This window comes from Passer domesticus, chromosome 10, assembly GCF_036417665.1.
Source record: "Passer domesticus isolate bPasDom1 chromosome 10, bPasDom1.hap1, whole genome shotgun sequence".
NCBI lineage: Eukaryota > Metazoa > Chordata > Aves > Passeriformes > Passeridae > Passer > Passer domesticus.
Window position 1 is genome coordinate 17,480,932 of NC_087483.1, and position 56,576 is coordinate 17,537,507.

A 56,576-nucleotide genomic window follows, 5' to 3' on the forward strand; every position below is an offset into this window, starting at 1 on the left:
AGGAACCGGGGCTTAATAGTAATTAGTGGGCAAACTGCAAAGCGCACCGTGGCTCTCCAGTGAATTGTTCCTGCACTTACTGCCAGAGCTGCCCCTTCCCCCTTCCCTCCGGTCCGCCTGGGAGGGGGCAGCTCGGGGGTGGGAACTGGCAGCCCTCCGTTACCCACCGGCTCTGGGGAGGCCTCGCAGGCTCTCCTTTGTGGCAGGTAAATTGGATTTCGTTCTCTAAAGCTCAGAGCCGGTTACGGGAGGTACTTTGCAGCCAGGGCAGGGCCATGGTTTCAGAGTCAGCACCGTGCCCGTGTCAAGGACCTTTAAAAAGCCCTGTCCCTTCCTGCAGCTGCCACGACACACCTCGAGGCTCGGCTGTTTGCCTGGGGCCTGTCCCCCTTTCCCAGCAGAGACTTGGAGGCCACTGCTGCTGTTTTGTTTCTGTTGTTTCTCCCCTCTGTTCATAAAGTAATCACCTGCACGGGTTTTTATGATCTGTTTAGGGAAAGGCCTGATAACACCTCAGGCAGCTGAGGTGAGGAATCTGCTCAGGCTGAAGACCAAACCTGGCCCATCCTTTTCAAAGTCTGCACAGTGCAAACAGCACTTGCCTCCACCTCTCCCCTCAGATCTCTCATCTTTGCCAGCTCTCAGTCACACTGAGGTTTCATCAGTACATACAGAAATTCTTAAAGAACATTTTGGCCCAGCACACCTTGGGATTGTCTTAAACAGCTGCATTAGGGTGCAGCTGAATATGTTTAATCCCTACTTGTGTAGAGATCAGGTTGCTGCTGTTATCAGTCTCAGCTCATCTCCTGAACTTCTTGTACTAGTTTTAGTCAGGAGCCTATGTGACCATCCAGTTAGCTGTGTCTTGGTAATAGGCCAGATTAAAAGAGCCACAAGGCAGGTTTGACCCTACATAAATAAATGTGGTTAAGTATTGAAGAGAAATTCAGGGCATCTTAGCCCTGATGAAAAGTACACAGAGGCACAAAATTAAGGATCATTCCTTTTATGTTGTCAGGGAATCTAAATATAATCTGTGGATGAAATATGTGGGGTCTGATGGTTAGTATTGGCTCTTCTTAGCTAATGGATGTATGTTTTAGCTCTCCTTGAATACAGGGCTGCTGGTGCTCATCTCAAGCACAACCACATACAGTGCCACAAGTTTAAACTGGGCTCTTGCAGATTAAGCTCAGTGTGGTTGGACCAGACACCAAATTTAGTAGTCTCAGCTGGAAATGTTTCCAAACTGCAGTGTGTGAGACACACACACACAGTTCTGGACCACCACCTCAGTGCTGGCAGAGATTGAAAATGCCTCCCTGTTTGCTCTGGTAGTTACAACACTGTCCTATCTCCTAGATATCCAGGTAAGTCTAGGAAATACAGATGCTGCTCCAGTACCAGTCTTTTCCCATGACCTGGAAGCCACAGGCACTCTGAGTGTCTATACAAAATAGGTTTGGTTGTATTAGAACAGTGAAAATAAGATTTACAACCAAGACTTTTTGTCTGTCTGGAATCCCATCAAGGGTTTCGTATGAGGCTGTGGGTAGCACAGCGGGCATCAAGAGCTCAGCTGGTGTTGCTGGGATGGCTCCTGCAGTACAAACACGATCAGGGAGCTCACTGTCTCACAGATAGAGCTGGTTGAAGGCACTGTCTCATAACACAGAACGTGTCTGTCTCTCACCAGCCACAGTACATCCTCTCTCTGCTAATTAGCAACATCCTTGGCAAAGTCTCAGCTGAAAGGATTACACTGTCTTTTCACCTTGCTCTATCCCTTCCTCTCTGAAAGAGGAATGTTTGGTCCTGTCAGGATGCAGCTGGCTGGCTCAGGTAAGGAATCTGCCTTGTTTCCCTACATACTGCCCATCTACCAGATGATTTTATCTTCAGGACTGTAAGCCTGGCCCTGACTGAAGGGAGGAGCAGCCTTGCCTCCCTGCAGCAGAACAGAGGTTCTCAGTCTCATGTGCTCTAGTGGAACAGAGAGGGGAACAGCATCTGCAGCAGGAGTCAGAATGGTATTTTTCCAGCTTAGCACCATGGAGTTGATTTCACAGCTCTCTCTGGCCATACAGACAAACCACAAACCTTTTGTGTCTGCAAAAACAAGGAGAATTACCTTTCCTTTCTCCTGTTTTTTGTGTTCCCTGTCTGCTCAGCCCAAGAGCAGTTTGAACTGCAGGTACATTCAGCATCTGGCACAGGTGGAAGCTTGCACAGGAATTTCTGTGAGTGCACCCAATAGAATTCTGTCTGCCTCGTGGTGGTGTAATGGCTGAGGGTCTGGCACTGCCAGCCTGAAGGAGACATGGAGCAGAGCTCAGCTTCTCCTTTGTCACAAATATTGAGACAGTTCATTCACCACCATAAGGGAAATACATATCCACCATGAATTCTCCTGCAGTCAGAGCTGAACCAAGCTACTTCAGTATTTTCATGCCATAAGGAAGATGCTGACCTACACGAGTCCCATCTTTGCAGCAATTGTAATTCCTTTTGTGTCAGCTTGTTGCTTTTACAAAATTAGTTTGATTGTATCAGTTTGGTAAAAAAAAAAGCCTGTAAGAGGACTACACAATCTTGTAATCAATATTTTTGGCGACTCTATGCTAGCCCTTGTGGAATATTTTGGAGCACTCTCTTGCCTCACCAGGACATATCCCAAGCTGGATAACATAATTGCAGGCTCAGTGTTGCTATACATGGCAGTGAGGTACAGGATTTAGAGAATGGATTCCTTCTTTTGCCCAGCAAATTTCCTGGTTTGCTCCAATTCTGTTAACATTAGTCCCTGCCCTTATGTCCACAGAGAGCTGGGAAATCAACCATTCAGCCTTGAGCTGGAAAAAGACCATTCTGGCTCCTGCTGCAGACTCTGCGCCCTGTTTCCTTTCCACTACAGCACATAAAGGTCACTTGCATGTGTTAATCCTTCACATCTGACTAGTACCTGAATGGGAAGGTTGCTAGCAACATCCTTTCCAAAATCACTTTGACCTGTGTATTATATTATGTCATGAATGACTTGCAGAAGGAAGTAATCAAAATGTGTATAGTTCTAGCTAGTGCTAATTGCCTTTTCATCTGTTTCTGGCTCTTTTTTATTGTGTCCAATAAATGTTGATTATGGAGGGATTTAAATCTGTATTTCAACATAGTTTCATTCACGTGATGTGAATGACATGACTCAATAAATCTTAGTTCTAATATTCTTCTAGCTCTGTATCAAGCACTTCAAGGGTGTCAAAAGCAGATAAGGAAAATCTGAAATGCCGGATCTTAGCAAGAATGCCTAAAAGGTCAGGTAGAAGACATTGTTTCAGGAGGTCTCTGGCTTTGATACTTTCTGGTTTGTAGAAACACAAAATGTATGTGAATGTTCTCCCTCTAGGGTAACGTACGTAAGTACACATACAGGATAAAGCTTTCAAATGCATAATTTTTGATTGCTTCTGATCTTAAATGAGCAATATGGCATGTTGTAAAGAAGTCCAGTTTCTGGAAAAAAACCATCTCTAAATGTTGCCTCAAGAGAGTCCAGAATCACTGCATCTGGAAGGTCTTGATCACAACATCTTGAGATGTTAGTAAAGAAATGCAGTCAAACTGGCTTATATGTTTGAAATGTATTTTAAATAAACTCTGTGTTTTCAGGAAAAGACAGAACTAGAACTATTCTGAACACAGACTGAAGTTGCTTTTAACAGCACCAGTTGTTATCATATGTTTTGCACCAATTCATAGAATTTTAAGGCCAGGAGAGACCACCCATAACTGCAGATGTTCATACTGAGAGCAGTTTCTTTGTAAAGTGTCAGTTCGGCAGAGACAGAAAATGTCTTGGAAACGTATCTGGTTTCACTGACCAACTTTCTCTGAACATCAGGCAGGACCTAAGAATCAAATGCTCACCAGGCAGATTCCTGCCTGAAGTCTGCCCCGTTTGCCAGCAAGATCCATCACTCCAGGATTTCCATGTCCCCCACTCCAGCTCCTCCCCCATCCTTCACTCCTAAGGCTTTCCTGGGCAGGGGGCTTCTAGGAATTCTCCATGTTTTGTGAGGAAACCTTCTGGCTTTTCCTGATGCTGCAGGATTGCTCAGAAGTATGGGCAGCTTGCCCTGTTTGGAACAAACTGGTGTGTTTTACATTGTTTTTTAATGTTGGAATTTTCCATAAAACAGAAATCATAAGTTATAGCCAGCTTCAGTCTAGGCTGGCTGACTGTTCACCAGAGGATTGGCCATTACAAACTTGCATCCTAGCTCTAAAATACTTGCCACAATTTTTTCAGACAAAAACCTGTCCCTCTTTTTGCTGGAATAAAAAAACCTACTTAGTACTTGTCTCTGCAACTGTAACAGATAATATGTCAGTTTTGGTGTAAAACAAGCAGATAGAAATAAGTCTCCAAAGGCTGTGATCTGAAGCAAGGCAGGCAAAGCATTTTGCCAAAGAAGAACTGCTTTGAGCAGTTTCACCCTGAAGGTCTCACACAGCAAAGGAGGGGGCAGGAAAAAGGCAGAAAGGGAAAGAACTACTTTTGAGATAGTGCTGATCAAAACAGCATTGGTCTGAAGACGAGTCAAGCAGTAATTAGTCTATATTGTTATTGTTTCATAGAGGCTCTTGATGGCTCCCATGTATGAACTGGGGGTTTGTTTTACTCTGGTCAGTCAGAGCTGGTTAAGCCAGCGCTGATCTTTGCTGGGCTGCAAAGCTGGGCTCCTTCAGGCCTGCTCAGGGGCCTAGCCAGGGCTTTGGCTTCTCACAGCTGCATTGGTCTTCAGAAACCAACACTTGTGTTCTTGCTGGCCCCCAGGAGGTTACAGGGAAGTGGTGATGGCCCCACCTCATGTGCATGTACAGGGTTAGATGTGCTGTGATGCAAACCACAGCTTCATGGCTCATAAGGTCACTTTTGCTGGACTTTCAGGTCAGACAAGGCAAAACTCGTGTGGTTCATGGGAAATGCTCTGCTCTCTAAGTTAGAAAAAGGCCTGAGCTGCTCAGACCACTAGAGTGGCAAGCACTGGCCTCTTGGCTGAGAAAAAAATCTCGGATTCCATGCTTCAAGGCTGCTCATTTTGCAGCTTTCCTGGGAGCTCAGTTCACTTATAGCTATAGGCATGCAAATATATGTGCCATACAATAATCCAGCTTGGAAATCCCACAGGAGCAAAGTATTTAACTGAAAAATATTTGGAGTAACTTCTTTGCAATGTATAGAGCAACAAGAGTTTAAGAAACGATCTCACTGTATTTAAACAGTCATTACTGCTTTCTGGGTAAATAACACATGTTTTTAAAATGGTCTCTACACACAATAGACGCTAACACAATAAATCCTAATTGCTCTGAAGGGCCCATTAGGCTGTATCAGGTCAATACATGGCGGAGCTTTTTTTGAAAGTCACTCACCCTGTTGTTACATAAGCCACAAATTGAAAGTTCATAAATAAGTATTTGCCAAATGAAGAGTGAGGGCTTTGCCAGGGCCATACTAATTTATCATGTCAACTTCACTATGGGGACTGTTTTCTTTTGAGAGAAAAAGAAAAGAAAAAAAAAGCATAATATGCTGTGTTTAAAAAACTACATATCTGAAAAGTTTCAGATGTTTCAGGCTGCACTATACCCCCAAGAAAATTAGATGTAAGGAACTTCACTGTTTCCTCTTCATGTCAGTGTTGTGAGTCACAGCAAGGAGATTTGAAGCTAAGCCATGGCTGTGGTATGGTAGAGACCCATCCTCATCACCACCAGTGCTCCTGCAGCTCTGGGCCAGAGCCCTGATCCTGCCTCTCCATGCTGTGAGTAGTGGCACCTCAGGACAGGAATATCCCTTCAGTATTCAAACAGTGGCTCATGGGAAGGTTCCCAGTACCTGGGGAGACTAAAGAAAGCTTATTACATATATTTTATGTGCACTTTCATGTACAAGTGTAGTTAATTAATAAGTGATGAGTATGGCAAGATTAGTTTTATATGGAGCCACTCTTCCTGATTTTACTTTCATTTTACTTACCTGAGCTTTTGGTGGCATTTTTTTCAAACTGCAGCACTTGTGTTAGTTAGGTGTTGCTAAAGTCTGTGCCACTGTTAGAAATTAAGTTTTGGATTAATTCACTCAGAAGTTTTCAAGTTCCATGTAACTTTTTTGATATGGCTACAGTTTGGTATGGTTTTGTTTTCCAGCAATATGCTAAGGTGTGTAATTGCACAGGTGTATATAAAACCAAATTGTATTGATGTAAGCTAGGATTTTTAAGGGAATTTCAGCAAGGCATGGTGAAAAGCATTCAAGTGATTTAAATCTGGATTCCTGTCCCCAGGCCACAGCCTTTAATTCATCTGGGCACATGAGATGTGTTCACCCCTGCTGCTGTTACACTTCAGTAGGATTTGGGTGCTGGGGTCCCTCTGCAAATGCTGGCAGTGATTCTCACTCTGCTCTGCCTGCTTGCAAAAGGCCAAGAGTCCCTCTGTTTCCCTGCCTGTCAGGTCCCTCCTGCCTGCAGTGCAGCAAGAACCTTGGTCTAATTTAGGAGCTCCCTTCTCCAGGTGCTGTTACACGAGGTCAGTCTTGCTGCTGGGGTTTGCAGCACAGGCAGCCTGGAGCTGCAGCTCTCAGGTGGGAAGGCAAACACTTGCCACAGGTGGAAGCAGAAGCACACCTGCCTTGGTGCAGCATGCAGCCATGGGGCAAACACTGATATCCTTTTGTACCAGTGCACAGTGGTCTGCTGTGCCGGTGCTGCCAAAAGTGATGTCTGTTCCTGCACTCGTGACAGGCAGTAAGGCACAGTCTTGTGCTGCTAGAAACCACCTTATGGTCCCCAGCACCCCCTCACTCAAGCAGTTTGTTATCAGGGGTCACTGCTAATTTGAGCAATGCCTGAGCCAGCACAGCCTCCAGCTGGGGTGACTGGCAGGCTGCCCACCAGCACCGGGAGACCGGAGTCACCTGTGCTGGGCCCCCACTGCTCCCTTCCTGGGAGCTGGAGACTGTCAGCAGTGCAGACAAAACCACGATTTGCTGCTTCAGGCAAGAAGGGTGGAGGCCAAGGGGTGTGCTGATCCTGTGACAAGAGGGGCAGGAGGTTCCTGCCCTGCTTTGGTGCCGGCAAAGCCAAGAGCGAGATCAGTGCTCTCTGGCTTTGTCCCTGCCCAAAGCCTGGGCTGAAAAGCTCTTTGCAAAAGTCTGCTGAGTCCTCTAACAAGGGCAAGGGCAATAGCCAGTCTTTACAAAGGAAACTCAGTCCTTTTCTAAAGTCTTTTAAAAGTCATGGTATTGTTCACAAAAGCAATTTGTCCAGGTAAACAGTGTACACTGACAATCAGCAGTGAAAGAACCAAATACAGAAATATTTACCACCCTTTTACTTTCTGCTCCTACCAGGAACCACTGCATGCCAGCTGAAAACGCCTCAGTGGGTGGAAGGTATGTCTGTGAGGACACTATTGCCAGTCCATGCCTGAATCCTCTGGGCTGCAGCCAGGAGCAGGGGTTGGATGTACTCCCAAGCAGACCAGTCTAGCACGGTGGAGCTTCATGGACACTTCTGCACATGGATAAAAGGTAAAGCAATTTTTAATAAATTAAGAGCTTTTTAGCTACAAAAGCATTTTCTTAGGGCCAGGAAACACTTCCTTTTTTGTCTGTATTGTTTGACACAGTAAATTTTGTGCAGACATATCTTCTGTTACTAATAATGCTGGATGCACATAAAGCACTGTACTCTCATACTGTACTGAAGAGATGAGTAACAAACCTATCAACTGCACTTGCACATACCCCATATTTAATCCTGCTCTGGTTGTTCTGCTACATATTCATAAATACCAAAAAGGAAACAGAAGCACAGAGCAAGCCAACAGATGTCTACCTGGCTCTTAATTGGATTTTATGTGTCCCCAGTGTAGCAAATGCAGCATTATTTACAGCCAGGCTCTAAGAATTAGATACATCTGGAGGAGTGGCAAAACCTGAACCAGGCTGCAAGAGTTGATAGATTAACTGAAATGAAGAGCTGCCCCATTTTCCCCTTCTTATCTTCTCCTTTCCCACTTATGTACCCATTCCCCATTGTGTGTCAAATCAAACGAAGATGTTGCCCAAGAGAATGCTTAAAAAAATGAAAAATGCCAACAAAAAAAGACAATTTTTGCTCTTATGGAGCTTCATCAGCATTTTCTAATTGTACAGCAATGATGATAATAAAAAGGCTGCCCTCTTCTCTCAGCTATAATTTGGATAATCAACTGACAGCCATAATGAAACTGTCTGTGATTGCTTTCTGCTGGGCTGCTAGTTCACAGAACTCATTGTTGAGGAGAATTAAAAGTTATGACTCCTGCTACAAGGATATGCTACTGTCTTCCAAAGGAACATGTGACTTATAATTTTCTTCTGTATAGCTCTATTACAGGTAAAACTTACAGCATAAACCAAAGAGGTATAGGGATGCAAGATTTTTTTTTTCCTTTTTTAAAAAAAATGTTAAGCATCAAAGTTGACAGTGCCAAGTAATATGCATGCCTAGTCTGGGTGGATGTGGATTTCAGAGGTGATTGTGAGGTCTCTCGCCTTAAAATGACTGATGACTTTGGTCATCAGCAGTCAGTGCTCTGCCTGTGGGTACCTCAGCCACTGGCCTCAGAGCAATAAGCAAGCCAGGCTTTACTTCTGGGAGGAAGGCAGCAGCTATGTCGTGCTTTGAGTATTTGCTTTGTGAGCTTTGGTGCAGGTAGGGGTATTTTGGGTGCTGGTGTTCCCCAGCACCAGGCCTTGAATGCAAGGTGTCTGTATCTGATGTACTGTGGGTATGTCTTGACTAGTAGATGCAGGGCTGGGTGCAAGTACTCTGGTCTAAAATGCCTTTCCATCCACATCCACTGAGGTGGAGTGAGTAGCTCCTGTGCAAGGACTTGGGAGCAGCCTTCTACCTTGGCCAGAATAAGGCTCTGCCATAGCAGCTGCAGTCTGGACCCCCGAATCTGACTTCTGAAGCAGGTCTGTTCCCCTGTGTGCCCTGATCATGCCGTGGGCTACAGGGCTTTCAGGGAAGCACTTAAAATCAGGCTGGCAATTTCGGTCTTTACGAATGCATGGACTGGAGAATTGGAATTGCTGGCAGCTGAGCGCGACCCCCTCGGTGGCTCTGGCAGGAGCCCGCGGTCCCGGGGCGCTGGGCAGAGCGCTGTGCCCCGGCACGGTCTCTGCAGCGCTGCAGCGCCTGCCGCCCGCCTGGGCGGGAAGAAAAGGGCTGGCGGAGAGGATGGCGACCGGAATCCAGGGCAGGAATGTGGTAGCGCAGCTGCCTGCACCGGGACAGGGGCGGTTTTCCTTCCCGCCGAGGCTCAGCGTTCCGGGAGTCAGGAGCGCTGCCCCACGGGGCAGCCCGGGCGCGGGCAGCGCCGGTTGAGGCTACAGTGCCCCTTGTGCCCGGGCTAGAGCAGGGCAAAGCGGTCAGAACCCCTTCACGTCTCCCCTTCCCCTACCCAGGGCTTCCCCGTTCGTCCCAGTCCCGTTACGGCGGGCGAGGCCCCGGCCCCTTCCCGCGAAGAGGGGCTGAAGGGCCCGAGGAGGAAGGGGAGAAGCGGCAGCAGCGCCGCGGGCACCGCCTGCCCTCCTCCTCCCGCCGCTTAGCTCTTCGCGCCCAGCCGGGGAAGCCTGCCGGGCCGTGGCGGGGCGGAGGGTCCCGGGTCTCGGGAGGGCCCCGGCGGGCAAGAGGGGAAGGCGATGGACAGATGCGGAGCAGTCAGTGCTTTCCAGCACCGTCATCTTCTCACTTCGCCGCCTGCCCCTGGGGCCGCCGCGGGACTCCGAGCGCCGGCGCACGGGGACCCAGCGGGACGGCTGCGCAGCGGCCCGGGGCAGCGCGGCGCTCCGCCGCCGCGGGACGCGGTGCCCGGCGCGGGGGCGGCCGCGGGGAGCCCCGGCGGGGCGGGGCCAGCGGCGGGGGCGGGCCCGGGGCGGGCCCGGGGCGGGGCGCGGGCGCGGCGCGGAGCGGGGGCGCTCGCCCGCCCCAGAGCGCAGGTGGCGGCGGCGGCGGCGGTCGGGATCCCGCTCTCGCTCCCGGCCGGGCCCCGCTCCCGGCGCGGAGGCGGCAGGTGCCCGGGACATGCGGCGGCGGTAGGACGCGCGGCGGCGATGGGCGGCCGGGGGCTGCCGGTGCCGCTGCTGCTGGGGCTGCCGCTGCTGCTGGGGCTGCCGGCGGCGGGGCGCGCCGCCTCCAAGGCGCCGGTGTGCCAGGAGATCACGGTGCCGATGTGCAAGGGCATCGGCTACAACCTCACCTACATGCCCAACCAGTTCAACCACGACACGCAGGACGAGGCTGGGCTGGAGGTGCACCAGTTCTGGCCGCTGGTGGAGATCCAGTGCTCCCCGGACCTGCGCTTCTTCCTCTGCAGCATGTACACCCCCATCTGCCTGTCCGACTACTCGAAGCCGCTGCCCCCCTGCCGCTCCGTCTGCGAGCGGGCCAAGGCCGGCTGCTCGCCCATCATGCAGCAGTACGGCTTTGCCTGGCCCGAGAGGATGAGCTGTGACAGCCTGCCGGTGCTGGGGGACTCCGAGGTGCTTTGCATGGGATACAACCACACGGAAGCCACCACCCTGCCGCCTTTCTTCGGGAAGCCCACGCGCCCTGCCAAGGACTTGGCCAAAAACCTGACTCCACTCGATGGGCAGCGCCTCTCAGGGCTGGACTGTGGTCAGACCTGCAAGTGCAAGGCGCCCTTGATCCCCATCTCCAAGGAGTCCCATCCGCTGTACAACCGCATCAGGACTGGGAAGGTACTCAACTGTGCCATCCCCTGCTACCAGCCCTACTTTACCCAGGATGAGAAGACCTTCGCTACCTTCTGGATCGGCCTCTGGTCCATCCTCTGCTTCCTCTCCACCTCAACCACCGTGGCCACCTTCCTCATTGACATGGAGCGCTTCAAGTACCCCGAGCGCCCCATCATCTTCCTCTCTGCCTGCTACCTCTTCGTCTCCTTGGGCTACATCGTGCGGCTGGTGGCAGGGCACGCCAATGTGGCTTGCAACCCGGAGCACCACCACATCCATTACGAGACCACAGGCCCTGCTCTCTGCACCGTGGTTTTCCTTCTCCTCTACTTCTTCGGCATGGCCAGCTCTATCTGGTGGGTCATCCTGTCCCTCACCTGGTTCCTGGCAGCTGGCATGAAGTGGGGCAATGAGGCCATTGCCAGCTATTCGCAGTACTTCCACCTGGCTGCCTGGCTCATCCCCAGTGCCAAATCCATTGCTGTACTGGCACTGAGCTCTGTGGACGGTGACCCAGTGGCTGGGGTTTGCTATGTGGGCAACCAGAGCCTGGAGAATCTGCGGGGCTTTGTGCTGGCACCACTGGTGGTTTATCTCTTCACCGGCAGCCTCTTCCTGCTGGCTGGCTTCATCTCGCTCTTTCGCATCCGCAGCGTGATCAAGCAGGGCGGCACCAAAACTGACAAGCTGGAGAAGCTGATGATCCGCATCGGCATCTTCACCGTGCTTTACACCGTGCCTGCCACCATCGTCATCGCCTGCTACATCTACGAGCAGCACAACCGGGAGGCCTGGGAGCAGGCACAGAACTGCTCCTGCCCAGGGGACACTCACCGCCCCAAGCCTGACTATGCTGTCTTCATGCTCAAGTACTTCATGTGCCTTGTGGTGGGGATCACCTCTGGCGTTTGGATCTGGTCTGGCAAGACACTCGAGTCCTGGAGGCGCTTCAGCACCCGCTGCTGCCGGGCCAGGAAGCCCGCGGGCGCCTCTGTGTACGGTGAGGCCAGCCCGGCACTGGTGGGCAGGACGGTGCTGCCCAGTATGGCCTCCTACCACAAGCAGGTCCCACTGTCCCATGTGTGACCAGAGGGAGCCTCAGTGACCCCAGCCACACGGAGGAGAGGGTTGCGAAGACCCTGGGCCACAGAAGAGGGGGTGACAGCTGGGCCACCCCTGGCATCTTCAGTCCCAATGTGGTGGTGCTGCCTGGGACCACGGGCACAGAGCAGCTGCAGCGCCAGGCAGGGCAGGAGGAGGTGCTGCCAACTATGTGGGGGCAGAGGGACGGGGTGGTCTGGAGCCTGGCACTGCCATGTATGCCCCATTTGGGGTCCCACATCTTGGTTGGGGTCCTGGGATGCTGTTGCCTGTGGGCCAGTCAGGTGGCAGTCAGCCCTCAAGCACTGATTTGTGTTCCACAACGAGCCTCTGGGCAGGTCTTGCTGCTTCTAGGGTGAAAGGCAGAGCTGCAACAGGCAGGGCAGATGGTGGCCCCCAACCCCAGCTGGGGGCTGGCACTGCCACTGAGCCCCTCATTAAAGCCCAGAGTGTGGGCCAGGGAGAGCTAGCAGGGGGTGCTGCTTCCCTGGGTGCCCTGGGCAGCGCAGGAGACTGCCCTCAGAGCCCCCAGAGCCCCCAGGCACACCACGTATTGAGGAGGAGAAGCCTGGGGGCCCTGGTGTGAGGCAGCCGCTGGCCCTGCCCAGGCAGCAGCACACTGAGCAGGAGGGGAGGAGCTGTGCGGGCTGGGGTTTCATGGGTGGTGGCAGAGCAGGAGGAAAGGGCCATGCAGAGGATCTGCCACAGGGACAGGGTCCCAGCTCTCTGCTGGCAGGCAGGGACCAGTGATCTGCCCTGCGGTCCCTTCTGCCCTGGGCAAGCACATCGGGCTCCCTCCAGTCAGGGGCTCGGAGCAGGCAGGAGCTGCCTGGCTGGGCTCAGCTGGGTGTCAGCAGCTCCCTGCCCTGCGAGGGGCAGCCAGCTGCCCTGCCATGGAGCCACTCAGCCCGCGGGGCTGCACAAGGGGCCGTGCGGGCGCTGAGGCTGCCGGCCCAGCACGGGTTTGGCTCTGGCACCCAGAGCGGGGCTCTCCTGCGCTGCCCTGTGCCCTGGGAAGGTCGGTGCCACTCGCCTCTGCAGTGGGGGCAGTTCCTCGGTCCCCCTGTCCCGTCTGGGTTACCTGGGGCAAGGAGGCAGGCCCTGTGTCCTGCCCGGCAGCTGAGGCATGTGGCACAGCAGCTGAGCGTGCACAGCCAACCCTGAAGGGTGGTTGCAGGCCTGCAGCGAGCAGTGACTGCACGGGGGTGTCCCAGCCAGGTGGCAGGCTGTCTCTCCGGAGCAGCAGCTGGGTTTTCCAGTCAGTCGGCTTCAATACTTGTTGCTGCTTTTCTCAAAGCTCTGCCTCTGCTAGAGAGAGTACCAGGTTTGAGAGGGAGCAGTTAATTAAGGAAAACTTAACTGAGCACTCATACCTCTTTTCCTCCAAATTTCCAAGCCTTTTTCACTTCCCTGGATCAGACAGCAGCTGAGCACTGACAGAACCATTGCCTGCCATTAAGCAGTGGTGACAGCTGGGTTTCAGTAAGTAGAATAATGGTGGGGGGGCCCTGTTGTCAAAGTCACTAAATGCAGCCAGGGCAAGGGGCTCCAGCTGTGGCACGGGATGGGGCTGGCTGCCTCTGGCCACTTGTGAAAGCACCTGGGTTTTAATTTTTTTTTCCACCTGCCCTAAGCATGTATGTAACTACCCAGCCATTACTGGAGTCCTTTGTGCCCTCCTTCAAGCGTGGCACTGTGACCCAGCTGCTCAAGCACTGGAGAACAACTGCTGGCTTTGCTTCTGCAGGGCTGCAAGGATCTGAGGTTGTTCTTAACACCTTTGGACCACTTCAGTTAAAAAGGTTTCCACCTCATTTTAAAACCAAAACCTGGGAAGTGAGGGAACTCTCAATCTCATCGCCGGATAAAGGTACTGCATGGGTGTCTCTGGGGAGTCCTGGATAGAGGGGACAGAGGTGCAAGGATGGAGGGCTCACCAGGGACTGTTCAGCTGCACCCATCTGCACTCTTGCAATAGGGCTCACCCCCTCCAGCATGTTGGAGTGCTTTATTGTGGACAGAATTGCACCATATTGTGTTACACACTGTAAATAGTTGTATTATACCTAATTTGTACATAAAGAAGCCGTAGTGACCTTTGATACAGGTTAGGGACAGGTGTGTTCTCAGCAGTGAGGCAGGTCGGGCGCAGAGACACCGTGGGTAGTCTCGTGCTGTAATCCAGGGCATTAAATTATTCCAACCTCCTCCAGTCCACACCTTGCTGGACTCCTCTCTCTCTCTAGTGCCTTTTGTAGATACAGCTAAACACACATCATGCAATACAATGAACAAAACCATGTCACAGGTGGTATTTTGCTGTTTTTGTTTTTTCCAAAGTGCAACTGACTGTGTAAAGAAATCCAAGATTAGCTACAAACCGTTGCCTATTGAAAAATGTAAGAGCATTTTCAGCTTTGATGTAATGGTAGGGTAATACAATCAACTCGTGTTTGAGCCTGGCTTCTCAGCAACAAGTGGCAGGAGGGGGGAAGGAGCCGTTGCCGTGTGCCCTGTCTGCTGTAGCCAATTTACGTGTTGGGTTTTGCCTCTTCCGTTACCGATGCTGTTCAATGTTGCTTAAATAACTGTACTATATTATGTGAAAAGCTGAAGAAATTTTATTCAAAGAGAAGTATCAAGATTAGTTATTTATGAGGATAAAAAATAATGTGTGTTGTTTTCTTTACTTCTGCTTCTGTTAGAGTGTTTATTACCTTAAAAGCTTACCTGTGGGGGGGAGGGGGAGGCGTGTGCTGGAGGCCAAGCAGGGCTCTTATCGCTGGGGATCGTGGGGAACTGGTGAGGCAACTGCACTTGCTTGGCACAGGAATAGCATGTTCCATGGGCACGAGCCCCACGCAGCGCTGGCCCTGGCACGGAGGATGGCACACATCCGTGCCCTCGGTGCCAGGCTCTGCCCTGGGCTGGGTTCTGTGCCCGTGACCGTGCTAACAGAGACTCCCCTGACGGGCCAAGGTCACGCCTCGCTGCTAAAAGAGGGTTAACTATCAACTTTTATTGATCTGCAGTTTGCACACTACGTGTCCCTTGCCCTGTGGCCCTGAGGAGGTGGCCTTGGATACTGCTACGGCCAAGCAGATGACAGCTCCTGGCCAAGCAGGATGCTGCACGCTGGCCCGTTTGGTTTCCATCTGTGAGGAGCACTTGGGGAGGGACAGCAAGGGGTTAAGGCTGGCTCCGTGGTGACTAATGGTGCAGGACTCTGCTATCTAGTTAGGTGTGTAGGCACACACCAGGTCCCACCAGATAGGATCTCTTACCTGGAAGCAGCATTCCAGCACCCAGTGATAAACCTGACAGTCCCAGGGCCTGACTCACCTGATTCTGCAGGGATCTGCCCCCCATGCTCAAGTACAGGCAAAGCACACCATTGGGGCTGATCCTATCGCTTGAAGGGCAGCAGTTTTGGGGTGTGGAAGGGACATGAACCATTTCAGCATCAGGTTCTTCTCAGGGAGCTGTGGACACTCGCTGCCTGCTCCCGGAAGTAACCCCAGCACCGTGCTGGCAGCCTTGTCATTCTTGCCTGCCAGGAAGCTGTTGTGTCCTCAGCTCCTCGGTAAACAGGAGCTTGGCAGCACTGCCATCCACCGCCTACCTCAAGCCACTGTTTCTGAGCAAGGGAATGGCCTCTCCTGCAGGCAGTGTGTGAATCACCTGCAGGACTGTGTCCCCGTGAGCACAGAGGTGACCCCACAGGGCTGGCCTAATGCTTGTGCTCCTGTGCTCTCCAGGTTCCACTTGGTCAACTTAAGCCACCCTCGAGGCAGTCACCGGCTTCTCTAGGGCTGAGCAGTGCAAATGCAGCACAAGTTCAGGCTGGGTGGCATGGGGAATGGCAGTGTCTGATGGCATGGGGACCATGTGGCTCTTCAAATAGCTTTTAATATTGATCAAAAGCCAAAGTGGTTATTTCACCCAGAAAATGCCTTGTCTGTGAAGGCAGCCTGAGACTTGCCTAATGCTAAGACAAACAGGCCCATGCTCTGCCATTTAAGTGCTCTTTTGCCAGCCCATTGGGGGGTGGGTGTTAGTAAGGGCACTACAGTCACTTTGGCAGCACCCTGTAATTCACTCTATGCTGACAAACAGCTTATTGGGTGCAAGGACAGTTTTCCCAGGTAAATAATATGGAATATTATTTCCCAGGTAAATAATATGGAATATTATTTCCCAGGTAATAATATGGAATATCAGCTGTGTCACAGTCCTGCACTACGGTGCTGTGGGAAATGCCAGGACAGGCTGGGGGCTGCAGCCTGCCCAGTGCTGCGCTGTGAATGGAGCAGCTCACCCTGCCCTGAGCACTCCTGCCAACCTCCTGTGCAAGCTCTTGCCTCAATGGCTCTTCTGTCCAATTCTGCTTGCTCAGGGTATGCTTGACACCTATACTCTTATCCAGGAGCAGTGGTCTTGACATTTATTCCGTCCCTCAAGTGCCTGTCCTCTTAACTGCCAAACCCAAACTGAAGTAGTTCTCATAAAATTCCCTTGGAAACAAAATACACAGTCCCTGTACACAAAGGGAAGGGGTAGGGTTGTAGCCCACTAACACTTCCATACCCTCCTGCCCCTGCTGACTGCTAACACACGCTGCTCCTGCTAGTCTGGCTGGTGCTCACACCACTCTTGCTGGGCAATAACATAGCTATTGTCTCTGCAAACAGCATTTACTGCCAGATGGGGAGTGCTACCCTGGAACTGAAAGCAGACAGAGGTCACCTCAACATAGATTAAATATTATTCAGCTATTGGATTAAGAAAAACAAGGTACACTGATCCCATAGCCAGTTGCTCTCCCCTGGGAGCAGAGATTGATAACAGTCTCTGTAATTTCAATTATCATTATTCTAATTTTTGACTCTTTGAGAAAAGTGTTCCCAGCATGTGGAGTAGTGCAAATTGGAGGGTATTTCCCCTTCACAGTTCATTGTCCAGCAGAACCACCTCTCTGCAATTCCTTCTGAAACACTGCCCAGCACTTCAAAATGGAGCTGTATGGTTTACTTTTTATTGTTTAGCTAAGAAATACATTAGCTTTGTTTTCCAGAATCTAACTCTTTTAGGGGTACCAGAATGGTAAACAGAATTGCTATTTTTTTCCTCTTAAGAAGCTGAGCTGGAGTTCAGGCCTGCTTAGTATCTGCTGAACAGATCAAAGTCCCTTTGGGTTACAGCAAAACTAAAGCCAGGTAATATTCAAAGCAAAATTAGGTTCATAGTAGCTGTGTCCTGCAGGATGTATTGCAGAAGCAGCCATCAGCTTGGGATGCCATTCACCTGCCATCCAGATCATCAGGAAGAGTCTCCATCTCATCGGGCAAAAAAGGGAAGCGAGTGGCCCCAGTCTCTGCTGAGCAGCTCACGGTGAGTGGCTGCTTTTGGAGCAGCCCCACAGCCGAGAGCACCAGGCAGATCCCACACACTGAAGGCACCTGGCCGTGCTGAGGGAAGCAAAGCTCCTTAGCAATTAGGTCACAAGTCAATCCAGGAGCTGCTCACTTGTAGCCTCCAATTTAGTGCTCCTCAAGGGAGGACTTAAAAACCATCAAATTGCCTCCAGAGAGACTGGCTCTAGTTAAAGCCCACTGAAGTGCAAAGAAACTGTCAGTGAGTGGTTTTATTTGAGCAGCCCAAGTCAAGTTCTAAATCCAAAGAGCATGTGTGAAGATCTGGGCAGCCATGCAGGGCTGCACCCTTCCCAGGAGGCTGCTGCCTGCTCCCGGACACTGCCAGCCCATGGGACCAATGAAGGTGATAGGCTGGCGTGGGGAATGGAGAGGCCTTAACACACCTCACTGGGGTTTCTCTTTCTTTTTTTTTTCCCCTCCTTTTCTGAGGGGCAGTGGAATCCAACAGCTGTACAGAACACACCCTTCACCTTTAACTTTAATTAAAATAGAGTTTATTAGCTTTTCTTTTAATACAAACATGAGAAAGGAAAACCACCTGAAGATGTAGTGTTATTTTCAGTATTGAATTGTGATCAATACCTGAAGTGCCAAGTCCCGTGGGTTTGGGAGCCAGGAGCTGGCACATCTGCATACTGCAAAAGGCTGTATGCATCATTGGAACAGCTGAGTGCAGCCACACTGATGGTGGCACTCACACAGCCCCACTCCCAAAGGCAGATGGACTTGTTGTTCAGTGTAAGTTTCTGGGCCTTGGCCATAAGAAGAAGTGCACAAAACCCGTGTCATTCGGAGGGAGATTGCTCCTAGGACACTGCCTAGAACCTATTTGGATCCAAGAAGGGAAGATACTACAAAGACTTGTAACAGGAAGAGTCTACAATAATACTTATCCTGTTCAGAGTTCAGTTTCAGAGCTTGAAAGTAAGCTCTGTTCTAAAGTCTCAGAAAGAGCAAACCCCAAGCCTCTAGAGCAGTTGCACAAGATAAAATTCACTTTGGAAAAAAAAAAAAGGTTTATAGAAAGCTTTTTGATAATTTGATAAGTTGAACACAATATTTTGCCATCTACCTTGATAGGTAGTCCAGGATTCTCCAACTCATTATTGTCTCATTATGAATGTAACTTCCTCCCAGGAAACTGAAGCCCAAGGAGAGCCAGATGGATGCACAATATCAGCTTTAGGAACTCACTGTATATAGCACAAGAGATCTGCAGTAGAACTCAGAGAAGCAGTGCTGCACACACGCCATTCACCACTGGATTGCTACACTGTTTGGGATGGTGATGATGTTTCCAGACCAACTTTTTCATTCAATGCCTCAGAAAAATACACAGATTACATCTCTTCCAGAGCAATATAAGTATTAGAAAATGAGAGAAGCACCATAATTCACAAGAAATGCAGCATGGACCCTATACATTTTAACAATACATAAAACCGTATCTCTCTGCCCCCAGTCAAAACATTCAAAGTCTTTTGACAATCTTTATTGGAGTGAAGTTGTGGGTGCAGAGATGGAATTCCTTCCTGCTGGGCAGCTTCTTGCTGTGTATGAACACATCACCAATAATAGCAGCTTTTAGTAGCCAAACCAGGGAAAAGCCATCAACACGTGTCTATGCTACTGTTTTCAGCTCCAGAGTGGCTTTATACTTTAAGAGTCCCATGTGTTGTGTTTGTTAACACTGCATTGACCTGAAATACAAATGCAGTGAAGACTCTGGATGACAGGGGAGAGGAGGGAAGAACATTGTAACTATAGTCATGTGGTTAGTGTTTAAATTCTAAAATTTAAAACTACTTATTATTAAAAACCTCAAGAGTTCACAGCTATAGGCCTACATAGTAAGCAAACGTCTGTGGGGGAGAGAAGGAGATAAGTTTGTTTTTGCACCTCTGGACACATTAGAAGGAGGAGAGAGTTGATTTGACAAAGGTCTTGTCTTTTGCACCAAGTATGTTCCTCAAGGCCTGGGCTCCCCTGGCTGGCTGGCTCTGGCTTGCCCGTGCTGGAAGACACCATCACCGCTGGCTCGCGTGCAGGGAGTGGCGCATTCCTCCGGCTCCTGGGCGTGCTGGCTCCTGGTGCTGCACCTTGCTCTCTCCTCAGGAGAGGATGGCATTGGAACGGCGGATACCAACTAAGTTATCAGCACTGAAAGATCGTCTCATAGCAGCTTTTGACAAGTCTTTGTATTTGTCTTCACACAGCCGGGAGATTGCCTGGAACCACAGACAGACACAAAATGGAAAGCCTGCATTAGGAAAGTTTGAACGTTCCAAGGCAGGTTTCACAAGTGCAATTCCAACAGCACAGGTGCTCTGCAGCAGTGACACTTCTGGCTTTCATCCAGAATGACAATAAATAAGGACTACTCTGGAGGGAAAATAGTAATGGGGTCTGTCCCCAGGTAAACATGAGCCAAAAGAAGATGAGTGGTTTCCACATGCAAGTATCTTCTTTGTTTTACTAGTCTCACTATCTAATGAAAAACTTGGATCCATTTCAGACTTAAGTTTGTGGAAGTTACGTTGAAAATCACCCCAGTAGCTGGGTCTGGAGCACACAGCAGCACAAAACCTTTATTTTAACAATGCAGAAACACACACAGGCATTTCTCTGAGGAGAAAAGGTTTCTGTGCTCCCTTGGGCATTGTACCCTAGGCCACTCAGGAGTGGCCAAGGAAATTAATTTCTATTAGGGTGTCTGTTTTGCCTTTACCTTCTCTACACCCTCACTCCCAACATATTCTTTCTTACCAGGATCACCCCTATGATCTGAGATGGGAGGGCAGCCCTGGTACTTTATTATAGCAATTAAATATTAGCACATGTAGACAATCTAGTGTTGAATTGCTTTTTCATCCATTTATTGGCTTGCCTTTGCCCTGCTTATCTATCCATTCTAGCAACAAGCCTAATTATTTAAATCCTAATAACACAATTGTCAAAAAAACACTGTCTCCTCCCCTGCAAGGCCTGTTTCTGATTGGAGTCTTCAGGCATTATCAATGCAAATTAATAAGGATACCTGTAATAAAAAAGTCAAACTGAATTTCAGCCCTGAACATTTACTTCCATTAATAATTTACCACCTATCACCAGATGAACTTTCAGAGTCCTGTGATCAGCTACAAGCCTACACCTTCCCTTTAAGGCAGCACCCATTCAGCACAGCCCAGTGTTCTGCAAGTTCAAAAGGTGAAAAGCACTCTGAGCACGAATAAAGTGCTAAGTGTATTTTAAAATAATTATTTACATTTATTTCTGCCGACCTTCTGGAGGCATGCATTTGGCTCAAGAGTGGCATTCTTTGAGACACTGGCGGCATGAGCTCCTGGTGCAAGACCAGACAGACTCTCCATCCTGCTTTAATGCTAGCACATCAATCACACAGCAACCTGTGTTGACATATTTAGCCCCAGTTGCCCATATGGTGTAAATCAGTTTTCAGTTTCTGGAATTCCACTGCTTTATACAGGCTCCTATCAGCTGCTTATATGCTTCTAACCAAAAAGTAGAATTAAAAATTTTAGCAAATAGTCTAAATATTTATCACATTTTAGAATTAAATCCCAAAATGTCCAATACACATGCATTAGTAAGTGCATGATAGCAAATTACATAGTGGTCTGAAAATTACTCTGGTTTTAAATACCAAGCCCCCAAATACTAAGAAAGAAGAAACAAAACAGGCTCACAATCTGTAAATCATCCACTTATGCCCTGGCACTGAGCAGTTCAGTAAACAATTTCCTGTGGACTATGAACTGCCCTACAACCACATTTACAATTAGTGACAGTGTTAGCTTAAAGTGCAAGTAACAAGGGTGAGACAAAGCAGAAGAGCTGCATTGCTTAACTTGAAATAGAGGAATTCATAGGCATATCATACCTCTCATTCCAAAGGACCAGGAGGGATCCCACTTATTCCTGAAGCTCAGGCACTTATGGGACAAAATAAAATCCCTAGCCCTTAGCAGAATTACTGGGGTGGACAATGGAACAATATAAGCCAAGAATCTGCAGCACACCCCTCTCTGAAAGGGACTGTGGTATCAGTGTGTACAGGGCCTGTGGTAGTGCTTTTGTTGAAAGGTCAACAAAACAACGTGCAGAGTCATCAATTAAACCTGGACAGATGAAAGGTTGCATTGATCCAACAAGAAATTTCCCTGGGACCCCAGGTAATTTGTATATTTTCAAAATGTCTTACATATCTCCAGCAACTAGGAAGACTGACTCTGCAGAAGTTAAAGCTTTTTAAAATGAGCGTTCGCGCCAAGAAGGCTGCGGGGCCTCCCCACAAGGGCAGCCCTTGGGGGACAGTCATCTGCACTTACACTCCTCTGGGCGTGCTGGAGGGTTCCCAGCAAGGGGCTATTCCAAAAGTTTATCTTAAAGCAACGTTTCTCTGTAAAGGTGGGAAGCCACAACTTATTTCTGCAGCTGCCCCCAGACAAATTGTTTATTAAACCATGAGAGCAGTAAGAGTGCTCCCGCTAAATCTAAAAGCAGCTGTGCAGTGGGATGCAGTGGGAACCTTCAGCTGGTAGTATTTAGAAGGGTCTGAGTGTGACTGTCTCTAGGTGCTTGGAATACAGACTGTGACCAGGGAAGGACAGACAATCCATTACATATGACACTAATCCTTTCAATCTTAAGTAGCCTAGCTGAACTACGGTTCCCAAAACAACATCCATTTTATTTTGCTATCTGCCAGACTTTTGTAATCTCTTCCAAAACCCTTCCTTTCCTCAGAATTCTAGCTTAGCCTATGCATGGTTTTAGAAGTGCTAACTGTATTTATAAAAGGGTTAAATTACCCTGTAATACACTAATCTAAAAGCTTTTTAGTTTTTCTAACTGCCACTTAACATGATTAGCAACAGATGCTCTTACTACTCGTACAAGAGAGAGGAGTCCCCTGCTCGCCCACTCTCAGACCATTTACCTCCAGCTTCTGTGCTCTCTCTTTACTGAGAGGCTCCAGCAGAAAGCTCAGGTTATTGTCATCTGCTAGGGAGCGAAGATCAAAGTAGTATTTGGCGTAAACACTGGCAGGAACATTGATATTAAACTGCAGTAGCTCCAAGAAGTGTCTTTCCATCTCGTTCCTAGGAGGCGTAAGGGACAGGAGACAAAGGAAAAAAAAGATTGTTTTAGCTGGCTGAAAACACTGAAGAGACCTCAAGCTTGTTTTAAACCCAGCAACTTTGAAACAGGTCACCGAGAGCTGTGCATTATTAGTTTCGAGAGGCAGGTCATTGCCGGTGCTCCAGACGAGGTGCAGCTTTTGAGGCCGGGCACCTCCGGCTCGGCTGAAGGCAGTGCCCTGTGGCGCTCAGGGCTGCTGGGGAGGGTCACTGCGGAGTTCCATTAGTGCAGCTGGACAATTCATGCGCCATTCTCACTCTCCTACGGCCCCACACTATAGTGATCAGATGAAAGGAATGATGTATGCTGTTTATTAGCTCTGAAGAACTTGCAGACATTTTCACCAGGCTGATAACAGGAAGGGGGTTTATTGAAGCAGAGGCGGACTAACAAAAGGAGTAGGCAGATCACCACGGCAACAAATGGATCTATGAAGAGCTGCTGCTATTATCTCACAGAAAAAAGCCTCTTGAAGCAACATGGATTCATCTCCAATAAATAAATAAATAAGCAGCATTAGGTGGGAGAAGGAATTTTCTCCTCAATAGCATTAGGCAGGATAACAAAGTACCATGTCAAAGGGCACTGTCCAGTTTTTACTCTTGTCTGTTTTCACTGGGCAAAATACTTGGAGGAAAGTGTGGAGAGTGCCATGGCATGAAAAAAACTATTTCAGCTACTGTAATGTGGTCAGCTAAAGCAGAGATGTTCTACAGAGGAAAACCAATGTTTTACAAAAAACATTGTTTTAACCTAGAAAGAAACTGGTGGTACTCAAACCCAGCAACTCAGTTCAACAACTCAACAACAGCCCCTACAGGTAGCAAATCTGTTCCAACAGAATTTAGCAGCTGTACAGGCCAACTGTGAATACACCAGAGGATGAGTTGCACAAAGTCAGTGCCAAGGTTGTTACTGCTTTTTTTGGGAGCTTTTAAAATGGATGCTTTACCCATCAGTGTGGGGGCAAATAAATCAAGGAATCATCTGTGTTGTCCTGTATTGGGTGGTGGGTCTCAATATGAATAGCAGCTTTGTGTTTCTTTCTAGCATAGCAGACTTGAGTATCATTGAACCTAGTGCCAAAATTAATTTCCTGTTCATTTGGTCATAAGCTATAGAAATGTAAATCAGATAATGTTTTGATGATCAGCTGATCAGAGCTTGATTTACCCTGTGAGTAAATGCTCTTCACTGCCCCTTTTGTATTCACTAGGCTAATACATTTTAATTCTGTAAAAATTCAATTCTTCATTGGATTAACAAGTCTATTAACAGTGGTTTAATACCTGGGAAAGGATAATGCCCATGTTTTTTCTGTGCCTTATTTACAAATATATGTAGCCTGAACAGCATGTGTCCCCTTACAAACAATCATGGCAAGATTAGCAGCTGTACTGTTAATTTTTCAGCAATTATGGATTCAGTCTCATCAAAGCTAGCAAGTTCTGACAAAGGATGACTTCCAAATGTCAACTGAATTTCCTTTGATTTTTTTCCCATTAGAAATAAGTAAAACAAACAAAAAAACTATCTCCCAAAACCCAAAAGAAAAATGTCTTTCATTATAAAAACGCACCTTTGCCTTGGGCAAATAGAAAAGGGCTTGTGATAGAAAAATTAAGATAAACATTTCAGCCATGTTGAGTAGGATGAGGCAAAGGCAAATGATCACGTGTGGCTGTTGCCAGGCCTGGATCTTGTATCCCTTCAGAACCTGAGAGCCCCCAGCTCCTAAAAAAGCCCAGAGCTACTGGGGGCACTGCCAGCACAACTCCAAGCAGTGGGGGAGAGTTTGGTGGGGAGGAGGTGCTTCACAAGGGCTGCCTGGCTTGTAAGCACACACACACAGAGAGATTTGCAAACTGGTGAACTATATCAGATCTAAAACCTTCTGCCAGTTCCAGAGTGGTGCAGCCCCTGTGCTTGGCTTGCAGTGGGTCAACAAGAGCATCTGTCAGGTTAGTGAGATCATTCTAGATACAGAGAGCCAAGAGGAGAGTTCAGAGGAGCCCACAAACAAAACCTGCCACCAGCTCCTGTAGATGGGCTGTTCCTGCACAGGGATGGCCCACCCAGGGAGTGACACCTGCTACAGTCCTGCCACGCTGTCTTTAGCTGCAGAGCTGCTGGGATTTCGGGTGGATTTTTTGGCAGCATCACCAGCCATCTCCAACATCAGAATGCAACTGTGACTGAAACCCTTTGCCAATTATTTTCTCTCACTAACTCTTGTGTTTGGAATACTCATTATCAAATGACTGGTTTAAAAATACAGCAACTACTAAAACCCACAATAACTATGTACCAACCATGAATTCAAAGTAGGCTTGTAAATTTAAAACAACTTTGCCAAGTATTTGAAGCAGTTTTCCAAGGTCTCTATAATGATGATGGTATCCAGCCAAGGAGTGGTGAAGTCTGCCCAGCTGCAGAGCCTGGGATGAACACCCTGTGCCACTGTCAGGAAGGGGTAGTACAGTGTCTGCCCGTACCTAAATTCAAAGGTCTAAATAATCTCAAATGGGATGGGATTACAAAAATCCCATCCTCAAATTGGAGGGGGGAAAAAAGCCTAAATTCCATCTATTTTCCTTACCACCATCACTGCTTTGAAAATGCAAGTACTGACAATTTCAAGAGACCCAGCACTGGCAATAGAGAATAAATATCCTGCTTGTTAAAGATATTTTCTGTGCTATCAATTTGATTTGTCCCAAATAGGGCTAGAAGAAGAGACATCAAAAAGAGCAAGATGTACACTCCAGCACTTCTGGCTTTGCTGACCCCACTTCAGCCATCTCAGAGTTATTTGCAGCAATGCTTAAAGTATGTTCCTCAGATAGATGAGCACTCGGGGCCAGGCTAAGTGGAGATGTACATTGTATAAAATCACTAATTGTGCTTTCCTGAAAGCAGGGCTGGCAGTGTCCTGCATTTTGAGACAAAGAACTCCCAGGCAAGGGGTATCTATAAAACAAGTAACAGTGGTTGCTGTTTGAGATGTGAAATAATTTGAATAATAAAAATTATTTTGGTGCAGAAAACTCCCTCATTTTTAGAAATACAGCCCCCTACCTAAAAGGAAGAAAACCAGATATTCCTCCTCCTAAAGAGTCCCAAATGAATAATTACTTACTGCATTTGAACCATTAGTTTGGGCTGAATCCAGGGAAGAGAGCTTGGGGCAAGAACACTGCCCCATGACACAGGCAGCCTCCCAGTGCTTGTGCAGAGCTCTGCCAGCTCAGTCTGCTCCTGTGCTAGAACTGGCTGCCACTGCACAGCCCTGGACACATGCTCAGGGCACAGCACTGTGATTTAACTCACACAAAGCATCTCATGAAAGCAAGGCCAGAAAGCCTGGTGTTTTAAGCTGGATTTGTATAATTTCTACCTGTGATAATAAGAGAAATAGGAGAACAAGCTAGCAAACAGAGTTAAAACAAAAATACTGATGTTTCAAAGCTCTGAGATAGAACTTTGTGAGAAGGAATTTAACAGAAAACCTAATGGGCCAACTACAGTTCACATAAACACTCCTCCAGCCCAAAGTATGAGCCTGGAACCACGAGGATGAATATCTTCCCATACTGCAGAATCTGCCTTAAAGCTGAGTGCAGCAAGAAAAGACAGCAGATTAAAAATTTCTGAAAATCTGAAATGGACATACAAGACAAAAATACATCCAAGGAACAGCCTTACAAAAACAAGCAGTAATAAGACTGAGGACTTTGTTTTCAGCACTGTAAGCACATCTAAGAGCCTACCCAGAGGGGATAAGCTGTAGCAGTGGCTGTGAGTAACACAGGCATCCACAGCTACCCATACAAACACCTGCTGGCCAGCAGCAGCACTAGAGGTCAGACTTGAGGTGTTTAGGCCTTAACTGGACACACAAGCACACATGAAAATCCCAAGTTATGGTTTACCTTGCAATTCTTCCAATTCTAAAACAGAAAAGGCAGGGACAAATTTAGTTCACTTTTTTTTTCCTTCTAAAAAACCTTTTGATAAGACTATAAATTGGGCAGTTTAGTTCCATGGCTCATCACTGAGATTAAGAAGTAACTTCGAAGTCACTCACGCAAGTCATTAAAATTATTAACAGAGACTTGTCTTAATGTAGGGTAATTATCCAAAGTTTCTTCAGGTAAAAAAGAGAATGAGGCCAGACACTAAATATACGCCATATATATATATATATATATAATAGCAACAGAAAGATTTTTCTCAGCATGATCACGTGCTATTTAAAGAAGTACATAAACAACAAGAAAAAAAAATCACATACAAAAAAAAACCCCAAAAACCCCACCACTGTAGACTACCCAAACCTTGCAACTTACATGTCCTCAACAGTAATGTCCTTCAGTATTTGGCAATAATCCACATTCCACACAGCTTGATCATCCCAGACTTTAGAAGCCAGCAGAATAGCTCCTAGGACTATCCTCTTCCAGTTACTAGGGCATATGTCAATCTCTGCATAGGTTAAAAGCCTTTCCAAATAAACCTATACAAAGAAGAAGGGAAAATAACCAAACAACAAAACCCCACAATTATATGTGTGTAATGATGACCTGGAGCAGAGCTGAGCAGCAAACATGCCAGTCCAATAGGATTATTTATTACTGTTAAGTGTGCCAACATAAGTATCAGTGATTACTATTTACACTTAAGAATCCAAATTTTCAGGAGCTACAGGTTCCATTTTTTATTTTCTCCCAAGAGCTGGACCACCAGGGTACACAACAGGCAGTGAGGTGGGAGTTCTGAGCAATGAGCACTGCTCCTTCAGGGAGACACTGCTGCAGCTCTGTCACCCAGTCACAGTCACTGGCAGGTTCTCACTGGGGCCTTCCTGGACAGCAGATCCCATCACATTAGCCTTGCATCCTGGTTAAGGTGCAGCACTTGTAGCTTAACAGGAAATGCTAAAACCTGCATTTGATCTCTAGTGATGGGACAAAGATGCGTTAATGGCTGTCCTTCCACAGTGAAAGGCCTTCAGTGCTATTTCTGTTCACTCTGTATAGAACAGACTTCAATCCCTTCATTTCCATCACCCACTGCTTAGGCACTGAGACATGCCCAAGTCCAAAGATGTGCCTTGGTCTTTTCCTCCCATGAGATCTCAAACCAACTCCAGGATGCTGAATCTCTCTCTTCCTTAAAAGTTCTCTACTATTCACTCCTGTAATGATCCAGGTAGTAAGAAATATGCACTTTCAAATTTGAATTGAAATTGTTTTTAATTTTATATTCCCTCATCTTAATCCAAATTTTTAATGTAGCTTCAGATAAATTAGTTGGTAAGGGAAGCTTGACCTATGAAGGTCTAAGGGAAGGATTAATCTTTGTCACTGAGTTCTCTCCATGCTTTCTTCCCTTCCTTGGCTTGCAGCCTTCAAATAGCCCAAAGGTGTTCCTATAATAACAGGGCCATCTAGCGGTAAAATTCACTTTAAAAACTAACTCCATTTTTTGTAAACACTTCACATAGTTTGCCCAGGGTTATCTGTCATCTCGTTCTGTCAAAATTGCTTGCCTGTCTTTGAAAGAGCAAAAACCTCCAACTACTTTCAGATTTTCAATAGCTTGTAAATATTCAGCTTTTTTAATTACTCATTTCCTTATTAAAGAGAGTCCTTCAAGCTAAGAATGCTTAATTGCTATACTGTCTTTTGGTGACAGTTCTGTTCTCCTTTCACACTGTTTTTCAGAAAGAAGCCACAATGAAGACTGAAGTTTAGTGTGCAACAAAGTGCAGTTTGAGAGACAGTCTGAAGTAGCAATTATACATGCTGTGGTATTTAAATTTTCTTTCATACACATATATGCACACATAGAGAAATATATATATATAAATAAAAAATCATTGCATTGAAACATTTTTAAGTCCATCATGCTTTCTGAAATCAAACAGTGAACTGTAATGAGATTATTATCTTAGTATTGTTCTTAAATTCTAAGTATTGTTCTAAATTCTGGGGAAAAAAGTTATAGCCTCTTTGGCTTAATTAAAGAAAAAAGTTTGGTAGAAAGATGGCAATGATTGAAGGAGATAATAATGAGAAAGATCCTCTCCTAGAGTTCCTATAGGACTGACTCTTGAACCCTTGAGACATTTGTGGTTAATATGAACTCAAGACTAACACCTTCCCCTGCACACAGCTGAAATAAAAAATGTCTTTGTGTATGATCTAAGCACATCCCACTGTTTACAGCATCCCACTCAAGCTTCTCCAGTGAGTTATGTATTATGAAAACAAACAGGGTTTTATTGGGCAAGTAATTAAGCATTACATATTTATATACAGAAGAGGGAATTACCCTTTTATTTAATCACTTCTGTGACTATCTATAGTGACAGTCACATATTTATACACAGAAAAGGGAACTGCTCTTTTATTTAATCACTTCTGTGACCACTTAGAAATCTATAATGAACTCACTTGTACTGTGCCTTCATTAACAGGGTTTCATGAGCTACTCTTAACTATTTCAATGCCAGTTCAGCGCAGATCTCTTAACGAGGAGAGGGGAAGGTGCTCCAAAGGTGGAGCTGCCTTACCAGAGTGACAATTGCACATTCCGCTGTCAGCTGCGCTGCGCTGAAGAGCGTCCGCACAAACCGGTAGATGTGCTTGTGGTCAGGGTCGTGCTTGTAGTAGTCATCTGGGACTTCCTCCCGCTGAAACAAAGTCCTTGGAATTACTGAAAAGCTGTCTACTTAACACTGACTCTAAAGCACAGGTTGTTTCTTCTCACTGAGGTGTATACACCCATTTCCTGTCACAGAGGCAGGACAGAATTACACCCTGAGAGAAGCAGCCTTGCAGTATTGCAAATGTTCCAACAAAACACCGTAGCTTTAGCTGGTGTCTCTCTTCTGAACACTTGTTTGATCTGTAGGGCCGACAGGAAAGAGCATGAACCACTATCATCACTGCTAGGTGCTAACTATTGTCCATGGAACATTCCTCAGACTGAAAGAGATGTAAAAAAAAAAAAAAACCAAAAACTTCTTCCTGCAAGAAAATCACAGGTATATACACACCAGGGAAACAATGGCTCTTCAAAAGCCAAAATTAACAGACTTCATGAGATTCCTCTTCCAGCTGAGGAAGTGCTGAAGAACACATGGCAATAATTCTGTCACAGGTAGAACTAGAAGATAATTTACACTGTCTTCACAGGACTCATTCTTGAGAGACTCCAGAAAGACAACAAAGCTAATGAACTACTAGATTTAACTCTGACACAGTGCTAAACTGTTTCCAAACACAGGGGAGCAGAAAAGCTCAGAAATAAACAGTCTGTAAAAAAGCAATCCTAAAGTAAGTGTTTGATATACATTCTGATATTTAGCACTTTTTCTGGAGGGATTAAACTTCAAGAGCTCCAACTCTGCACACTGGTTCTGCAAGACTGATACTGAACAGATTTCTGTCCACAGTCCAAGTTAGACCTACAGTATGGTCAGGACAGCAGCTGAGAACAGCATTCCCTGCTTGATACTAAGCTAGTAGCTGTAAGGTAAGCAAAGCAGCATTTTCCTGTGGTTTTGTAGTTTAAAATAGCCAGGGAGCATTGTCAAGTAAAATGCAGAGGTAAGTTAACTTAGTACTGCCCACGCAGCCTTCTAATACACCACTAACCTAGAGGGGTTATCTCTGCAAGGGGGACATGCAGCATCAGGAACAGCATGAGCAGGAACACTGCTCATTCCGGTGCTACACATGGTATGAAAGCATATCTGGAAGTACATTTTTGCTGACTGGATGTGCTGAGGTAACCCAAAATGGCTGTATTCCTCATCTATCTGTGCCCAAAACCTGTCACTGTCTCTAGGGCCCTGCTGTGGGAAGCTGGGGATGGGTGGGTGCTATCCCAGGTGCTTTTACACTTGGCTCTGAAGGCAGCTGGGCCCTGCTGCTGTGTGGTCTTGGCTTTCCCGGCTTCTTGGTCTTGCCTTGAGCACAGGACTTGCCCATTTTGGGTTCTCTTTTTGGTGTTTTTTTTTCTGGTCTCAGAGAGACTGCTGTTAATGGCTTTCTCATCTTGGGAAGGGTAGTTCTGGCATTTTGGGTCCCTCCTTGGTCCCCCAGGATGTGAGATTCAGCAGTTTGGTATTTAACAGTTATTTACTGTTAGTTTTTGCCTGTTGCTGTTTTGTTTGTTAGTAAACTGCTTTTTTTCACTTACATCTACTTGTGTTCATTCCTTATTGGTGGAAAGGGATTGGTTAAACCTATAGAAGGAGGCAACTTATTCCAGAGTGTTCTCCTTTTAAACTGTCTTAAACCAGGACACCGGAGGTGAGAAAGGAAGCACCAAGACTGGTATTTGTGACTAAATCCATGACACGGGTACCTGGGTCCCATTAGGGCCAACAGAGCTGGGTTTGGACTCCTTGTGACTGCACCTTTAGAAGACAAGGTGTTCAGAGATTTCTTCCTGCTAATTAACCTTTCTGAAGGAACAGTAGGTACCCAGGCAAAACACCATTGCTATAGAAACTAACAAGCCATGTGTGCCTTTCCCTCAGAAGTGTGACAGTCAGCCCTATATCAGCTCTATTTCTGTCTGTATGCTGCAGTAAGATGGAAGAGACCTTTAAGTGTTCCCCAGAGGACACAATGATTTTTTCTCATTAAACAGGAGGGAGGCTATATGAAAGGATCTAAGGATGTCAGGTTGTTAAATAAAGAAATTGTCTGATGGAGTTCTTCTTACATAAATAATTTTGAATGGGAAACAACAGATTCAGGCATTTAAAATTGTGGAAGAGGTTTTACAGTGACTTCTGTGAGGCAGAGAGAAGTCTGATAAGAGGATCCATGTTTACCCCTGGAAGAATTTCCTATCAAGGTTGTTGACACAGAAACCAAGAAAGAGAGAAGGATAAGTAAGAGAAACCTGCAACTCTCTATTCCAATAAGCACTTTGTTTGTCTCTTCTGACCAATGAGTAAAGTGTAAACTTAGGAGTTTTTAAGAATGTTTAAAAAGCATGCATGCTAGAATAAAAAATGATTTGAAGCCTTTGGAAAATGGAGTGTTGCTTTGTATTGTGACTGTCTCAGCCACGACATAAAACAGTTTTGGTCTGCCCTTTTTGCTCTGAAGTGCTAAAATCCATACAAGAAATCTTGAATATAGCTCTTGTCCTGAAGTTATTTAATTGAATAAAGAGTTGTATTTATTTATATTGCACTGTACAATTCCTAGCACAGTCGATTATATTTAGGGATGAAACTTCAACAAACTTAAAACATTAACTTGTTTTATTAAAATCTGTTTATTAACAACTGAGATCCACGGAACAGGTTATACTGCATTCACTCAGGTAGGTCCCAGAGCAAGCATTCCATTTTTAAAGCTGCTGGATCTTAGCTAAATCAATTTCACATGAAAAACAAAGTAAATGGTTCTGTAGGACAGGCATTAAGCTAGAAGTGTTCAAACTGGATGTGAAAAGCACACGCTCCACTCCTGAGCTTCCCTGTACTATGAGTTTTGCATCTTTAAGGGAGTCTAAAAAGGTGTACCAGGCCCAGTCACATTAAAATCACATCCTGAATGCTCCTTGATGTTACTGCAAGCAGTCTTATGCATATTTGCCTTAAAATGTTGCCTTTCCAGTTTTTTAAAGGCCAAACTCACTGCTGCCTACTCTGTGTGATGCTTCATGTATTGTATTCTCCTGTCTGCAGTCATTTAAAAGGTTAGGCACATAGCTACTAACCATGTCTTCCTAAAGAAACAGAAAACACTTCTAACAAAGCAGTTATGCAAGAGGGGGAGAAAAGAGACAGACAAGAAACTTCAGACATGGAATACAAAAGAATTGGGCAGATGATTCTGTTTATAGTCAAAGCATAAAAATCCAACATAGTTTGTAACATTTAGACTGGGCTCTATTCATGATCTAGCTTATCTCAAAAGTCACTGTTTGTATTACAGATAAAGACACAATTTAAGATCAATTTGATTGTGGCCTGGTGCTAATACATTTTTATGACTTATATAATATAAATCAGTATGTTACTGATATACACTAAGGGGACAAAAAATTACTTACTGTGAGAGGGTGAGATTTTTCATCAAAAATATCCAATGATCTGTCAGAATCTCTACAAAACAAAAGTCCCTGGTTTAGCAAGAAGACTTAATTGGTATTACTACACTCTACTAAAAATCATTGTTCATTAAAAAGGATCAAGGATTTTATAGTTCAGCTTTTCCTAGAATATGGTATGGAGCTACCCTGTATTTTTGCAAAGCATTTAATGATGAGTCCTTACTATTAAATATTTAAGATGCTAAACAATGAATGTTCTTGTATTATGCCTACTAAAGTTCTCCCCAAAATGTGAAACTAGGTGAAACTCATCAACAGCATTACCTCAAAAGGTCAGCTGTAATTCAGGAGCATATGCTGGAACTAGCTGTAATGGCAAGAGTGACTTGGACATGGACAGAGTGTTCCTTCTCCCATCAAAACCAATCCATACCTCTGTACTCAGGAAAAGCTGAACAAAGTCCAAAGGCTGATTTGTGGTGAGTTAAGTGTGTTTTCCTCCCTCCCTGTTTTGGAGTTGTATGTGCCATTGGATGGGTGCATTACTGACCCCTCCACAGCTGCTCAAGAGGGGGTACAAAGAAAAAACACATACAGCACACAGTGCCAGAATTTTCAGCTCCTTTAAGTTTCACCAGCTGTCACTGAAGTGACCAAGACCATATCTGACTCTATGGTCTTGAGAGTTTTTTTTCTAATTTTAGTGATTGTATGATTTTATATCCCTGGTTCCAAAAGAAAGTCATTATATTTCAGCAAAGGAAGAGTTCACTCACCTGTTCTTTATATGGTAGAATATTGCTAATGTTACACTAAAAAAAAAAAAAAAAAAAAAAAAAAAAAAAAAAAAAAAAAAGATTTAACAAAGCATTTTCCATGCACACTATTCCACTGCAAAAGCTGTCATTCAGTGGAATATTACAAATCCATTTTGCAGTGACCTCCTCTCCCATCCCCAAGCACTACACATCTCATTTCTGATGTTTAACTGTCTGGACAGAATCTGGCCAAATCAAATCTGCCTGCCAAACTGCTTTTACATTCATTGCACAGATATTTGTGCAACAAAATAAGTGTTAAGTGACATTCTCAACATATACCTTCATTTCCTGATTAGCTGATATTTAGTGAAAATGTAGACTATTCCCAACTAAAATGTAAGTTCTCCTTGCTGTTACATATCCCATGGCAGAGATTCTGCAGATGTTTTAACCCTGTCTAGTTGCCTAATTTAGGAACTGTCTAAAAAAGAGAATAATATAGATGGCATTATACCAGTATAATCCAAGAAGTGGACAAGAACAGATTTTAGTCTCTGCTAAGTGAGGCAACAGGTTTCATATATTAACACTCATCTACTGTGGCAAATTTCAAATTCTTTATTCATGGTGGTAACAGAAACACTGCCATCACAGGAACCTGTCATGAAAAACTTTGATCTGCTGTCAGCTGTACAAAATGTGTACTGTCACTTCAAAAGGGCACAAGCATTAATTTTTAGGCTATTGTTTAGTTTTTTTCTACAAAAGGAGAAGTGACATGCTGCATACGTTTGTCTGAAACCAAATTTTAAAGTAACAAATCAATGCAGACATTTCCAAACTCTACTACACTATTAAATCAGTAAAGCCTTCTGGGCCTCAATCTACTTGATAAAGCTCTCTTCTCAATTCTCAGCTGGTAAGATGCAAGTGCAAATAATTGACTTTCTGGTACCCAGAAAAACAGCTCCAGCAGCCATTTACATTGGAGAACATAAGTATCACTTACCTACAATAACAAATTCATGAAGAAATGGCAGAAAGGCCAGAGTTAAACCCTAAGTCAGCAACATGCTGGTTTTCCACAACTAGAGGGCAGACTAATATCACTGGAAAGTACCAAACACAGCCCTACAACTTTTCCTGCAACTCCACACAAAATCCATTTCAAATTTTCTGAGAATTTCTTGATTTGGCTTTCAGTGTGAGCTAAACTCCCCTCTCAAGCCCACAGTGCTGACACACCTCTGCACTGCCTCAAGTGCACGATGAGAACGACTTTGCAAGAGGAGAATCCCTGAGCTCTGTGACTGGAACAAGAGCTCCCTCCAGCAATTAGCCAGAGCTCTACACCCCTTCCACGACCAACCTGCAGAAGCAGTGTTGTGCTTCTCCCATTCAAGGGTGCAGTTTGCTTTGGGACAGACAAGACCCCCAGAAAATCCCAAATAACCCTTAAGATGCCACCCTGACAAGCCCTTGTTGGTGACAAGGGTCCTTACCACTTTATTGTGCTTCTAAGGTTAGGCTGACTGACGGTGCTGTCATCTATAAATATTGTTGAGCATGAGCTGTATTTTTTCGTAAGCTGCCCAGGAGAAACCTTGGTGGGAAAAAAAAAAAAAAAAAAGAAAGAAAGAACTGAAATACATTCAAGAACAGGGATTCTGTAAGCTTTTGTTTAGCACACTGAATGCTGGCTTTACACCTCCAGTGGTTGCTGCTGCAATGTAAGCTACCTTGCAGCCATTTAGTTTCTTTGTGTAAGATAAATTTATAAACCATCCCTTGTAATACACAACATGATTTTAGATAACTTACAGCAGAAATGGCTGAGCCAAAGCATCAAGTCCTGATTTTCTCAGTTCTCTCCCATTCTGCTCTCTGTGATGTACTCTATTAGATTTCCCTGTGACTCCATAATCACCTTCTCCCTTCTTTTAAACCCTACACCTTTACAGCTTCTGGTTATCCAGTTTAACACTTGGGGTTTTGTCATGTTACAGTTTCAAAAAAAAAGAAACCTTTTCCTGACATGGCTCCCTTCACACATGTCCTGTTTAGCATCTGGAATCTGGAAACAGAGTACTGCTATTACCCTTACTTTTACAATTATTATTGAGAGCTAGCAATATGCTCCATCATCCATCCTAACCCTGTCCATTCTGTACTGTAAGAAATCTTCCAATATAACCCTTCCCAGGCTTCCCTGAGAACATTCACATTGCACTAGAGACAGGATATCATAATTGAGGGAGGAATTTCAATCAAACAATTCAAGATTCATTAGTTTGCACCAGAATTTTTAAATGCCTTGTCTAAAACTTTGAAGTCTTCAGTATGAAAATGCTGACACCCTTCAAAACTCAACAGCTGCCTGGGAGTATCTCCCATTCCAGCTGAAGTTTGCCAGCAAAAACACTTCAATCTCACTTCACCTTGGTACTAGCAGACCAAAGCTGGAATTGCAACAATTTTTTTTAAGCTTTGTTACTAACTTCCATTCTTACCTTTACTAGTCAATGATTTTTTTTATCCACCTATTAATGACATTGCATCTTTTTTGGTTTGGCTGTTTTTTTGGCAAGAAGTGTCCAAACTAACTAATATTTGTGGAAGAAGCTCAGAGCATATTTTCAGATTTTAAAACTAATGGAGTATCACTTGTTTATCATACTGATGATATTTGTTCATTAGTCTCTTTTCACACTGGATACACTTTTTAAAATAAGTCCTGTAGCAATACTCAATCAGCAAGTCATTCAAGACCTGCCATCTTGGCTGAGAAATTAATGCAGTTTTATTTTTTGTTTAAAAAAATACAGACAGGTTGGCTTATGTTTTCTTTCTTACTGTTCTGAAATGCTTAAAACTGACAACAAAAAAAATTGTTATGATTTTGACATCAGCCATTCTATGCTTTGTGATATAGGGCCTGCTTATTGCTTAGAGACAGGCAAAGTTAATTCAGTTTTACCCTTCCAAGGAAGATTTGGAAGATGTGTAAGACTGTATACCTAGAACTACTACAGTTGTTTGCTTGAGTTTTTGTCCCAATATCCTAATATTATTTACACAGAATCCAGTTTACTTACATGATTTATATGGTTACTCTTCCTCTTCTCTCGCACTAGAAAAAAAGGAAAAAATAATGTGAACTGAAAGGTTTCCCAATTTACATTCAATAAAGTAATTCTATTAACCTAGTTTTCTAAAGTATGTGAGTATTAAAAGTTTCAAATTTTATTTTAGGTGTCTGGAAAAGTAGTTTGAGGAAAAAATACCATGTTTTATCAAGCTAGTAAGCTACATACTCCTGTCTGCCCACATGTACATTTAGGAACAACTACTTCCCATCACACTAAGGGGAAAAACGTCTCAGCTTTGAAAAGATGCTGTGTATCATGAAAAACAGGATGATTTCAGATAGTTCAAACAGACAATGTCCAACATCCAACAGCAGACAGAAGCAAAACCAGCAAAAGCACCCTGAGCCTGCCAAAGGCACACAAGGAGAAAGTGAGGTGCCCAGCACTATTTAGGTGTTCTCTCTCCTCCTATTAGCAGGAGGCAAAAGGGTATTTCACTGTACAAAAGATGCTGGCACAAGCTGTGCACCATTTATCATATAACTGCAACCATGTCATTTGATCATTTTAAACTGTGTTAGTCTTTCAAAAGAGACTGCAAGGTTAAACTTCCAGCTGTGACAGCAGCAATACAACAGGGTGTGAGGGAGAGCTGCACACATGCACAGAGTATTCAAATGGGACCAGCATGGACAGGCACCTCTGCAAAGTTCTAACCTCAGACCATTACCACTCCTTAGCAGCACACATTCCCTTACATTTTTAGAAAAATTGACAATTGGAAAAGAGTATCCACATTTTTTTAGTCTTTTTTCATAAATCAAAACTCATAATCCTTAATACATCTCATTGAGAGAGAATTTATAGATTATTAATTCTGCTAATTCTATGGAAGGTCAACTAAAGAAGAACAAGGGAAATTAGAAAATAAATTATTCTGCCCAACTTCTCCATAAAAATTGATTAATTTAATACAAACTCCAGAGAATAGTTTAATAGTTACGACATCACCTAGAGGGCCCTTTTTCTACATGAACACAAGTCTACACAATTCAATATATTTCATTTGAAGAAATCCAAACAACATTTAGAAGCAATGCTACCCCCTCCAAGGCTGTTCATAGTTTGAGCATTTCTGCAGCCAGGCTGGAAGACTGCAGTGACAGTTCATGAACCCTGACAGCGTGTGAGCTGCTCCTCCAGCACTGCTCATCTCAGAGCTGTCTGAAGTGAGCAGGCCAGGCCCTCTGGCTGTTCCAAGACTGACCTCAGAGGCCCCAAAACGAGAGGTCTTTTCATTTCCTTGGTATCACCTCTTGTGGAGAAGCGGGCTAGTGCTTGTTCCCGCTGCTCACAGATTATCTGAGCACTGCAAAGTTGATACAAGTGACAGTTCTACCATTTGCCACAAGACTGAACAGCAGGGCAGCAACTGACAGACCTGTCAAAATAATTCTTTTCTGTGGCAAAGCTGTGCCAAGTTAAAAGACACACTGCAGCTTTCCATCAACACATGCAGCCACAAGTGCATCACTTTCTTAGCAGAACAGTGCTTCAAACAAGAACCAACTATAAAAGAAACAGAAGCATTTTAAAAATATTATCTTAAACTTTCTTTTAGTTGCAACTTCAAATGTCCTATGGTCAGAATTTGACAACAGAATTTTTATAAGTGCAATATAGAAATGCCTCCACTTTTCAACAGCCTTTTGGAATGCACAAGCTATAGCAATTGTTTCAAATTTGAATTATGAGGTAAATACAGATCTGCAAAGAAATTGAAAATTGAGTTATTACTTAAATACAGGATTTGCAAAGAAATTGAGAATCCAAACACATCTATACAATTAAAATCAGGATTGGAGAATATTTATCCTCTGAAACTATTCAAACAGTTTAAAACAACATATTCAAAAGCAACTGATATAGACTAATGGCTTAGGCTTATTATTTATTACAGAAAACTTAGGTTTTTTCAACTACAATTTTTTTACTTTAAAACAATTTTTCAAACAGTCCTTGGTTAAAAAACCTACCATTGCTTGAAACTTGAATTACACTAATGAAGAGAGCCTTGCTCCTTCAGACTACTAGATCTGCACTCCGAAATCTGATACTTAAGCTTTTAAAGATCAAGTGATTTTAAGTGTCAAGTAAAATGGTCTACAAACACGTTTCTGTGTAAGTACATAAATTACTAACCCCTATGCTTTGAAAGAACTGAATCACTGTTCTTAAGCTGCTACTTTTGGTTACTTTTCCAATTTTTTCCTGTTTTTTGTTAAACTGGGAAAAAATCTTAGCTTACCATCTGTTTGTGACTTGCTCAGGAAAATTGTGCTTGCTCTGGGATGATCAGATGGATTAGATTCCAAGGCTAAATCTGAAATAGGAAGGACAAAAAAAAAGGAGATACCTTTAATAAAAGATAATAACTGCAACAATTCCCACCCATCCTCAAAGTGCTCAAGCACAGTGATGGAAACAAGATCAAACCCACATAGAATGGGCTGTTTCTCTGAAACAGAACCGTACTTTTGCCAAGATGAATAAAAATTTTACATTTTTCCCTCTGAAAAAAAAAAAAAAACCAAAACTGGACAGATAAACCCATTTATCTTCAAAAGCCAATCTGTGCCCCTGCACATTAGGGTAGCTGGTTGTGGGGCAGGTGCTCAGTAGTGAGTAGAAAGCTAGAACTTTACCAGGAGAATAATTTAAAAAAAAACATATCAAATTAACTAACAAAAAAATTAGCACTGCTGGTCTTTCCCTTTATGCTTTATATACCAAATACAGCAGGAAACAATCTCTGTGGTCTTACAAAAGAACCTAATAAGTAACATTTACAGTGCTGATAAATATTAAAACATTGAGCTTACACTATTCAGTTCTTTTGGAATTTCAAATAAAACCATGTAAAGCTAAAATAGAGTTATTGAAGAACCAAATGACTGCTTCAATCCTTTGCCACAACAGAGCAGTGATGGCTTTAGAAGAGGATAAATTACTCCCTTAGATTAAGATGGAAGTGATCACAAAAGTTTGTTGATGGAATTGTGACCATCATGATGAAATGCTGAGCTGCCTTAGCTCTGACAGAAGAAACAGCTGCTCTGAGGAAGTCATGCTACAGACACAGTGACTTATGTGAGCACATGAACAGAATACTCTAGCCCTCTAAGTCCTGGGCAGAGCAATTCTGCATCCATTCACAGTTGTCACTGTTATGCCATGCCAGCCACACGAGCACTTGCACTCTGAAGTGTTCAAGGTGGGACACCAACACGGCTGACACACCCCTAAAAAGAAAAGCCATCTAAGAATTGCCATCACCTTTTAATTAAAAAAAACCCATAATATTTTATGCACCCAACCAACAGAACTCTGCCAAACCACAAACTGCCTGGGTGCTGCAGTTTAACTGTGTGAATGTTTGTGCTACTGCACCTCCCACAACACAGCCCCAGCCCCATGCTCCAGCAAGGGAATGTCACAGCCAAAGTGCACGAGAGCCCAAAACTCCTCATTCCAGATTCCCACTGGAGCACAACACTGCTGTCCAGGTTTGCCAAGTACTGGGCTTTACAGCACTGCTGATCTTAGCCCAGCCCTGCTGCTCTGGCACTAGTCCAGGATGTGGACCACTGTAATTTTGTGTAATTTTGAATCTCTACTGTTTAAGTAGCCAACATCTGTTTAGGAACACCAAGATTGTTCAAAAGGGAATTCCCCCCTCCTCTCAAAAAGACCAGAGTCAGCCATGAAAACAGACCATCTTGTGAAGTTTTAAAAAGTTAATTTACAAAACCAGTATTTCCACTGTCACCTTACTACACTCATTCACAGCACACAGTGAACAGATATCTGAATTTATTCATGCAGTAAAATGTAAGAAGTCCTGGCTTAGATGCCCTAGAGTGGAATTTGCCTCACAGCTCACACCTCAAGTACTTCTGATACACAGTTGATTCTCTGAAAAAATAAAAAAACCCAGCATGCCATACTGCCACAATTTAAGTACCACTTGTAGCATCTGAAGAGTATAACTTGTTTAAAACTTGTCCCCAAGTCTGACAAGTTTCTAACACTGATTTAACAAAGTCACGTTGAAGAGACAGTATACAGCTTCTAATGCTAGCACTGCTTTAACAAACTCAACACAAACAGTGATTCAGAAGTGGAAGTATTTTGCCAGCCTCTAAGTATCTGAAGTATCATCAACAGGCCAAACAAGACTGTAATATGCAGACTTAAAATACAGATTGTTATCAGCAAGTTATGATGCAAACAGAGCAAACCATTCAGAACTTATTTACAGTTCAGCAGCAACTTTTAGAATAACTGGGAACGTCAGGTTAGAACGGATCTCAGAGGTCTCCAGGTCAACCTCTTGCTGAAAACAGTCAGCTTTTGGTAGAACATGAGGCTGCTCAAGGCTTTACTAAGCTGAGCCTTGAAAACTTCCCGTGAGGATCCATAGAGCCTAGATCACCTTTCCCATCTGGGGGACTAATGCCAACAGGGCTATGAGACTCACTATGGAATCGTAGGGAAGAACTTGTAGGACTGGACGAGTCTTGGGCCATATTTAGGGAAAGGCAGCAAGGAAAACTGGGGAGGAAAAAGCACAGGAAAACGAAAGGAAAAGGGCACTGAAGTCAGTAGCTGCTAACACAGGACTCCATGTTTCTCCTTGCTGAATTTCATAGGGTGGTGTTGGCCCAGCGCTGTTCAGGTCCCTCTGAACAAGCACCTCCAGCACACTGACTGCTGGCTGTCATCTGCAATTTGGGCATCCTCCATCACCTCCTCCAGGTCACTGACAGATGGACAGATGCTTTTTTCCCCAGGGAAGAGACAACATAGGATAACATCCATCCTCCCTCACCTCATAAAAAAAACCCCACTACTATCTTGACTTCCCTATGGTTTTGTTTTACTTTGAAACCATGTGACTTGTTAATGCTCACTTCTTACATTGTTTCTGCCTCTCCCTGTGCTCTGCCAGCCCCTGTATCCACACCTCTTACATGTTAGAAATCAGGTCTAGGACTAAAAGCACAAGAATAACCAACTTTCACCCCAGACAAGAAGTGTCTGCAATGTCTTCTTGTAATTCCAGGCAAGAAGATCCACAGCACTGCAGCATGCACTGAGTGACACAAAATTGACAAGGCCACATGAGTCAACCCCTGAGCCAAGCAGACCCACATTTAAGGAGAGGAACAGAACTGAAAGGATCATAGACTTCACTGGCTCCAGTTCCATACTGGCTCTGCCAGACACTTTCTGCTGGATGAAGCCAGGTGTATCAGCACCCACAGCACAGATTATACAACCAGAGTTAAGGTACTAATAGTCCAAGACACATCACACGGCTCCCAGTATGAAATCCCACCAGAAATGATCAAGACCAACTGCAGCTGGGTTTGTTATTCCAGGATAACATGGCCTGAGCAGACAGTGTACCTGCTTTGGCCCAGCAAGAGATTGCAAAGAAAGATGCATTTAACAGACCACCTCCCTGTAGCTTTCCCCTCAGAAGCTGCCAGAGACCTTTAACCATCCTGCCTGTGCCATTTTCCCTGGACAATGCTTTTTATCGAAGCAATGGAAAAAGTAGTCATGTGATTTGCTCGTCCTAAACTGCCAATGCTGCTCATGAAATACCAAAAGGCAACAGCAATACAGCTGAAGGAAACATAAGGCAAGAGGGAGATAAGGGCATGAGCAGAGGTAAAATTTAATGGGAAACAGCAAAAGAAAAGGCAGAGGAAGACATAAATCTGTCTGCAAACAATTTGACTCACAACCAAGCATAACTCCTAATACTTCATCCTGGTAGCACTCACGAGTCCAAGGCCAAGATACTAGACCTGAAGGTAAGGGTAAGTCTTGAGTAGGAGCTGCATCAGAAGTTGTATGACAGAAAACTCAAGCTTCACAGTAAGCTAACAGAAAAAGAAAGCATGTATGCCACAGGATAAACAGGAATAATAGGAATTTAAACATGCAGAAACAAGAATGAGAGAAATGAGAGGAACAACAGGGTGATATAAAAAGCAAGAAAACGGCTCCAGAACACTTTTGTTCTAGAGCTATTAACTCAATAGAAATCGAAACACTTTCTATGAGACCCTCACACTTAAGTGATAAAGAGGTGAGAAGGGAAGATTCCCACCAGAAATTAGGTCTATGAGAGCAGGAGAATAATGGTGCTACAAAAGGGCCCTTCACCTGTCAGAGACCAGCGCGTAAAAAACAACCTTCCCTTACTTCTCTGCATCTCTCAGAGCCATTTACTCATGTGTACTACCAAGCTTGTCAGATCAACCCTGCCTCCAGGTGGAGCAGAGAGAAGCCTGAACTTGCTTCCCTCCGCCAGCGTTCCCCTTAGAGGAATCCCCTGCAGCTCACCTGCACTTGAGACAATCTCAGCCACCTCTGCTGCTGCTGTGCACACACAGTGCCCCACAGGGCAGATCACATCAACTTCAAAGGCAATCCTCTGCCCTAGCTCAAGATCTTGCATCCTTTCCACAACACAAAATCCACATGAAGACTTTTTTATCCATGTCACATAAGAATGTGTGTAGGTTTTAGGAATTTATTATGCTAGCTACTTATCTATGGTTTACACACCTCCATGGGTGACTTCTAATTATTATAAACACATTTTACACATTGCATCGTGCTACATGTACTATCCTGTGAATAAAGCTGACAGTCAAACATGACACTAAGTAGCAGCCCTTTGACAATTTCACTACTTCAGAACAATAAACTATTGCATTTCCTTTAACAGTTTTAGCCCATCCTTTGCTCTGCTGGACAGCACTAACATTTTGATACAGCACATATTTAAAGCATTAAATAATACAATAATCTCTTTGCTGTAAATTGTGTTTTGTCACTTGCTCAATGACTTACTAGCTGTGACCAATGCTTGAGTTTCCCTTATATTTCATTACCTTATGCTATAAAGATGCAAGCCACTTAACCCTGCCAATAAAGATGTAAAAACTGTAACAAATTAGATGGGCAAATCTGCCAATCCATTTCAGAAAGTCTGTTATTCCTAACAATAATTTCATATTAAATTATTTCTCCTTCAAATTATGTTACTCTAATTCTTTTTCCAGAACCTTTTAGGAAAGTTACAACTCTGGTTTCTGTATTTAACCTGCTTTGTCTATTTGTCCCAGCCACTCCGAATGCACCAGAGCCCAGCATGCCTAGGTTGCTTTCTATTTGCAACTCTCCTTGTTGAAAGACTGTTAAAAGATTATTTCTAAATATTGTGAATCTACACAATAGACACAGAGAGATATTTTAAAGCTATTTAATAGCTGCCAGTTAATTTTTATGGCACTACGACAGAAACAGTAATATCATTACCAATACCCAGCACATATCTGAGTACACACTGATGTTTCGGAAGGATGCAGAAATCACTTCAACATGCAACAAACTCTCTTAATTAGGAAGGAATTATTTGCTCTCTTACACCACACTTCAGAGTTGGGCTGGAGAAACTGACACAGAAAACATTTCAAATTTGCTATTAAAATCAGAAAACTTTAAAAAGCAGAAGCACAGATGTATATTATATACTGGAGACTACCTAGGGTTTAAGTAATTTGTTAATTTCTGTGGATTAAAAAAAAAATCAATACCATATTAATACGTGTTCTTTCATTTCTCAAAGTGCAGGAGTATCCACACCACTCTGCACAGCCTCCACAGGACATCCCAACATGATCCTATTGCACCCACTGGGGAAACACGGCCAGGATCTGTTCAGCACAACACAACACAACACCCACCCTCCCTTTCTGGGACCAAACAGAGCCCAGGAGGCTTCCACACGTTTCCTGATGGACCTGCCAGGGTTATAAGCAGCTCTACAGATTTTAGCCAAGGCAGGGTACCAGGAGTGCCCCAAATTCCACAGCAAAAGCAGTGATAAACAAGATGCCCCTAAGATTTTCTCTTTGAACTAGAAGGAAGACAGCAGCTCACAAGCTAGATTGCAGAAGTAACTAATGTTTTGTTAGGGATGTGTTCCTGTACTGCATTTAATTTAGGACCATTTAAAGGACAAGGAGAAAGAATTAGTTCTATGCTGCCACTTTTTGTTCCCCACACTGACCTTTACACATAACACAACCCACTATCACCAGAGGTTAAACTCAAAGTCCACAGCTCTAATTTTCTAACTGATAAGCCAAAACAAAAAACCAAACACCCCCCCCCCAAAATGAAACAAAACAAAAAACCCAAACCAAAACAAAAAACAAAGACAAAAGAAAAAACTACCAAAACCACCGATCAAAAAAAAAAAAATTGGTATATATTAAAGAGTAACCAAGTTTTAGAATCTTAGATCCATGCTGACAACAGCAGGAGTAAGGAAAGCCTTCCCGTAACACTCCTCACTTTCAAGCCATGGTTCAGAAAGCAGAAGAGGTGAGTACCAGAAATTCCAGTCTCAGGTTGGGTCTGCAGGTGACCAAAGCAAGACACACTGCAGCGTTTGCTGGTGTCACATGCCACCTGATGGACTGGCACGGGGTACATTTTTCACCTCTTCCAACTGCCCACATTTGCAAACTTCAAATGAAGCCTGGACCTTACCTGCAGCTTGTTCTGTAAAAGAAAAATAACTATCCATGTAACAAAACATGGCCAAGAGCTTTACAGAAACACTTGCTTTAGTCTTTGAAATTATCTGAGCCTGACTGACACATTCCATAAGAAGCCAGTGTTAGTTTTCACACTGGAAGGAAACCAACAATGTTTGACTACTGCAATGATTCGAGACCCTTTCAGAACTCCAAACAGAAGCAAAGCTGTGCTGTACACACACAGCTCATCAAACACTGCAGAATGCTACCTGGCTGACAGGGGGATTTTTGTGTAAGCTGTCAAGGTAATCCTGATATTCACATCACCTGCAAGGAAGACCTTCAATTTTATTCATCTGGCTTTACTACAGATTTAAATAAGTAGCACCAAGTTTTTTCAAGTCAGTACCGTCCTCACTTATCTCTTGAAATCAAAACATTCAGAGTTTTCTTCTGAAAACATTATTTTTCTAGCGAGTGAAATAAAAGTGCACATTCAAAGTCTAAATGTAATGAACAAAAAAAGCAGATAGGTTTAAAAATCTGAACATAAACTTGCTGGCAAGGATCTACAGATGCAAGGTCTGGGTTCTCTAATGTTTGGTAGAATTTTCCCTCCTGCATCCCACAGTAACTTCTTCCTTTCCCCTGTATGTGGAAGAAACATGGCTAGAAATGTTAATGTGCAATATAAATCTGGGAGGAGTAGGGTTTTGTGTTTTGTTGGCTGTGCAAGAGTTCATTCCCCTGTTAGTCAGCTTTTTGGTATGACCTCACCACAATGATCACACTTGAGAAAGCACATACTTCTAGCCACAGAACTTCTGCTGTTCTACATCTGCCCTGCAGGTAGGAGGGAAAACAGCAAATCTAAAGAAAGCCAGCAAAGAATAAGGATGCTAGAGGTAAGTCACACAGAATCAGTTTGAGAAAAAAAAGTTCAGATTAAAATGAATTCAGTTTCCTTAGTTCTACGAGTCTCATCAAATCTCTCTGATTATATATTTCCTTTCAATACCTGTTACGCTGAAAGTCTGAAGAAACACACCAGAAACTCAAATCAGTCTCCCTCTACATGAGCTTCATGTACATATTTTATACCAACTACTCTTAAAAACCTAAGGTTTAACCTGCTTGCTGCAAAAGTCTCCAAGACTTACTGAAGAGAAAAAAAGGATAGAGGATTCTTTAGTTGCCAGCAGCATCCAAGGATAAAAACAGAAATACAAATATTATACTGCAGTGACAAATTATTTTATTTTAAATTCCCAGTTCTATAGGTCAGTTTCACTGCTGCTCCTGGACAACTTTGTGATTCAGTGATTTCCACTACAGGTACTTCACAGATTGTTTCTAGAGGCCATGGCATCAAGCTTCTTAAGGTAACAACATGGAAGGTGTTTCAGGCTTACAGCAAGTCCAATACTTCATATTTGTCAAGATCACAGACCATCTGCAACTGCTACAAATACGTCTGTAACAAATGTCTGGTCAGTTTTTGGAAAGGGATATTGATGAGGAACCAAGAGTGAGTCTAAGTTAGGTGAAAAACTTGGTGACGACAAGGAAAAAAGGAGAGGGAATACTAAGAAAAGGCACCAGAGCATCATTTTGTTTTTAGCTCTGGTTTCATGTTTGTCCAAATAGACAACAGTATTTGTCAACCTATGCAGCTACAGATCTTCAAATAGAGAGGCACAAAAACCAATACAAGATGGTCAAGCCTTCCCTGTGATGAAACTGCTGGCATCAAAAAAGCTGATTCTTTGCACCAAAGTGTTTTAACTTAACTAACATTTTAACTAGGATTAAAAAAAAAACCCTGACAACAAACAAACCCCAAACTCAAAAAAACCCAAAACAAAACAAAAAAAAACAAAAAAAAAAACACAGGAAAAAACCTCCACCCACATGCCAGAAATAAGATTAAATTATATAAGAGAAACAAATGAACAGTATAACAGTATTTAGACCTTCTGCAAGGAGGTTTACGGACAAGCTGACATAGACAACCAGATCACAGACAATCAATATATCCAAACGTGTTCACCTTCAACTGTTTAACAACTGTTTAATAACTTCAGCATGCACACAACCTGAAGCTTTCAAGAGTTACTCTAGGCACTAGCCAGGTAAACCTCACTTACTACATCCCTATTAACTCTCCTCTTCAAAGCCCTCTTCCATTTGCTTTCCCATCTAACCTGTGTGTGACGACCACACCCCAATCAGCTCCTCTCCTGATCCCATTTTCTGTTCCCTCTTATCCCTGTCTTTTCCCTTGTCATTCTCCATCCCCCAGTTATTCAGGTGAGGGTACCAGGTCACTTTGTCCCACCACTTCAGTAGGGCAACACTTCTCCTTGGCTCGAGGGAATCAGGCAAACCTCTGCTCAAACCCAGTGAACAGCAGCAGTGCAGGGAGATGATTTCAAGTACAAGTGAGAAACATCTGCCAAGCAAGGTCTTGTTCTAGTTTTATCCAAGGATCAAACAAACGTTTGAAGATTTACGTAGATCTTTTAGGCATAGGGATCTAGCAAGAAAGTGTCAGCGGTAAGAAGTTCTTCCCCGAGATAACCAGGAAAAAATATCTCAGGGGGGGAAAAAAGGAAGCCCAAAATAAAGATTAGCAGACACTCATTTGGGGGGGGAAAACCCAAACAACCAAAGAAACCCAAACAACCAAACACGAAACCAATCATCACAGACCACTAAATGGCACACTAAGATCACAGAGCTAGCATCAGTAAAACTAGACAGGAAAGCCTTTTTGGTCAATGCAAACTGTGTTGAACTGTTGATTTAAAGAACATTTAATGCTCAGCTGAAAAGTCAACTAGCTGCTTTAGATTCATGGCAGACATTGATATTTAATATTAGCAGTAGGCATGAACCTATTTGGAAGAAATTTCTGTTTTCAAAGTTATGTTTACTCCCTGTTTACTAAATCCAGCTTGCCTTAGCTTATCAAACCACAAATACAGGCCTATTTCATGTTTGGAGAAAGCATGCACCAAACAGGTTATGGCTCAGGATCTTGAGAGCCATAAAATACAAGGTCACGCTTTAAATTCTCTTAGTAGAGGATCTGACAAATCTTTCCTGTTTGAATTAACCTTTGCTGAAACATGAGACTTTCAGTTTTACTGTGTGTTTTATCTCCATTCCACCTACCACTGCTTTTTTGTCATACTACATCATAATTTGTCCATTTTAAGAAAGTGAGAATTTTCTTCTTTCCTTCTGATCTGATACAGACAATCTAAGCAGTGCTGACTGGAAAGTAGTGCCTATTAAGAAGAGTGCTGGAGAAGCTACACAATAATCCTCTCTTAAGAGCACAGACCTGCGGGGAGCACATTCCACTGGCTATGGAAGAGCAACACAAAGCTATGAAACAACACAAAACAAAATGTCCAAAGCTCAGTTGGTAACTTCTGCATTCCTCATACAACCAAAACATTCAATTTCAGCAAAACAAGTGCAGAAGTACTCAAGACAGACTTCAGAACAACAAACAACCCAGAGGTAGAAATTTAAGGAATGAAGCATCTCCATCCCATTTGGATGCTAGCTTTCTGATATATTTAGCTGTTTTCTTAGAAACTCCTAGAACTGAGCAGCATGGAACAAAAATAGCCAAAATGATCTTGACTTTTTTCCTTGCAGCCTTCTCCCTGCCAAAGGATTCAAGAAAAGGACAGTCAGTAGGTTCTCAGCCTCCCATTACAGACTAAGTTTGCACCTTAGCTAGCCTATAATATTACACAATAATCAATTAGAGAAATATGTTTTATCCCCCAAATGAAACAAACACTTTCTAGTAGTCAAGAGCACAGAAACAGGCAGGCTGTCTGCATGGTTTGGGTATGTGACAGCTTCTACATCCTAGAGTTTAAGAGGAATAGGCACAGCTATCTGGTCTATTACAGATTTGTTCTTTCATAGGAGGTATTAAATTAAACAGATAGATGTCTCACTTCTTCATAAAGCCTGTATCATAATACTGGATTTCAAACTTCGTAAATAGTGCTTTACATTTTGAACTTAACTGCTTCGATTCTATCCAGGGACTGCTTTGCGACATTCAAAAATCAGCACAAGAACTTTTACTTCTAAGACTGACTATCCTGAATTTTATTTTAATAAAGGTATCAAACTTTGGTACTTTCTGCACCCCTAAAGAGTTGTATCAATCAGAAAACTTCAAATATCATTATCACTTGCAGCAGATCAACTTTGGAGGGCAACAGTGAACCACATACCACTGTAAAAGTGATCTTTAAAATCATCTTAAACATATACCACTTATGCAGTTCTAGTATTAGGATTATCTCCTGCCTCAAGACTCAAGTTTCTATAGCCACAAAAGTAAAATTTGTGATAGACAGCTAGTATCTTATTCTTGGACTATACACTCTTATTCAGGCTTGCAAATAAAAAAAAAATAAATTAATACTTCTCTACTTCAAGGCCAGTCCTGAAACATGGATGAATTCACAATTAAATCTGTTACTTAGCACAGCTGACATGATCACATACTAAAGATTCAAACAAATACAACCCTTATTCCTGAGGAGATTTGCTCAGCTTAGGCATTTTTGCTTGGCTTATTAGAATCTCTTCAGAGAGTTTAGCTCCTCCTCCCCTAATGAGTTGAGAGAGTTCTGTAATAATCTTCCTGCAGAAATAAAGGTTTATTTCTCCTAGGCAGCAAACATAATTTCTACTACTGCACAGCTGTCTCAGAGGAGCTCCAAGGGGCTGAATGTTCCATCTCATTTCTGGAACAGCTGCACCATATGGTGCTGTGTAGAACTCTGCAAGTTGAATAATTCCATTTCTGAAGGTCTCCTCGCACTCTTCTGCAACGAGCCGGACAGCAAAAAATTTTTTTCTTAAGTTCAAGAAGAGTATGGATTACAGTGATTATTGTTACTGTACGCACCGCACATCAAAGCTGTCAGCCAGACTATCTTTTTCCAAGCGAATGCATTTCCCATAGGTGTGGTTATAATTGCCAAGAGGAACAGCAAGACGTTCGCTAATTAAACCAAGTTTTGAATATCATGAGGTGCCGGGCTGCGCCAGGCGAGGGCCGGGCGGCAGGAGCACCCCGGCGCTGCTCCCCGGCGGGGCAGCCCGGCAGCCCGGCCCCGCGGCCGCGCCCGCCACAGCGGCTCTGCGGGCACCAGGGCTCCGGGCCGAGCTGCCGGGAACCCGAGCAGCACACACGTACGTTCCCATGAGCCCAAGGAAAGCAAATCGGGAACACGAGAGCTACGCGGCAGGGAACGCCGGTGTCAGGAGTGCACAGCTACAGCCCTGCACAGCCAGAGGATAAATTACTCACGTCCAGCCACGGTGATGTCATATGCACACAATCTTTGTAATTCTTAATTCCCTTACTCCCCACACACCCTCTTCCTTCCTCCTGTTCAACAGAGACTGGAAATGCAGCAGCTTTTGCGATCTGCCCGAACACCACGAGCGAGTCACGACTCCATAGTTAGGGAGAAAGCAGCAGCCAGACTCCGCCGCCTCAGCCGGGAGCACCCGGGGGCTCCGCCACGTTCTCTTCCCGTTCCCCGGCCCCTCTCCGGGGTCCGGGCAGGGCCGGGCGGCCCCAGGCTCGTCCCGCGGGCGGAGGAGCCGGCCCCAGGCCGGGCCCGCGGGGAACTTTGCCTGGGGCGCGGCGCGGGCCGAGCCCGCGGGGCCGGCGGGACCGCGCTGCCCCGCCGCCGGACAAAGGGGCCGCGCCTGGGGCCGCCGGTGCCCCCGGGCGGAGCGGGGCACCGCGGGCACGGGGATGCGGTGCCCGGCGCCCCCCGCCCGCCCGCCGCTCACCATCCGGGAACTCCCGGTCGCTGATGTGCTGGAGGTGGGGGCCGCCGCCGCCGCCGGGATCCGAGTCCCCCGACTCGGCCTCCGCCGACCCCGAGCCGCCGCCGCCGCCCGCTGCCGCCGCCTGGTACGCGTCCGCCCAGCGATCGGGCCCCGGCGCTGCCCCGCCGCCGCCGCCGCGAGCCCGGCTGAGCTTGGGGCTGGCGTCCGGGGATACGCAGCAGGTGACGGTGTTGCCCATGGAGCTCGGCGCTCCCCCGCCGGGCCCCGGCTGCGCGGCTCCGGGCTGGGCCGGGGGAGGGGAGGCGGGCGCAGGGCGGGTCGGAGCGCGGGGCGGGCCCAGCGCCCCCGCCCCGCCGCGCGCGGCCCCGCCCGCCCCCGCGCGACCGCCCCGCCCGCCGCCCCCTGCACGCGGCGCGCGCAGGCCTCGCGCGAGCGCCCGCCGGGGGGAGCCCGGGCCCCGCCCCGCCACCGCCCAATCGCCTCCCGCCGCGGCGCCGCGTGACGGCCGCTCCGCCAATGGCCGCGGGGCTCGTCACGCGGCCGCCGCCGCGCCCTCCCGCGGCCCGTGTCCCCGCCCTCCCCTCCCCTCGCCTTCCCCACACGCACGCGCGCACGCACCGCCGGCCGCGAGGCCTCGGACGCGCCCCCGTGGCCACGCCCGCTCGGCGCCGCGCGCCGGGCCCCGCCCCCGGGGGGCTCGCGCTGGCCGGGCGTGCACGTGCCGCGGGCGCGGCGGGAGCGGCCGTGAGGGAATGCGGGAATGCGGGACAGCCGGGGACAGCCCGGGACAGCCGGGGACAGCCGCTCGCAGGAACGCCAGCCACAACGCCAGCGCCGCCCCGCCGGCAGCTCCCTTTAGCGGGCTGAGGGGCTCCCGCCGCTCGCTGTGCCTGCCCGCAGCCCGGGAAAGCGGCACTGCACGGCATCCCCGGGGAGCACTGGAAGTCCCCAGCAGTATTTGCTTGCTGGGTGTCAGCCACCTGAGAGCTCCTCGGAGCACTGGAATGTTCACATACACGCCAGGGAAGATGGATTAGAGGGCGAGATAGCCACAGCAGTCAGGGTCCCTGATAAACGCAACCATGCGTTGTTCTGCAATGAGAAAACCCACTATCGCTACAAAAATTTAACTCTGGCCCCTGATAAGAAGAATGGCTCTGCAGAAGACTTAGGAACACACAAAAGTATTACAAAACTCTGCTATCATGCTGGCAGTTATTCCAAAGATAAGCAGGCTCAGGGGTTTACTCCATTTTGTAGAAAAATCCTAATGTTGGCTCTCCCATGTGATGACAAACATGGGGTTTTTGGGCAAACCATGTGTAGTTTCTTTGAACAGAAGTCAGAGATGCTGTGTTTCCAGAATTTGTACAACTTAATCCCAGGCACAATGAAGTGACAAACCAAGTGATTTATAGTCTTACATGAGGATTATTCCCTCAGACTGATGAATGATACCTTTTCACTTACCAGCAATTTCTCTAAACTGTTAGCCAAGCCTGTCTACATGCTACTGACAGTTTGCAAAGCCTTGTTACACCAGAGGGATCTGACCTTGCTGTGGATTACACCAGGGCCTCAGGGAAGATTTGCTTTCAGCACTTCTTGAACCACTTCAGGCCAGCTGAAGTCCCCGTGCAGGCTCTGCACTCTGCTTGGAAAGCTGAAGGCCAGCCAGTCCTGCTCCCTGTTCTAGGAAGGGCCAGGGGTTAACCATTGGGCGGAACAGGAGACTGACCTGGGCCAAGGACAGAAAAAGGGGCTTCATGTAAAATAGTTATTGAGAGATTGGTGCTTTCTTCCCTCTAGCATTGCACCCACTGATTTTTTGTGAGTATGGTGGGGAAAGAGAAGAAGCTAGAGGGTTGCCGTGGCTTATTGAAGTAATAATTCTCAAGCAAGAATTAGAGTTGGCTTGCATCTGCACTATTTAATATGAAAACTGGCATAATTTCCTCTTACAAGAAGAGCAATACCTTCCTCACTCTTTGCACCTGGCTGTTTTCAGAAGCTGGAGAGGCTGAGCAAGCTGCGCTGCTGCTGCACTGCTGGGCCCCTTCCAGGGGCTCCACACGGATGGAGGTGAGCTGCTCCATCCAGAGCAGTGGAAGGAGCCACAGGCAAACCTGCACGCCTCAGCTGGACAGCAGCCATGCCCAGTGTCCTGCCCAAAGCCAAGTCCATCTGCTCCTCGCAGCCCTGGCCTGTGGGGCTGCCTGCCTCTGGCAAAGCGAGGTGCAGCTGCAGCAATGCCTCGGGGGATCCCAGCAGCAACCTGGCACCTCTGCTAACTCTCAGCTTTGGAGCAGCTTCAAGGAAATTCTTTGCCAAAGCTGTGGTTTTGGGCAGTGGAAAATCCTTGTTCAAGGGTGAGGAAGTGAGCAAGAGTGGCTCACTGGGCAGCTGAGCACCAGGGCCCAGCCACTGGGGCCAACAGCCAAACCCCACATACTTGTGCCGATAGGTGAGAAATGCTGGGAACTCAGAGTGGCTGGAGTATGTGATGTGCCTCGCTGCTATTTGGGTGTGGAGGTTTTGGTTCCTCTGCCTCACAGAGGCTGAAGTTTCCCATGGGTTTCATACTTGTTCTCAGTGTGTAATTCTGCAAAGGGGCAGAGATGAAGGCTGCCCTTCCCCTGCGCTAGTGCTGCTGTAGAGTATCAGGATTTATACAAACATAGAGAGGGAGGAAAGAAGTCAGTAGTCTGTTTCCCTGTGAGGACTTATTCATGTAGCTCTTAAGCAAGAGGAAGCTGAATTTAATCCCTGGAAGTCACAGAAACAGCAAACTGTCCCACCTCCTTGTCATTCCAGGCGAAGTTAAGCTTCCGCTTCCACATACCTCAGTACACCACCAAAGAGTAATTTTCCATATCTGTGCATGTTTTCATTTAGCTGCAGTGATGAGGAATATCCATTTCCTGCTCCATTTTGGCAAAGTAACTCTTAAAGACTTAACTCAGATCTGACTTACCAGGATAATATGACAAAACCTGTGGCTGTGTGTATTTTCTGCAGAACCAGGTGATCCTGTTAATAGGTGTAGTCTGAGCAACACCCTGCAGAAATGAAACACATTATCTTTTTATTTATGCAGCTTAACATTCTATTAACTTACTGCTGTAGCAATACACTGAATACCCTCCATCATGATTTATTAGTGGTCCTGGTTCTCTTCCTATTTTCTGTCTCATCTTTCTACTGTTCTGCTTGATTTACCCCAGTGAATCATCAGACAGTTTCCATTATTAAAAAAATCCGTTACTTTGATGTACAATGGGCAGCACGTACCTAGATCCACATTTTGCATAAGCAGGCATTTTGGATGGTGGATCTTGGCAATAATGAATGCCTGAGCTGAAAATAGCTTACTATGGACTGTTGGGATTCAACCTCTTTTCCTCCTGCTCCAGAAAGAGATGTGTGTGCCATGGGACTCTCAATTACCACCCCTTGTCCCTGAGCAGGGCACCCACTGGGCAGCAGCCCTCCTGTGCTTTGATTTTCACAAAAGGGAAAGCAAAGTAACTTTCACAAATGTGGGATATGAATCTTAATTTAAGCCCTCTTGGGAAGTTGCTGCAAACTTCAGGAGAGCTCCACAAAGCCTTTAAGGAAGGCCAGACAGCATCTGGAAACAAAGCCTAAATCAGACTGTGATGACAGCCAAAGGAGTAGTGACCTCTGCTCCTAATACGCAGAGATTAGAAAGACCTGTGGTTTATTCTGAATATACAAAGGACCAGACTTGCTTCTCATGTTAGTCTAATGAGGTCAGAGGAGCAATACCCTGCCAACTACTCCAAGTGAGGAGCACACCCTGCCAACCACTAAATGCAGCTTCTGAGCTATAACTTAACTATATGTATAATTATTTGCAGGATGCATAATAAATGAAGACTACCAGGCTTGACACGACTAATATTAGTGCTACCAGCTGTGTTTTGGCTTGTGGGCTTACAGGGGGAGGTAATTCTGTCTCTTTACTTGGCCCATTTGCTGAGTACATGGGAGCTGCTGTCTGCTTGCACTTCTCAGACAAGTCTTTACGTTTCCTGCTGAAGTTCCTTGTAGGCAGAGTTGTGCAGGTTTTATTTAACTCGCTCTCTGAAATCTCAGCACTTGCATTCACAACCACACAACCCTGTCGTCCTTTGCCTCATTATGCAAAACCAGGCTTCCCTTCATCTGCAAGCAGCAGTATCCCTGAGAGGAGATGTCTGAAGCCAAAGTTATCAGCTTCTTTATGAGTAATAACTCTTGAAAAATTCCCAACCCCAAGCATATGTTCTTGTCCACACCAACTGCAACAAGAGGATGAAAGTCTTCTAAAAGGTTTGAAATGAAATTGCAGAATTTTCTGTAAACCATCCAGCTTCACAGTCACCATCAGTCCCAGAAATGGAGAATGGCTCGTTGCACACACTTGGTTGTGCTTCACAGGGCTGAGAATCTTAAATCCACTAAACTCTGCTGTTATCTTCACCCTGACTTGGTACTGCACATGCCTTCCCAAGGTCATGCACCTCCTTGCCTGTCTTCAGGGTGATGACACCAACTCTGGGATGTGTTTTGTTCAATTTCTCCCTTCTTAGAAAGTGTCACAGCTGGGGGAGGAGTGCTTTCTGATCTTACTTGGATAAATTGGAGAAGAGCCAGGGCTTTGTCTTTTCCTGAAAATGTAGCTGCAGGAAGAATGAATCACCAGGTTGAACCTGTATAACCAACTGAAAACAAAAGCTCAGACTTCTGTGTCTCGCTTGGAAATAATCGGGGGAAAAATAGGCATCCTGTTTTGAAAACCACTACCAGCTGACAGGACAAAAATGTTGCACGTGTGATGTCTTTTGAAGCTGACAAGTAACCTAAGACTACAGCCATTTAAGGGAAAAATTCCTGAGCAAAACAGTAGTTAGGGAAATAGAATATTCCAATGTTTGGGGGAGAAAAGTAACCAGGGAGGTTATTCAGAACACCCAAGGTGGATTTTTAGTAGCCCTAATGTTTCACACACTATTAAATCTCCTGTACTACCTTGGCTAGCAGTGAATACAAGCAAACCAGGGCTGGGGAGCTGTGGTTGATAGCATAAGGGCAGACTGCAGTGCTGCTGTCATTGATTAAATCCCTCCTTTTGCCTTTGCTGCAATCTAAGATGTCATTACAGGCAATGCAGAAGCTGCCTGGCTGGCATGCGAGCATCTGGATCGCTGCAGGGATACCAACAGCACAGGCATGTGGGAGTAAACCTTTATCTTAGCTTCTCTCTTCTGCTCCTACCTTTGTTTTGTCTTCAGGTAAAATAAAACCAGCTTGACAGTTACTAAAAACTAAGTTCATGTTAATGGAGGCTTAGTGCCTGAGAAGAAAATTCGAGATGTGCTGGAGCCAAGAGCGAGACCTGCAAAGCTGTACTTTGGGCTGGCAGAACCACCACTTTGATTTATCTGGTATTAGAAATAGCTGTTGCTGCAGGTCAGGGAGACAGATTTCTTATGTGGAAAAGGAAAATGCTTTTCAGTATTTTTACACAAACTTTAACATGAACAGTTTATTCTCAGAAAAGTCTAACTGTGCATGTGTAAGTCCTGCAGCAAGTTTATTTAGAGCCTTCTGCAGCTCTAATGCCAGCTCTGGGCCAC

At 45.3% G+C, this 56,576-nt stretch overlaps 2 protein-coding genes across 3 annotated transcripts; one reads left to right on the top strand and one right to left on the bottom strand.

Annotated features, from left to right (window-relative positions):
* Window positions 1–10,049: 10,049 nt before the first annotated feature.
* On the top strand, window positions 10,050–14,606 carry FZD5 (frizzled class receptor 5). Its single transcript, XM_064434099.1, has 2 exons — window positions 10,050–11,816; window positions 13,665–14,606. Exons 1-2 carry the CDS (start codon window positions 10,172–10,174, stop codon window positions 13,820–13,822), a joined length of 1,803 nt encoding a protein of 600 aa, XP_064290169.1. The 5' UTR covers window positions 10,050–10,171; the 3' UTR covers window positions 13,823–14,606.
* A 3,223-nt stretch (window positions 14,607–17,829) lies between these two features.
* On the bottom strand, window positions 17,830–54,958 carry CCNYL1 (cyclin Y like 1). 2 transcript variants are annotated; one of them, XM_064434103.1, is made up of 11 exons: window positions 54,896–54,958; window positions 53,909–53,993; window positions 38,763–38,837; window positions 36,461–36,495; window positions 34,868–34,968; window positions 33,381–33,416; window positions 32,605–32,656; window positions 29,093–29,212; window positions 26,865–27,031; window positions 22,313–22,475; window positions 17,830–19,580 (listed from the first exon to the last, which is right to left on the bottom strand). In XM_064434103.1, the coding sequence occupies exons 1-11, from the start codon at window positions 54,941–54,943 to the stop codon at window positions 19,464–19,466; spliced, it is 999 nt and encodes a 332-aa protein (XP_064290173.1). In that variant the 5' UTR covers window positions 54,944–54,958; the 3' UTR covers window positions 17,830–19,463. The 2 variants fall into 2 exon arrangements, with proteins under 2 accessions (XP_064290173.1, XP_064290172.1); XM_064434102.1 differs by lacking the exons at window positions 53,909–53,993; window positions 54,896–54,958 and adding an exon at window positions 50,935–51,369.
* Between the last annotated feature and the right edge of the window lie 1,618 nt (window positions 54,959–56,576).

What these genes read in the sequence shown, in the direction of transcription:
- FZD5 (XM_064434099.1), top strand. Translation starts at nt 10,172, where the DNA reads ATGGGCGGCCGGGGGCTGCCGGTGCCGCTGCTGCTGGGGCTGCCGCTG. An exon ending in CGCGGGCGCCTCTGTGTACG is followed by an intron (nt 11,817 to 13,664) that starts GTGAGGCCAGCC and finishes TTGCTTCTGCAG; the next exon opens with GGCTGCAAGGATCTGAGGTT.
- CCNYL1 (XM_064434102.1), bottom strand. Translation starts at nt 51,172, where the DNA reads ATGGGCAACACCGTCACCTGCTGCGTATCCCCGGACGCCAGCCCCAAG. An exon ending in GAGCAAGTCACAAACAGATG is followed by an intron (nt 36,496 to 38,762) that starts GTAAGCTAAGAT and finishes CTTTTTTTCTAG; the next exon opens with TGCGAGAGAAGAGGAAGAGT. An exon ending in AAAAATCTCACCCTCTCACA is followed by an intron (nt 29,213 to 32,604) that starts GTAAGTAATTTT and finishes ACTTTGTTTCAG; the next exon opens with CGGGAGGAAGTCCCAGATGA.